The sequence below is a fragment of the Phalacrocorax aristotelis genome, chromosome 5 (assembly GCF_949628215.1).
Source record: "Phalacrocorax aristotelis chromosome 5, bGulAri2.1, whole genome shotgun sequence".
Classification (NCBI taxonomy): Eukaryota; Metazoa; Chordata; class Aves; order Suliformes; family Phalacrocoracidae; genus Phalacrocorax; species Phalacrocorax aristotelis.
Genome location: NC_134280.1, coordinates 19,491,488 through 19,563,576, shown reverse-complemented (window position 1 = coordinate 19,563,576; position 72,089 = coordinate 19,491,488). Strand labels below are relative to the sequence as shown.

The 72,089-nt window shown below is 39.0% G+C and overlaps 1 protein-coding gene across 2 annotated transcripts; it reads right to left on the bottom strand.

Moving 5' to 3' along the window:
* Positions 1 to 28,787: 28,787 nt before the first annotated feature.
* On the bottom strand, positions 28,788 to 58,649 carry TANK (TRAF family member associated NFKB activator). Of its 2 annotated transcripts, XM_075093297.1 has the most exons (10): positions 58,512 to 58,649; positions 57,749 to 57,881; positions 53,626 to 53,772; positions 50,317 to 50,425; positions 49,352 to 49,464; positions 40,630 to 40,809; positions 39,273 to 39,349; positions 36,950 to 37,068; positions 34,711 to 35,294; positions 28,788 to 30,335 (listed from the first exon to the last, which is right to left on the bottom strand). In XM_075093297.1, exons 3-10 carry the CDS (start codon positions 53,722 to 53,724, stop codon positions 30,168 to 30,170), a joined length of 1,449 nt encoding a protein of 482 aa, XP_074949398.1. In that variant the 5' UTR covers positions 53,725 to 53,772; positions 57,749 to 57,881; positions 58,512 to 58,649; the 3' UTR covers positions 28,788 to 30,167. The 2 variants fall into 2 exon arrangements, with proteins under 2 accessions (XP_074949398.1, XP_074949399.1); XM_075093298.1 differs by lacking the exons at positions 49,352 to 49,464; positions 50,317 to 50,425; positions 53,626 to 53,772; positions 57,749 to 57,881; positions 58,512 to 58,649 and adding an exon at positions 45,000 to 45,227.
* Between the last annotated feature and the right edge of the window lie 13,440 nt (positions 58,650 to 72,089).

Genomic DNA, 72,089 nt, shown 5'->3' with positions numbered 1-72,089 from the left:
TTTATTAGAAATCATATAGACATATAGACAAACAGAATGCTGTTTGTGCTAGGACAGGAGGAAGTCTTCAGGACTTTTGTATAATATTTTTTAAAAACCCAAATACCACCAGAAGATACAATTTTAGAAAGCCTGGGATTAGAATACATGATGTACTGTGGACTGAACAAAATGTTAGAATTGTGGGCAGTTATATTTTCTATGTTTAAGCCAGTAGAACAGAGCATAAAGAATGAATATACATTGGAGAGTACAAGAGATGACATCATCCCTGTAAGGGGATAATAGAGTCAGAAGAAGCACACTTTTGTTTTTTCTTTTCTTAGAACTATGTTTGGTAGTCAAACACTGAAAAAGTAATAGAGGAATAGTAGTTTCATAAACTGCAGCCTTTTACCCTGCAAATGGACTGGAGCTCTGTCTTGGCAAACCTGTGCATGGGAAAATGGTTTCTTCTGTCATACTTGGCAAGCACTCAAAACAGTTAGAACTGCTTACGATGACCTGTGTGACATCCCCAACAGCTTGTAAAATGCCTGATCAGCTCTTTGCTGAATACAGGCTAATAACAGGTCTTGTCACAGAAAATGAATAAAATTTTACAAGATTAGTTAGTTAAAGATAGTATGTAAGAGTGAGGTTACTTTTTTTAGTCTTCTCAACAATTCTACAATCAGCTGCAGAAGGCTGTTAGAGGATTGAAAGAGGCTTCATTAATCATTAAGCATATGATTATTGAAAACCTGCAAACAAAACTATTTTCATCTTTTCCAGAACATAGACCTGCCCATTAAAGTATGACAAGTATAAATCCAGAGTAATTTGGGTGAAAAGAATAGTAACAATGTATTTGGATATAATCCATCCCAGTTCAGAAAGGAGAGAATATTAAGAAAACAAACATTCCCTACAGTGAGCCATAAGACCCCCCTCCCCCTGACTGGAGTCAAACGATCTTTTTTATATTGAAAGGTTCAGTATTCGACAGCCAAGACAAGTTTCATATACAGTCCTAAAGGAAACTGGACTTTTGTCTTTTTATGTCTATTTAAAGTGATGGCTGAGTTGTGAGAACTATCTACAAACCATCTGGAGAAGATAAGGCCAAGAAAAAAATCAGTCTTGCTGGAAATACTTGTGTTGGGGGTGTCTATGGAAAATTTTTATGAGGAGACAGAGAAGTGGGTTTGTGTCCCTGGCAATTGCAAAGGTGCTACTCCGTGAGAGACAGATTATTTAAATAACTCTGCAGAAGACTGTAAATTGAAGACTGTAAATTAAGAGAAAGGTGGTATGTAAAGTGGACATACTGTGTTTTTTTCTGGATTACTGTGGGATGGAATGATATTCCACCTAATTCTTATTTTTTTCTTTATTCAGTGGGAGTTTTTCCCCTTATTTGTGACACACACAAAAAATTTTACACTTCCTTTAGTACTTAAGATATCTCTGTTGTTGGACTGAAACATTCCTTTACAAAAGTGCTGTGTAACTGGTATAATGCTTTTCACCAATGTCAAGTAGTGAGAGCCAAGATACAAAGGCAATTTCAATCACTTCTGTGGCTATGTCTGTGTTAGGAGCAGTACAGACTAGTTGGAACAAATCTGTAGGGCTAAACAGGCAACGACACTATATTTCTTTCAGCATTTTTTACTTTGGATAGCTCAAATTGAGTCCCATAGAGCGAATGCCCATTTGCAACCAGTCTGCAGTTTTTCATATGAAAGAATCCACCTCCAGCACTCCCAGGTGGCTTCACAGGGCAAACCGAAGCACCCAAGTGCACTGGAACAGAGTTTTGCTTTAAAGGCACACTCTGGATCCAAAAATAAACATTCATGGAGATTCATGATATATGTAATCATTTTTTTTTTGTGGCAAGAATTAACCCAGAGTATGGAAGGAAAACATGGCAGAAAGCTGGAAAAGAGTGAAATAAAATTGAAGATGGTGAAGTCCTCCACATCGCTACACATGGCATGCCCAAAGCACTGGGTATATACAATATGTTCTATGGAGAGCCTGAGGGACCTGTAAACTGCTAGATAAAACCCATTCAGTGAATATTTTGATCCTCACAAGAATGTCACTTGGGAAAGGCACATTTTTTACAAGAAACCAGCTGCCAGATGAGACCATTGACCATTGTTAAGATCTTTAAAATAAAGCCAAGTAATGTGAATTGGAGCAGTTAACAGATGGATGAATTACTTGTGATATAAGTGATAACCAAGTCAAAGCAAGGTGAGAAAAGGACTTGACATTGCAAAGAACAGTGGATATTTGCAGGGCTAGTAAAGCCTGCTTCCCAAATAAAAGTGTTAGCTAGTGGTGAAAGAACTGGAGTGTATCTAATTAAAAATGCATACCAAAGCATAAAGAGAGAATACAAGGGTAAACAAATGGCAGAGACCAGACTTGTTTTCAATAGATGTAAAATCAATCACAACATGGTGAAAAGGTCCTGCACAAGAGGTTCAGTGTCCTGTATACAATGAAAGCAGCCATTTTGCAGAAAATAGATTGCTTTCAACTCAACTTGTAAAGATATGCTAAAGAAAAGCTATCCAGGACTACACTGCTGGAGGACATAATGATGGTGACAACAGTGAAAGTAATTATAATGACTTACTAAAGGGATAGTAAGGATGATACTATTCTATAAAAACAGATTTTCCGCTCAGCCAGGACTTTTTCCTTTGAAGTTGCCTCAGAAACAGGGATGCAATTTATAGATTTTGGAAATTCTCTGATGACACAAAAGTACTGAGGAATTGCTACACAGCTTCATTCCACAGTGCTCTCCATAAATGAATTAAATCTGTAGAGTTTACATTACTCTAATAATCACAGTGATATAGCAGAGAATAAGGTATTGCAGTCTTGGTGCCTGTATGGACCAAGGTTCTGTTCATCATTTGTGATCGATGCTGTTCCTTAAGAGGTAAAAGAACCTGTACTTTCTATTTAAACACAAACTGGAGCTAAAACCAAGATAATGTATCTAATTTACATATGAAATTTGTGACTTCTACATAGTCTTCCTCTTCAGTTATGCAAGCTATTGATAAGACCATGCTGACTCTTCTCTTCAGGATGGTTCAGTTCTTGCAGTCCACCAAATATACCCCATGGCATTTTTCCCCTTCATTGCCCTGACGCTTTCTTCCATGTCCTCTGTAGTAGATTTCTCTGCTATGCTTATAAACATTAAAACATGATGGATTCTTGTTGTGTTTGGAAATTTTCTGAGATATACAAGTTATAAGCAGCTAGCTAGATAAACTTAGATATCTCTCATTGTTGGTTGGTTTAGAAAATAGCTATTTTATTGATTAAACATATACATCATACTTCAGTCAGTTCAGCTTTTTGTAATATGAGGCATTGGTAGAAGGAAAATGAAAATAAATACAGCATAATTGTTTCTTGACTATACGCAATTTGTACAGTTGTGATCATGTCTTATTCTCTGTGTTGATCAAAGTAAAAATACTCGCAGTACATAGAAGAGGTTTGTTTCATTCTTTTACTACCGGAATTGTCAGAAATACGATTTTTCAGGATTTTTTTCTACTGAATAGGCATGCTCCTTACAAACATTGATTGATATGTAATTTGGTTAGGCAGAGTACTTGCAATTGGCAATAAACTATTCAGGTAAGGCAAGATCCTTATTTTAGTTGTCTTGGCTATGTGCCATAAATAAATACAGTAGCAATTTATCTCATCTCACTAGTGATCTTGATTCAGTTGATTAAAGGCTATAAATTGACTTTAATTATATGTTGTAACAGTTGGTATTTGGAGACCTAAATATTTGGGACCATGTGGTAGCAGTTTGAATCTCCATTGTAGAAATTATCTGAAGAAATTCTCAATACTGCCCAGATTGCTAATTTCAGCCATTTTTTTTAAATTCAGATGCCTCCAGATTTTTTTCTTCATTTAGGGAGTCCTAATTCTTTTAGCTTGAACTACTAAACACTTTTTATTTTTCTGTCTTATTCCAGGCCCAGAGTTCAGTCCAAGCACCAATTCAACCTAAGCCTTTTCTCTGCAAAGGTAGGATGTGGAAAATGTGATCCATTTCAGATGGTTTTTGCTAAGATAATCAAACAGTAAGACACCTTTATCCCTTGCAGAGAAGGTAAATGCAAATATTACACTTGCACATACTATTTTTTTAATAAAAAGATGTGCATATTTGTCTTTTGAGTTCCTGAGAACTGATGAGGCAACTCTCAGTATCAGGTACTTAAGGCACCATTGATCTGTTCTGGGACTAGTTTATGTTTTTAAATTAAATTAGTTTTAATTAAATTTAAACTTTAATTGTATTATTTCAGGTTTAGTTACTCTGCTAAACAGAGTAAATAGGACTCCCTTTTTTATTCTTTCTGTTAAAGTGTTAGTCATCACAGCACTGTCTAAATGATTGTATTTTGTTTCACTGATAAAACCACAGATAAGCAGAATTTTTGAGGCAAAGTAAACACAAAAGCTTGTTGTCATTAAATAAAAATATTTAAACCAGGTGAAGAAAAATGGATATTCATTAAGTTTTTTAAATTATTGAATTGCTGGTATCTAAGTAGCTGGGTTGTTAAAATGTGATACAATACACAATCTATAATTATGGTTTGGAGCCTTTTTAAGATAATTGATTTGAATTAATATAGTAGAGAAACATCTTAACTTGTCTTGAGACCACAGGTTTTTCTATCTGCCTGATTAAATGAATGTAACTGGTTCAATAGCCCAAGGAACTTCCTGCACAGATGTGAATGGCCAGTTATTGAAGTCCAATAAAAGACTTCAGTATCTGCTACCTAGTTTTGTTAATATTCACACTCTGTTGATACTAGCCCAAACCTTGAAGTTCACTTGGCGCTTGTTATATTTCAACAACTATTTATGTCAGTATATGGCAGTCATTTTCAATCTGTTTTGACTTGTGAAGTCATAAAAAATTTCAGTGGACTCCTTTAGATCTGTTGGTTATACTGAATTATATAAACTTGTTCTTAATTGCCTTTCACAGATTACTTTAGAAGCAGAGTTTGAAGACTAAGAATTAGTCCACAGACACCTTTTTTCCATATTCCGCAGATCAAGAAGTTAACCTCGGTGCTTTAAAAATGCTTTGGAGTCTTTGAGTAGTTTTCATATATAGGTCATGAAATGACAATGTTTAAAATATCTGAAATATAGTATGATGATTTATATGGCATGTGTGCAATAGGGAATTTTGGCTGGAGTAAGTGCAATTGTTAGTCTCAAGAATCTTTTTCTTACAGTGATTATACTCCCTAGAAACTACCTTATGGCATCAGAGCCTTATAATAATTTTTTTGTGTATTGTAGGAACTCAGGGGTTTTGACCAGTGTTTGTATACTTAAAACTCCCACTGTGTTGGCCTTTCTATAGTACCCTTCTCAGCATTTGTCCAATGAGCTAATTTAATTATTCGCTCCTTTCAGCTTAGTGTTATGCTCAGTATCAGAAGTTTCCCTTCTCCACAAAACTTGGATATAGAAATCAATTAAATTACATATTTCCAAGTTACCTGAAAAATAAGTTTAAGCAAAAGCAATAATCTCATCTAGCTAACAGTTACATTTTTATTCAACGTCTTCCACTTGCTGTTTTCAGCAACTGTGGATAGCCTCTAAAAATCATCAGTCCTTTGTTGCATATTTCTTTATGAGCACAGATGCTTATAACTTCTATTGAGTGACTGTAAATAACATGATTTTTAATTAGAAATGCGCTGATTTAAAACTGCCTGCTCATCTTAGCTCCATCTTTCAGGTAACTGGAGCTGCTAATTACTTTCAAAAACCCAGGTCAAATGGTCACTACCTGAATTCATTAACCACTCAGCAAAATACGTCTTTCTCACTAAAAAACAGGAAAACTTTACAAATGTTTTTAAAGGTCAAATTTTGTGCTCTACTTTACACATTGACTTTGTTCTTGCTAATAGATCAAGGATTTTGTAATAGTAGTAATACAGGAATATTCTTTAGAAGAGTGGTAGACAAACTAGCTCTGTTCTTTTGTGATGGAAGACAGCAAAATATACTTAATGGTATACATAAGCAGTGACCTTAAGGATCTCCATCCCACTGAAAAACTTTCAAAACCCATTCATTCAGATTTTCACCATAAAATCTTTAATGTTTTTGTTTCTCAAGTAAGGAAGAGAAAAATAAACCCCAATAGCAATCATCACATGTAGACCAACAAATAATCTGTTCAAATAATCATCAAAATCAGGTGCAGAGCCCAGGTCTTTTAAACCATGTCTTCTGACCCTCTACACAGGACAAAATTTTCAAATAAATGTTTTCTAGTTTTAATTTTTGAGAAAGTGATTTGAATTGTAACTTTTTATATTGCTGACAGTATGGATGTTGTCCAGTCTAGATCTGTACTTTTATGTGACAATATTATTATATACCCAAATACCTAAGTAACAAAGAATTTTGTAAATGAAAACCACCCTTACCGTCTTGAAGCATAAGAATAGGCCGCCTGCTGTGTGAAAAGTAATCATGCTTCTAATTATTTGAAAATTCCTTTGATACTGCAGTTAGTTTTCAAGCAGCCATTGGACTTAAAGTTGGTGAGCTATTTGCAATGTTAATATGGTGTAGGCCTCTTAATTCTATGGTACTTCTTTCAGCTTTTCTTCATTTCCTGAACATTTGTTAAATTTTCTTCTCTGCTTCTAGCTAGTTTTGATACTTCCCTTGTAATTTAAAGCTGGCTTCGAATATACTTTACTGATGTGGATTATATTCATGTCATGAATGAAGTAGAGTAAGGTTTTTCTTACTGTACTCACATGTTGTTATAATTATGTGCTGTTATAATGTAGGTAAGTTTTGTTTCTTGTTGCTTCTAGATTTATATTTTATTATACAAATGGGAAAAAACCTTAAATAATAGCAAGTCTTTCTTATGACAGAGAAAGCAGTTATCTCTTATATATTTTGAATGAAGTGGTATTTTTAAGGAGGAAGAATCCACTCTGCCTAAATTTGAGCATACAGATCTATTGCCTCTTGAGGTCTTTGTCATTTTACCAGTTCAATAAGCAGGGTGCTTTTTTTCTGTAGAAGCTGCTAAGAGTAATAAATATGATGTTTCATAAAGCTTATTAAAGAACGATGGGTTTATTTTATTTTACATTGACTGGTGCCAGTAGGAGGGGAAGGCATGTATTATTATGTAGTATTACACACATTTGTTTCATGTTTGCATGTGGTATATATTTATATGTCTTTAGAAAAAATGACTAAGATAGATCTTCAAACACAAGGAAATACTGTGAATAATGCTATCTTCCCTTTTTAAGAGTTAGAAACATGTTCAATATGTCTCAAGCCATCCTGGCATAAACTGTTCTACAATGACCAAGGAGTAAGACCAGTATTTGGTCTTATTGGTCTATATTTGGTCAATATTGGTCTTCAAAGCTCAGAAATTCCAGAGTGACATTACCAGCTCCATTGGCAGTCCTCTTATTTTCGACCAGAACTGCTGCTACCTTTAAGAACAGAATATAGTAAAGGTCCTGACTACAAATAGTCATCAGAATTCTATAGTATTTTGTATAATGGCTGAATGGTAAATTCTCCTTTAGTTAATTCTTCATCTAATTCATGATATTGCAGTCAATGGGAATGCTATTACGAGTATCAACTAACAGCAATAAGATCTTTTTGGATACATTTTCCTTTTCATACATTAAACTATTGCAGATAACAGCTGTTGAACAGGTATGCCTCACTATAGGCAAAACCATTCCTCTATAGTACGGTATGTAAAAAAATGAAGTGATGAACTTTATCTTCGATTTGGATGAAAAAAAGTTAGATCACAAGATCATTAGCATTTATTACCATTGATACTGAATATCTGTGCTAGCTGCATGCGTTTGCATTCTGCAAATGCTGAAGGAAAATAAGGCCATGCATATTCCTACAACAAAGCTGTTCATTGTATAATTTAGTTTTCAGCTGAGTCTGAACTTACTGCAGGTGAAAATAAGATGATCCAGATCTGTCAGCACTGATATACATGTAGGTGGTTCCATTATTATCATTTGTGAAATGCTCACAAGCTGTCTTTGTGAGGGTGCTTATATAGAGTAATGTATTAAAAAGAAGCAAGATGTTCTACCTTATGATGGCATTGCAGTTGTGCAGTTTGTGTAAAGTGATCAAATGTTTCTAAAATACACATGAAAAGTTTTGAAGAGGAAAATTGAGTGTTATTATATTATGATTTTATGTGTAAGGTCATACTACATACTTTAAGAAAGAATTTCCTGGTTTTTATGTGACGGGTATGTTTCAGTCAAATGGAACTGATAAGTATTTATAAACCAGATGCTCTTTTCATGAGCTGTGCGTTACTATAAGAATAACACTGCTTTTCTTATATGGAACACTGGTATTAGTTGCAGAACTGTCCCTGTTTCTTGAATAAAGAGTTCTTGCATTAATACCAATAGAATTTCTGGAGTTTTTTCAATGTTTTGAGAAGACCACTCTGCTTTTTTCAATCTTTTCTTAAATTGTATTTTCAGAGGTTGTTTAAATTTGCAGTGATGAGCATGTATAATATTCATATTAGGTCTTAGAACCAGTCTGCGACTCTGATGAAAAAAAATGATTGAAAAAAAATTACCTTACTTCAAATATCTACTTTTGATAAGCTTATAGAAAAAGTTTTTGAGTATAATATAATATAACTGGATATAATCCAGTATTTTATAAGCTGAATTTCAGTCCTCTCCCCTCCTCCCCACCATGTTCAGAACAGTAGCAAAACAGTGTTTATATTGAAAGGTTTTATTAAGACTGGCTGATATAAAAAATGAATAAGGTTTTGGACTCATGGTCTTTTCCTAGAGTCATTCTGCTTCTTTTACTTCCAGTAAAGCAAAAATTAAAAAAAATTATTTCTGGAATGGCACCAATTTAAGCTTGTGCTCTTGTAACTTTATGGATATGCCATTTTGGAGCTCTGCTTGGGATATTTGGCCCACATATAAATCCATGTTTGAGCCTGAAGAAGGAAAATGGCCTGCTCCATGATCCAGTAAACTTTTTATGAAAAGAGAATGAGCTGTAGTCACCTAAAATGAGTTAATCCTGTGAATGCTTAACCATATTCCCTACTTCAGTCACATGATTGTGGATACCTTTGGATGAATACAGCATTCATAATCTGTTAAAAATTGCTCAGTGGGCACCTAAACAAGCAGAGTATTCCTCATTATTGAAATTAAGTATACTTCTCTATCCCTGAAAACAAAACTCCTGCACTAAAGTGTAGTCAACTCTGTAAAAAAATAAAGTATTGAAAAATAGCTTCCAGTCATGTAGCCCTGTTTATCTACCCGAAATATGAATATTGGAACCATCAAATTTTCATATAAATAGCAGCTCTGCTTTTCTCCTCTTTAGTTCTGGCCAGTGTGCCATTTTTGAAATATTCAAACAAAGAAGCCACAAACCGCTAGTCACACCACAATACCAGCTTGTGTTTACATTTTCAGCTCTCCAGATCATGATCCTATTGAGTGCACATAGAGCGAGTGCGTGTACACGCGCCCATCCACCATCAGGAGAAACGAAACTGTAAACACAAGCTGGTATTTTGGTGGGGGCACACTAATATGGCGGTTGGTGGGGTCGGAAGGTGGAGGGTGAATTATGGATCCAGAATTTCCTTGTATTTTTCTCTGTAAGTCAGGCTGCTTGCACAGTAGCTGCTTTTCAAACTGAAATGTTTAGTTGTTTTAAAAGAGCAGGGCCTAGTTTCATTAATTTTAAACTGTGTATGCAGCCTTGAAAGAAGATGGATGAAAGCACTGATACTTGACATGCTTAAACTAGACAGTGAATTATAGACTATGTTACAGGCAGTTCTTGCATGAGTGGAGAGTGGGCAAGAATGATCTCACAGCTTTTACCATTTATGGAATTCTTTGCTGAACTATCTAGGGAATCATCTTGCTTAATATTAAACTAAACACTTAAGAAATTGTTAAAAATAATATGGTGAAAGGAAAGTTCCTATCTTTAAATTTGGAGAATCTGAGATATAGATTTGAAGATAAACTCTTAAGGTATAGAACACTTGATGGGTAGCCTGAAGAGATGAAATAATTTAACTAGATACCTGTAAGAACTTCTTTATGTTACCTATTGCTTAATTTAAATATACATGCAAGTCTTTTTTTGTTATCAATGAAATAGTATTATTTAACTAAAGCTAGAGTGCCTGAACAAAGCTTTTATCTGGAGAAGACTTGCTTTCGCTGCTTACAGATCCGTTGTTGCCATTAATCTTTATGGAAATCTTACATGTGCGGCTATCTGAAGTTAGTAAGTCTTCCTCACTGGCTGTTTGTAGCCATTTTATTCTGCCTTCTCCAAGAAGAAGAAGAAAAAGGGGTATTGTTGTTTTGAGAGAACAGAACACTGGAATGCACGATCAAACCATGGCTTTAAGGAACGGAACAGAGGCATGAACAAAAGGGAGGCTGTTGTCTTCAGAAGGAAAATAGTCTCCCTCTAAAATCTAACGAGTCTGATAGCTTCTCCTAGGGTGAGAGCAGCATGTCCTAATTTTCAGTCCTGCTATCATATTAGCATGTTATGTTAACAACAGCATTTCTGAGCTCACTCCTTTAAAAGCTATATGTTATTCTCAGTTCCATAGTAGACATTTTAAAGCACTGCAAAAAAATCAGGTTATAGATACTAAAAAAGCTGCTTTATAAATTAAGTTAAAAATAAATAACCTTAAAAATAATAAAATGCAGACATCATCTTTTTTTTTCTCAAAAACTGTAAATGCATTTTATTACTTGCAAGTTTGATTATGTAGCGCACAATGCCTGTATTTATTTGATCCTTTTATTTACATTTCTGTATGTTAGAGGGAGCATAGGACTCAAAAAAAAAACACCCCCAAAACAAACCCCACAGGCTTTGTTGTGAACTGTCTACACTTCATGGAAATTACAAAACATATTAGTTCTTAGTACATGTCTGGTTAAATACAGTGAAGAAGACTGTTTACCTGCGCTTAAAAGACTTGTGAAATTTGGTATGTATATATTTTGAACATTCAGAATTACTGACTGGAAGAGACTAAATATAACACTTGCTTATCCTTATAATTGTTGTGATCATTTTGGAACAATAATATTTAGAAGATTGTAATTCAGCCACAAGATCTGAAAAGATACCACAAAGCTTTAAAAAAAAATAAAGATCAGGCTGCTTAATATAATTAAGTAAGTCTGAAACCAAGATATTTTCATCTGCACCTTTAGATAGTTCATAGAATATCAGAGAGAGATTAGAGAAAGCACCAAAAACGGATACGTTTTCCTTCTTACTGCTGTCACATTTGTGCTATTAAATCACTGATACTTTTTTCAGGTAAGCTTTAAGTTATTTATGTGAAAAATCATGTTCTGATTTGTTTTATTGGAAGCTGAGATTCTCAGTGTAAGCCGTCACACAATATTGGGAAATTTGCAGTAAAACCATGAGAGTTAGCAAACTGCTGAAAGCTTAGTGAAATAAAGCTGTGGTAGAATGAGTTGGTAGCTGGTAGGAGGCCCCATCTCACACTCTCATCTAAATAAATGGTTGAGAATCTTTTGTTTTAGCAAGTTCCTTGTCTGTCATTTTTTATTGAAATTTAGATCTCCTTTCTTTCACGCTGATAGGCAACAAGATGTGCCCCATTTTAGGGGTGACTTCTATCCATCTAGACTTGCTACTTATTTCTGTGGACCTTTCATCTCACTCTGATCTGTCTATTCATGGCCAAGGAACCCATCCAACAGCAAGAAAGAACTAACCTTTCAAAGACTTACCTAGCCTTAAGATAAAAATTTTCTTTTCTGGTAGGGCAGAGCAATATAGGTCCAGCAGGCAACCCATCAGTACTGCAAAGAGATGTAGTTGTAAGAGAACTGCTCAGTGATTTTCCCAGACCTTAAGAGAAAACTAGTTAGCAAGAAGTGATGAATGTAAATCTTGCTAATGTTTCTCCCATATGCATGTCTTCTGCTAGTAGCTTTTTTACTACATTTTACTCTGAAATGTCATGTTTCTATGAAATCTTGTCCATCCAATCCATACTCTTCTGATTTATGGCTTCATATATTTTTCTCACAGAATTCTTACAGAATTACTAGGGTGTCATACAGATGAACATTAGACTAACCAGTAAAAATAGTATAGCTACAGTAGTAACTATAGCTGTATAGCTATCAGTAACATAAAGCTACAGCCCTGTTTTAATATAACTTCCTTCTTTAATACAAAGCAGGAAAAAATAAAATTGGAAAGATTGTATCTCTGAATACCACAACTAAGAGAACTGGCAGAGGTCAGTCACTCTTTAATTCCTGTTTAAAATGCACCAAAGATAGAAAAACTAATGCTAAACTAGTAAGGAAGTTTCTAGAGCTGGTATGCAATTGAATGATTGGTGTGAATAGGAAGCATGTAGCCAAATCCCACCTGTACACACTTTCACCTTCTGCCAACACACTGCCATGATAATTTTGCTTTATTTATTAATAGGAATAATTATTAGCACATTTTTAACTGTCAAACTGTGGATTGTCTTTCATATTTACTGTATGTCTATTGCATATGTTTTAATGCAATACATAGAAGAAAATTGTTTTGAAGTTATATCTCTTTACATTATTTCAGATTTTATTCAAATTTAGAAGTAGTACTTAAAATATTCATAAAATATATAAGTAGTATATAGCAAATAATTTCATAATGTATAAACTGATTTTAACAGCGTAGCACCCGATAAAGGATTTCTTTCAGAATTATTGAACTGGAAAATTTATTCTGCAAAAGCTATTCTTTTAAAAGGCTTTTACTGACATTTCAAAGTAATGTAACGTATATTTGCATATAGTAAACAGTAAAACACTTTTTAAAATGCATTGCATTACATTTACAATTAAATGTTTTTAAAATATTCTTTGAAGGGTCAGATTAAATCTTGCATGGGTAAAACTCAGTTCAGCGTCAAGTATAATCAACCAGTAGACTCACATGTGGTATGCCAAGTGGCTGAAAACACATTAGATGAAGTAAGTTACTATTACTATTACTGCCACTGTAATTGATGTGCTTGTTGGGTTTTTTTCCTTGGGGGAGGAGTATGGAATGACTTGCCTTATGTTTGTTTTGTGGAAGTTCCTTCAGAATTAGATCTTATTTACAGTAAATCCAAGGCTGTGGTTCCACTGAAGCTGAAGCCAATCTAAATGTTGATTGCTGCAAACCCTACTTTTGGCCATATGTTACCACTGCTTTCCCTTGAGCTCTCTTTGCTGTGCTCTTCTCCAGCATTTTCACTGGCACCTTCATTCATTTGACTTTAAACTGAATCTCCTGTAGCTCAATGGCATGGTTCTAACCCAGAGAAGTACATTTTTTAAGGCTGGCTTCCTGTCTTTTTTGCTTCCCTATGGGGTCAGATCAATACCTATGCCAGGGAGGCATGCAACCAGGTTTGGGTACAAAAAAGAAGCAAGATAATCTCTTTCGGTAGGGGCTTGGTTTTAGACCCGCCTAACTGTATTGTCAGGCTGCACCCTGAATAGTGTTCTGCCATGAAACAGCTCACCACTGTGGGAAGGTGGGGGGTGAGGGAGACGGGACATGGAGGACATCATCTAAGCACCACTGCTGATGCAAGGGAGTAGGCAGAAATGCTCAGCAGAAAGCACACTAGCAGTTCTGATGCAGAGCAGTTCAAAGTGTCACGAAACTGCAGCTTTAACTAATGAAATTGGATAGTTGGCTATGTGTTACTCAGGAATTGTCAGAATATGTTAGCTTTTAATTTAAAACAATTTCATGTTCATATTTAAAGCGAAATAATGTAGTAATGGGTTAAATGTATTGGTTTAGGATGGCACATTGGAACAGTTTGAAAGTAGTCTTGTAACGTGATTCAGTTATTGTACAATATTTGTTGTATAATTATTATAAGTAATGTTTTGTAGATATTTAAGAATGGGAATCTGAACCTGATTTATTTCATATCCATGGAAGTTCTGTTTCTCAGTCCAGGATTAGACAGACTCTCAAATTCCCTAAAACTCGCAAGCGACAGCATCTTACTACAAAATTGGTCAGTCAGCCATGTGTTACAGCAGTAGACCCCAACAGATTTTCAACATCCAGATCTGTCTATTGTCAAGGCTTTCTTCTTATGCAAGAATATCCTGTCCATTAATTGTTCCAAGACTACCAGTACTTCTAAGGTGATATGCAGAACTTTTAAAAAATATAATAAATAAAGACTTATTTCCAAAGTATTTACAAAAAGGAGCTCAGCAGCTTAAATCGTGCCATATTAGATGTGCAGTATTGCATCATTTTAATTATCTCGAAGCATTGTATCTAAATAGTATTAATGAGGTTAATATCCATAAGAAGACAGATTTAGAATCTCATTGCTAAAACTGGTCAAATAATTCATAATGAATTATTCACCTTGTTTTTTTCATGAACTCTTGGTGAACAGATTGTGATTTTCTCGGATTAATTATTCAAAGTTATTCACCAAAAAACTTAATAATTCTTGGGCTCAGTTTCTTGGTGAGCAATACATAGTGAACATCTGACCAGCCCCAGTATTGCAGAACATACAAAAGGGGTTCTTTTCCTATTGTGACCTTTTCCAATCAGTTCAGTTCTCCCTGAGATGAAATGTTTATAAGGCTTTTTTTCTCATACTGTCTAGGGAACTGTCCGTTTAAAACTGACAGAGACATACAGTAGCAGTCCTAAAACTAATACAATATTGTCTCTGCCTTTCAGTTACTAAATATTCTATGCTGTATTATGCCTTTACCTAGCTTTCCGTTTTTTACTCTTCAAGAGATGATTCATTGTCAGTTGTGTATGGACAATATGGGTTTATATATTGCATTATACATTCAATATTTTCATAGAATTATTGCTGAAAATATTCTATTTAAGTGAACAATATTTTAAGTTGCTTATCTAACCCAAGTGAATTCATTTTCATATGTTTTAATATTATCTAATTTGTGTACTCTTCAGAACAAGACTTTTTTTTCTGCAGTAGTTTATATCCATAGGCACATTGCTATCTCCAGCCCTCAAATATGGAAGTTATCAATGTCAACTGTGATCTGTTCACTTTCTGCAAAACCATCTCCAGTGGAACAGCTACAGTTGCTCAAATAGCCGTGGATTAGCCAGGGTTATTAAGGTTTTGAAAATATTATCTAGAAATGTTGGTTCAGTCCCAGCTTATACTACTATCCTGTATAGTTTGTTCTTTCTTTCTCAAGAAAAATCCAATTCTGAAGTTGACTCTCTCTCACTGAGGAGCAACTCTGCTTCCAAGGAGGCAATATTCTAGCGAATCTTCTTGTGGCTCTTCTTCTCTGGAATTCCCCCTTCTTCTTATATTTAACTTTCATAAGCAATTTGGTCTACACTGTTCAAATCACACCCTTCAAATGCAACAAATTAACGCCACCTTTTAATGTTGTAAGACTCCATATCACTAAAAAGCTTAAATACTGTAAAGAAAACAAAAGAAGGTTAAGGAAGCCTTTTGTGTTGTTCTCATGAATTAAATGAAAACGACATAGGTAGCCTACTCACGCTGTGACCCTTCTATTACCATCACATTCAACTTACTTGTTTTCTTCTTCAACCTTTGCTGTTCACAGCTTCTCTTCAGTAATGTCAGGAGAATGTACTTGTAAAAGTACATCCAATTATCTTCTACCCCAATGTACTGCTGTAAAGTTGAAGGATTGCTTTCTGCAACACAAAAATTGGTACCGGATTGGTGGACAAAGTTCTGAAATTCACTGTGAGTCATTTGTCATTCTTACCTGTTGTCTCAGAATCATGGAGAAGAGTCCAATAATGAAATATATCAGAACACTCAAAGTGTAAGGCTGATCAATTACATTTAAATTGATTTATTATATCCTATATTGATTTATTAAATTGTTTTATTATATCATATTTCCTTTACTTGTCTATACTCCCATCCCCTCATTATCCCAGGTAATCCTTAGATTACCTCTGTATCTTAAAATCTCCAAGACATCCTCTGTTCCTTTAACGGGACAATCCCAGAATATTTCTGGCTTTTCCCATAACCTCTACTTACGAATTCTGGCCTGCCAGCTAGGTAAGAGGCATCATATGGCGAGACTGGTCCAGAAGCTCATGTAGGTTTTTTGGTCAACCAGCTGCTGCCAAACAGCAAATAATGGTTGGCTTCTTTGTGCCTTTTCCCTGGTATTAACAGGCTTATTCTTATTCATAACAATTAAAAAAAAATCAGTATCTTAATATATCTTAATATACGTTTAGCATATTGGCTGAACTTTGCCAACAGATCTAAAAATTATTAGGAAATAGGCCATAAACCCTTGAACAACACTTTTCTCTGGAAACTAGAATTTAAAAAAACACCACCACATTATCTCGTAAAGTGGGATAAATTAACACATTAAAATGTCTGAGTAGCACAGTACTCAGAAACAAACAAAAAAGTATACTGTTTGTACAATTGTGTGTATACCTATATCTGATACAAAGGTTCCTAGATAACAATTATATGGAAACCATACCCAAAGTGTGGGAGGGGGGGGAGGGAGATGATGTTCCACAACTCCAGATGTCACAGAACTCTCCAAGCAGTGCGTGCAGTTGTATAGCACCACATGTTTCCCAGTAGGCAGTTTTAGTTAAGTGGACTGAGGATGAAGGCCCAAACACTGTTCTCCTTAATCATGAAAAAATAATTCCATCATCTTTGTTCTGAATTTCCTGGATACAGTTGATTTACATGAAACTGTAAACATCAGAATTGTTTTTATTAGGTTGTGCCTCACATTTCTTGAGGTTATATGTTCAGTATTATCTAAGCTTGTTCTTTAAACTTAGCTGATGAAGGGTTTTTTATGTCATCATTAGAACAGAAGAAGCAAAGGAGTTGTGTGAATGCAAAATATTTTGGTTTTATATATGCACATATATGTGTTCACATGAAGGCTTGAAGGCTATCCGTTGTCTAAATTAAAACTTGGAAATCAAATTCTTTAATGGGAGGTATTATCTGATCCTAAGATATTTTATATAAACACTGGGATACTGATGCAGGTAAATAATAGGAAACTTTAAAACATACTTAAACTCCAGCACTTTTAAAGAATGGGTATGTTCTATGTGTTTATGAGACACTGGGAAAAAATAGAAGAGTGGATCAACAACGGTGTTGAAGAAGTGTTTGCAATCTGGAAAAAGGCACCACAAATAATAATCCAGACAAGCACAGAGATGGGAAATCATCTGAATATAAATGCTGCTGCTGCTTGAATGCCCTTCAAACAGAGTTTCCCCTGTGTGCCCAGTGGAATCGATGTTTTAGTCAAGCTGGTCTTCCTTTTGCTGTAGTCGACTTCAGGTGAGGATTTATATCATTCTGCCTTTGGGACCCCAGTATTTAAAGAAAAAATTGGCCCTCTCAAAGACCTGAGTTTTTAAGGATCTGTGAAGATAAATGTGTATATATTCCAGTTCCAGCTGAAAACCAGGACGTACACGTCTGTTTATATCCCCACTTTTCTCTAACTCGTGTGCGGTATCGATTTGATGACGGAACAGAATTGTGAAGAATTATATTCTGAGTCTAAAGATATTTTCTTTGTCTGACCGAATTATCGGGTGCTATTTAAGAAGCCGCCGCTGGACTTCTGTAGGGAAAGCCTGTTTTGAAGGAGGGGGGAGGCAGTCGGATTTAAGGCTATTGCGTGACTGAGGGAGCAGTAACGCGGAAAAATCCTTGGCTCGTGTGGCGGCAGATGCTGCCGAGACGCGCGGGGCCGCTGGGCTGCTGCGGGGGGGGATGCCCGGCCCCGGCCCCGCAGCCCAGCCGCCCCACCGCCCGAAACGGCCTCTCTTCGCGACGAAAATGCAGCCGCAGCCTGGGACCGCAAAGGTGTTTCAACTCAGCGTGCGATTACTGAGTAATAAAACGGAGAAGGACGGGCGTGGGGGTGTCAGCGGGAGCGGACGCCAGGAGAGGCGGCGCTCCGCCGGTCCCCTCTTCAGGCACCTGCCCCTGCAGCGGGGCAAGCGTCCTGGCCTGCCTTCGTGGAGAGTCCGCTTCCTCCTCCTAATCCTAAACACGCTGAGATCTTTATTCGCGAAAATAAGACTATTAAGAATTCACAGATTATCGCAAACATTAGCTAATCACCCCACGCCTGTCCTAGAAGAGACAGACAGACATTGGGGAAAGCGCTGGGGACGGGCTGGTGTGAAACGCAGCAGCCTTGCAAAGCCTTTCCAGCTCTAGCCTGCTATTACAAGAAAAGGATCATGTGAGGATCCTTTGAAAGGCAATGTTCTGACTAAAGCAAGCAACTGCATTAATTGGGAGTCTTGTATTCATACATGCTGGGCTAAATAAAGCAAGCTGGTTTGCTGCGGCAGGCTGGGGAAAATATATACAACTAATCCTTTCAATTACTTTGTCGTTGATTAGAGTATCCATAACAAATGCACCGTCCTAAGAGTTCCACGTAGCACGGAGCGGCTTTTCAGGGAACAGGCTAAGCATCCTAAACTAAAACAAAATGACCAAACATTTTCTTTTGGTCATTTGCGGAGGCGGAGGGAAGCGCGAATTGCCACGATTCCCTACTTCCGAGAGCTGAAGCTACAAGGTATCCCTTGGTTTTTTTATCGCCTGAAGTTAACTTTCATGATGGAGACAAGCTCGGCAGGACAACAAAGCTTTGATCTTTGTGTGAAGGAAGAAAGTAATAGAGTGAAAGTCTCTCCAGAGGGTAATTATTCTTTGGCCGCTCAGGCAAGAAGTTCCCCGTCACTGTTAAGGTTAATATTAAGGTAGCTCCGCTATACTTTCCCATATTTTTAAAAAAAATCCTCCCCAGAATGTTATACTATTAATTGCCAATTTGCATATGTGTGCAGCTGCTGTTTTGGCTCCGATCTTCCATCCGATAAGCTTGCTGGAGGTATCACAGAGCACTTGGCAGCTTTCCTATTTGAAAAGAAAGCCTTCCTAACTACAGAACAGCTGATAGTCTATCAGTGATAGACCCTGATGGCGTGAATTACAATTACACTACTTTTCACACTAAATCTGGGTGATAGCTACTTGGAAAGAAGTTTCATCATTTTTTACCACAAACTGGAAAAAGAATTACATGGTCATGCTGTGCTTTTAAAGGCAGTTTGGTTCACTTTTGTCTATTTAACACCTAATTCCGAGGAGTCCATAGGCATCTGGAGATCTGAACGTCGCGTAATGAATTCACTGTTTAGATGGGAGATTTTTTAAATCTACCTCAAATTACATTTATTAACAAGGCGAGCAGGAAGTGTTAGAGTTGTTAGACGCTTCATTTATTAAATAATTTGTGGGTATTTTCAGTTGTCATATCCAGAGTCATGGGGGTTTACTTATTTTTTAATTAGCAATTCCAAAACAATGCTACTGCAATTTAACAATTCATCACGTAATCTAGGGCTGTTCGGTTCAGCCACTAATGCTAGATAATTCAGATTGTTATTTTGATCTGTTTATAACTCATTTTGTTGTGATAAGAGAACTGCTGCCTTGAAATTAAATGGCACGATTTCCTATGGACCTTGTTGCGACCAAGAAGCTAACTAAATCGTCTTTGTCTTCCTATTTTTTAACATTAGACCTGGTATAGCAAAGCAATAGTAATTTTAAAATTTCACTTATTTGTTCTCTCACTTCATGACTGGTCCCTGTTTTGCCTTAGTGTGTTTTCATATACCGCGGAGGAGGAGGAGGTGGGGAGAAATGCAAGTGTCGAAGTAAATTTAATTTTAAGAGTAAGTCACCCCCATTGCTGCGGAGGGCACGGTGTCTAAACTTTTTCCTTTATATGCCAGCAGGTTAATTTCGCGAGGTGCTGCCCTGATGGTTCAACGTTGCTGTTTAAATATCTTAAAGGCATGGTGGAAAGCCTGACTCCTGACGTAGCTAACCTAACAGAAAATAGACTTTGTTTTCCTTTTTTAGTTGCTTGCTTTATTAGATTTCTCACTCTCGCAGATTATCCAAAAACTACCCATTGATTGATCGCCCGCAGAGCTGCATTTGGTGTAAAGAAAAACTTCACAGCTTTATTGGCTCCCAGGAGACAAAACAAACATAACAAGATATTCGTATTAATACAAACAATGCAACAAATGAGAAAATCATCCCATTTAAATAAGACGGTAAAGTCAGTCCAGTGTACGTCCCAGCCGCTGATAGACCAGACACGCAGCTCAGCTGATCGCCAGCGCTCCCAGGCACGGGCCCCTGGGGAGCGGCCTCAGCGCTCACAGAACGGCGCCCCGCCAGCACCGTTACGCCGAGGCAGTGCCGCCGAAGAGAACTTTAAGCACCCAGTTCGATGGTATTTTGCTGCACCTTTGCTACTCTAAATATAAAGGTTGAGATTCGCCCGCTTCTTCAAAAACATTTTGAACGGGTTTTTGTGCATGCTTGGTCCTGGAAGCTGTCGCTTGTTTTTTAGGACACCACATACCTAACCATAACAAGGCGTTTATTCTGGGAAGAGAGACACGATTCGAACTTTCTGCCATTTCTTCTGAAGGCAAAGAAGGGGACGTGTCCCTTTAGCCTTGTGTGCTGGTTTGGGGTTTTGGGGTAGCCTCAATTTTCTTCACCGTAGCTACTCTGGGGCTATATTTTGGATTTGTGCTGGAAACAGGGTTGATAATACAGGGATGTTTTAGTTACTGCTGAGCAGGGCTTGCACAGAGGCAAGGCCTTTCCTGCTTCTCACGACACCTTGGTGTAAAAAAAGTAAAAAAGTCCAAGGAACAAGTTTTATTTTTAAAGAGAGAAACTGCCCCTCCCAACGCGAACACACCCACACACGCCACGAACTTTTGTTTAAAAGAAAGCTTTCTTAGCTTCGCCTCGGAAATTTCACAAAAAGAAAGGGACCGGTTTTGAGAACAGAAGCCAGTAAGCCCACTCTATTTCCTACAAACTCTTCATCAAAAGGCGCAACCAGCCTGTTATATTGTAACATTTTATTCGCCGGCATTTTCTTGTTGTAGCCATTTTCTTCACCCTTTAATGGAAGAGTCACTTAGGCCCGGTGGGAAATACGGACCTTCTGAAGTGCTGTGGGCGTCTTACCAACCTTATCATCTTGTTACCCTGACGCAAAGGGCTAGGTAATTGCTGTTCTGCCGTTGCGGTAATCTCTTCTCTTTGATAGACTGACTAAAATCAAAGTGAAGCTGGATTCGTTGACCATAGGATTCCCTTGAAGCCCATAAGAGGTTTGACAGTTCTGAGAACCGCATCACGTTCCAGGTCTCGCATCCATTTTCCACCGGATGGTGGGGTCGAAAAAGCCCGAAGGGACTGCCTTTTCCTTCTCGTTTGTAGCGTCTTCGGGCCGGGCGGGCATTTCTTGGCATTCCTGGTGTCCTACGTGAAGTAAAAAGCAAGACTAGCTTATAAACGCTTACTGCAGTTACGCACATTACGTTTTAACGGGCTGTGAGCTTGAACGCATGACTACAGGCTCTCTTCTAATAACACCTAGGTTGGTCGTTTTTCACGCTTGCCCGTCGATTCCCCGCACGCGGCCCCACACGACAGAGCTTTGCGTGAAACCTGGGGCGCCCGGGGTGTGCGGCAGGGGGGCCTCCCCGCGGAGGTCGCCTCGCTCGCCTCTGCCCTGCGCCGGTCGGTGAGATTTGGGTGAGGGAGCAACACGCACGCCTTTAGCTAATAAACCAAACGTGTAAAACTAAAGCAACTTTACAAGAATTTGTAAAGCATACAGCGTTTTGCTCTCTTAGAAGAGGCATTCACAGATTACTACACGTGTCTTCAAATAGTTGCAGCTGCAATCATGGTGTATAATGCCAAGTTATCATTATACGAAGTAAATTTTAAAATGACGACTCTTAAAACCTTGCTAAGGTGTAGGAAGCTATTTCATGACCAACTGATATTATCTGTCCTGTTACTTTCCAGCTACGTATTTTTCTCGGACTAATCTTGCCTAAAACGCGGGCATGTGTATATACACAAAATTATATGAAATAAAAACTCCGGAGAAATGCAGGGAGTGGTATGCTGAAGCAGATCTCATGATACAAAAGGTGATAGCAAAACCAAAAAAAAGATACAGAAGAATGAAAGGAAGTTTTACGGGTAGAAGAAAGCCTGCTGTTCCTGTTCCCCGGGCAGAAGGAGGGCTAAACATGGCGGCTTTATGCTGGAAGACTTTTAGCGTTCTTTGAGTACTTAGGGACGCTAAACTCCCTGAATAAGAAAATCAGATGAATCCGTTCTAATTAGGGATATTCATGTTGCTACTGCCTTGTATCACTTAAGGCAACTGGGAATCTATAAGTAACAAGCTTATTTGATCTTTATCAACTGCAGTTAAATGGACACATGGATGAGAACTCTATTAAAAAATCAGTGTATGCGATTTTGGCTGCTGAGTCTCCGTGGGCTTTCACATCTCGGATGGCATGGAGCCCGAGGTTTCTCTCCCGTGCTCCTATTGAGCTTGGACGTGGCTTTTTTACGCCCCCACCCTTATGTCCAGCGTTATGTACATATTTCCACGTATTAAAAATGTAGTCTACCCTGCTCGGATTGACAACGCTCTCAGAGCCTCTCCAGACGTATCCATCACCAGGTCTGGGTGCGCTTCCAACGGTACCACTCAAGCCAGCCAGTTCCCTTGGTCTGGTTCTGTACTGGAAGAGAACTTGCATAAGACTACAATGGTATTTTCCTCCTGCTCACTTCACATTCCGTACCTCCTCCTACAACTACCGTAATCCCTTTAACCCAACAGAAACCTCCAACGCTCGACTGCTGATAAATTGATGGGTCGGATGGCCTTTCACCTGGTTGTCACCGCTGGAAAAAGTGCTAATGGACATTTGTAGATAGGATTCTCGCCCGACCGGAGGCTCAGTTTCTGCTGTGCAGGCACGGTCTTGCCACACAAAGGCTCGACTCCACACCCTGTCTGTACGTATACTCTTTTGCATGCACACTGACCCCAGGAGTAGTTTGTGTGGTTTTTCAGGGCATCTGATGCAGGCAGATGCTCTGACAGTCTCACAGCCCGAGACCTCAGCGACTTGTTTCATCCCGTTATCCCGTGTAGATGAGTAACTCAGGTACAGGAGCCTTGTGATGGCGAGAAGGGGAGTTCATCAATAATAATAATACTAATAATACTACTACTAATAATACACCCCCAAAGTAACAAATAGAACGTTGTTTGTCACTCCTGTGCTGGCGGTCAATCTAAAGAAGAGCCTTTCCACGGCAGCACCTCAGTAATGTCAGGAGGGGCGGCAGCGCAGCTGTGCGGGCTGCCGCGGCTCACCCGTCATTACCTAGCAAATGAGCCGACTGGCTTGTGGGCAGGTACGGAAGCCCTGGCAGGCGAGCAAGAGAAGAGATTATTTTTGCATATCTTCTGTGAATCTCCGGGGAATTCAGTGGCGTTCCTGATCTCAAATGCTTGTAATTAAGAGGATGGCATCTTTGGGCTGGAGAATTCCGGAGAAAATAATTTTCACAGCACCTAGAGGGCTTGATGTCGCGCTTGATGACAGATGGGAAACCTTTATGAAGGCTCCGTAACCTTTTGCCCTGAGAGACTATACTTTTTGACACTGCAGGATCGGGAGGATATAGATGTTTTTACTCGGGTGATAGTGTGGTGATTTTTTAAAACAACGAGTCATTTATTAAAGTATTTTAATGAACTATGCAAACAGCGAAAACCTGACAAAGCTTGTGTCACTGCTGAGAGCGAAAACATAACTATTAACCATAGGGTGTTTTGCTTATGGAGACTTGTATATTGCACAGAAATAAGATATAAGAAAAGACTAGCAGATAAGATTTCATGTTTCATCTTTGCGGATCATGACCTCAGGAATGCCATGCCACCTCCATTAATCCTTTTCTCGACTTAAAGATGCCTGTGAATATGAATAAAGCGGTATTTAAAAAACGATAGAAAGGAAGAGAGAAAGAGAAAACAAGACTCATTCACATTCCGAGTCTGCTTTCTGTCTCACACGTATTACATTTCACAAAACAGATAGAAACAATAGAGCTTATTAAGAAAAACTTGTTTTGAATGGCAAATTAAGCATAATGAAAATACACACGTTTTTACAAGTAGTTATTTTTTCACCAATTGAATATTTTAAACCTTTCTAAAGTATGCACTTGTCTCTGCAAAATGCTTTTCTTTTAGCTCGTTTTCACCATGTCACCCTGCTATATATGTCTATTTACAATTTTTAATTCGGTCAGCTCGGAGACCTTGACAAGCACAGCACCTTGCCGGCGGCCGGACACCACCCAATAGGGGCGCCTACCCCAGCTATTTAGGAGCCATAGCAGTGTTGGTTCCAGGCTGAAGCACCGATCAGTCCACACTATGGCTCCCTAGGCAGGAGAAAAAGCGATTATTATATTCGAGGAGACATCTCAGCATTCGTCTTTGCCGCAAATACCTTTTCAGTGCAGCATAAATCATCAAAATAGATATAATAATTTGTTGCCAGTTTGGAAAATTACGTGAAAACAAGAAAGAATCCAATAATCTTTTAATGGAAAGTAAACTTGACCTAATGAAGAGTCAGTTCCTCCTTTCATCCTTATGTACAGTTTAAACAAAAATTATTACAGATAATAGCAAAGAAAGGCAAGTTTTTATCTACATCCCCCATATCTCTAAATTCAGAAGCAGAGAAAAAATAATCTTCCTAAAGAAGGGCACAGAGGTTATCTTGAATTCTGCTTTATAGTGTAAATCCATTAAATCAGTATTGCCGATTTGCACAAACTTGTGTATCTGGTCTTACAAAACCTCTTAAAACGTAAAGCACCCGAATGTTGAGCATTAAGGTAGACCGCATTTTTCTGCTTCTTAGGTATTGCAGCGATCTGGGAATTTATTTTTACAGCCTGAGATGTCAGTATGCCACAGAAGCATGAAAATCTCACCATCTGTATGCTCATGGACAATCTCATCAAGTACACTCAACGACAGACTCAGAATAACAAAATTTAAACGCTATTACTACCGCCTAGCCATACATGCACTCAAATCTCTTTTAAACAGCATTCAACCTGAGTTACCACAGTGCTTACCTCAGGCCTAGGACAGTTTCATCCCTTTCAGTGTTTGCTTACCCACATGAATCCTGTCGTAAAACGGGCACATGCTATTTGAAATAACACTTGGTAAATTAAATGGGAGGTTACACAGAGACGCATGTAATTTAGTTTTGCCAAGTGCTGATCCATAACCCAGTGAAGGTTGAGGAGTTGAGCAATGGCTTCACCTGGCAGCTTACCTAAGGTGCCGGGCAGTGTCCTTCTGGATATGTGTTACTTGTCAGTGCCAGGAAACAAGGGTATGTTGTAGTTGGAACTCTGTTACAGCAGGCACTACATAGTTTAGATTAACTCCTTTCAGTAGTACAGCATCAATGTGTTATTCCCTTAACATAAAACATACAGATTATGTAAATCTGTAATAAATACTATTTTGAAGTGTATAGTAATCAGAAATCTTTCAGGGCAGGATGGAATGGAAACTGAGAAATATTGGAGAGTAAACATTCCAACGCTCATTCCTCTGCTTCTCCCTGGCAGAGCGGAGCACTCGCGGTAGCTGGGCTGCGATTGCCCCGGCCCCGGGCTTTGTCCGGCGAGTCCAGCAGAGCTTGGGCTCTCTGGGAAAGCCGGGGCCAAAGTCATCCCGCGCAAAGCCTTTCTCCTCTCTCTGCAGACCCTGGCGCACCCTTTGTAAACGGGAACGGTCGTTCCTGGTCCGAGGGAAGACCAGCCCTTTCTGTACCTCCTCACGGGGTGCAAACTGGGTGCGTGCGGTCATTCAGGCTTTGCAAGGCCAAGCGGTCCGAGAGGCGAAAGGCAGCGGCGGAGGAGAGGCCGTACGGCTTGCCTACCGCGTGTTTGGCGGTCCGGACTCTAGGGGCTGTGCAGAGCCGAGAGGGCCACGCAGCCCCCGGAGCCCCCCGGTAGCTGGCACAGCTCTGCATTTCCCTCACCTTTGCGGGCCCGGTTCGGGGCTCCGGCGGCAGGTTGTCCCTTACTGGGCAACAGCGCTGCACTGCGGCTACCGGCTGTGCTCCGCGGGGAGGGGGCAGCCGGGGTGGCGGCGCGGGGAACCCGCAGGACCGGCGCGAATTGCTCCTCGCCTCTGCCCCTTGCGGGGCTCCCTCCTGACGGGCTTCGGGAAGCCTGGGCACCAAGGGCGAGGTCTGAAACCTACCACTGCTACCCACCGGCCTGCCAGGTCCCCCCGCGCGGGACCCTCTCGGGGTTACCACCTCCGCGGGTGGGGCGCTGCCTGCCGTGGAGGGGCCTGATCGTGCGGGGCTGGCCATGCGGCCGGCGAGAAGGAGGGATCGCGGCAGGCAGGCGGAGGGAGGGAAGGAAGGAAGGAGGCCGGGCTGATTAGCATGCAGCAGCGCTCGCAAGCCCGGCTCCATTGTTTTAACACCTCCCCTCTCCTCCGCGCCAATCTGTCACCGTTCAGCAGGCGAACGCTGCTGCCTCGAATGCTGCTCTTCTCAAATGAGACGGATAATTAGCTGCCCCGCACGAATGGCGCACTCTTCTCACCCCTGATTGCTATCACCTTCTTGCTCCTGGCAGTTTTGACACCTCGTAATCAGCCTGCTGCTTTTTCTCTTTCCCTATTTCTGATTTTTTCTCCCCCTTCCTTCAGTTTTTTTTTTTTTTTAAAATGCAATCCCAGTTGCCATTTGGATTGAGACTCCTCTGTTGAGTTAACCTTGTATGATTGCGGGGGAAAGGGGAACGTACGGTAGGGAGGAAAAGAAATCGCCTCCTCTGAGCCTCATCTGCTGAGTGAACCATGGGTGGGGGTAGGAGCATCTCGGCTTGATCCTCCAGTGCTTTTGCTCCTGAGGGGGAACAGCCTCTCCTGAGCATCCTCCGAATTAACATTATCTCGGATGGGGAAGGGTCGTGTGTGGAGCGACTCCTCCGCTCAGTTGATGGAGAAAAGTCTGCATTCCTATTGCCTTAAATCTGTTGAGTTAAATTCAGCAATACGAGGAGGGGATTTGGAAAGTAAGTTCACAGGGCCGGGAAGCTCTCCCTTCCTCCCGGGCAGGCAGGGAAGGAAGGTAATTTCTCCTGAACCTCTTAGAGTGAATTCACTGTGTTTTATGGGAGTCGGAAGAGAGCTCTGATTGGAGTGCGAGGTGGCAGAGGGAACTTCTTCCCTTCCGATTCCAGAGAAATAAGAGATCTCAGTTAATGCTCTGGTGATTTCTGGGAGATCTTAAAAGAGAGAGGACTCGTGGAATCTGTCATAGGAGCGTTTTCCTCTCCTCTAACAAGCACTGACAGTCTAATTACTGGAGCTACGAGCAGCTGTCGAGTTAGCCGGGGAGAGAGAGGAGCTACATGTGTTCCGCCGGCGCCGAGCCCTCGCACCAGGCTGCGGCGCCGCCCGGCAGCCGGGGAGCCCTTTGCTCCCGCGCTCTCAAGCCAGCACTAGAGCTCCCGCGGACGCGGGCTGTAAGTGGGGGGGCTCCCGGGTGGCGTGGGGGGCAGCCCTGCGGGAGCCTCGGAAGCAGCTTCGGCCCCGGGGCGACCGGGGAGGGACTCGTCCTGCCCCGGGAGGGGAATGTGGCAGTACACCTTGGCAGTGCCTGCTGCTCCTTCTTTCCCTTCAAGCTCCACTTCTTCCCCCTAGATTTATTATTATAAATGTTGATGAAATCTCACTCCCATTTGGACTCAACCTCCTCTGCTGAGCTGAGCTTCTGTGGAAGGGGGAGCGGAGGGACACCGAGCCCCCCCCCCCCCCCCCCCCCGGTGAGTGTAATAAAGCAGATGTCCCTGCTGGCAGCAGCAGCCTCCTCAAGGAAAGCTGTACGAGTGGGGCCCACTCAGGGACCGCACTCACCTCCTACTTCAAGTCGGTCACAACTGCTTAGCGTCAGATGTATTTGTTTGTAACCCAGGCCGGCGCCCCTCGCAGCGGTCTGATCGGTGAGCCCATCCGGGCCCCCTCAGGCAGCTGTAGCACACAAAAGCACGCAAAATGAAACGGCTTCCTTAGACGCCGCGCTAGGCAGGGGCTCTCACAGCGGGAGCGGGAAGGTTCTGCGGGGCGAGGAGGCTTTGGGCAAGCGTGTGCCCCCGCCGCCCCCGGCCGCGGGCTCGGCGCGGGGCTCCCTCCCTGCCAGCAGAGGAGCTCACCGGGAAACCGCGTCCCCGCATGGGCGGCGGGAAGGAACAGATGACTTTATTTTCTTTAAAGGTGACTCGCAGTTTGTTCAGCTCTTAATAACGTGAGCTCCTGAGCTCCAATTTCACGGTTGAGAGGACAAGTCGGGTTTGTGTCGGGCTGGCTGGAGATGTGCGAATCCCCTTCTCTCCTCCCAATCCTGGAACTTGTGACTCTCCCGGGAACCACCCCCAGCCGTGCTCTCTAGGGAGGTACTTCACACGCCGCACGGCGAGTCCAGGGATGAACGCATCCTCCTCAGCGCCGGGCGCCGGCGGGGGTTTAGAGCTGGTCATAGTAACAAACTCTTTCTCCAGGTCACGTAGCAGGCATGCACCGAGCGCTGCTGTTTATTACAGTACACTGTTGACAGCCAGTCACAAACATGAGAGGTTTAAAATAGACAAAATAATTGCAGAAAAATCCATTTCTAAAAATTATGCAGGTGTTAATTCTTCCCTAAATTGGTCACCCGCGAACAAGTCATTAAAAAGAGAAACTGTTGTGCTTTGCTATGAAAATATTAATGCTAATTATCGAATATAAGGACTAAAAACCTATATTCAGTTCAAATGCAAAAAGCTCCAAGTCACCCTATGTCATTATATTACTTAACACCCCCCCCACACTTTTTAAGTTGATCCCAATAAATGCAGAAAATGTGCAAACTTCATCAGAATGCAATGTTTCAGCTGAACACAAATTTAAATTCCATTGAGAAAGCCATTCAGGTTAAAAACGAAGTCACTGAGATTTGGGGGATTAGGTTTCCCCCTTTCCTTTCTAGGCTGTAACAGACTTGAGCAATCCTTCATGGCAGACCAGAAGGAATGGGAAATTTGCTATTCTTAGGTTTAGGGAGAGTTTAGCCTTTTCTCCCTTTATCCTTCACATTAATATAAAATTTTCCATGAAATATTTTTACTAATTATTAATACTAGAAAGGTACCTGAACAAAATAATTTTTTTTTAATAACACTTAACAGATATCCGTAAAAGTGCTACTGTTACATTTTAGCAAAAGCGTCAGTTATGTGCTGTGTTTGATCACTCCCTCTAGTAAACAATTCATCTGGGAAAGTCAACCCTTCATTTATGTTACTAGTGAACAAGCCTATCCCAATTTTGGCACACCTGGCATTCAGTTACTGTGATGATTTTACAAGAATCTGAATTACGAGGTTCATTATTGTAAGTTAAAATTGGAAATTTTATAACAAAGTAAGATGAGAGCCTACTTCTCTTCCTGTTTACTTCAGGGAGAACATAATCACATCACTGGATATTGAGAAAAAAATCCTAGCATTACACCAATTTCCCCAGCCAGATTAAGACATTAATCCTGCAAGTCTACACCTATAAATGTAATAATGACTTTGGGCCTATTCAGGCAATGATTAATTGAAAAAAACCCAAACAAACAGCCAAACCCAAGAAAAGGGAAAAAGGTAAGGTGTTTAACATCACTCTCAAAGGTAATATTGAAGCATAACAAGCAATAATGTGAGTTACAGTACTGAGTGACTTACAGTTTCATTTTATATTGTCAAAGGACAATTAAAAATGTGCTTATCTGACAAACAATTTCAGTCATGAGTTCTTGTTACAAGAAGTCTTAATTCTTACATTCTTAGCACATCTATTGAATACAAAAAATCAAATGTATGCAAAAACAGTGATCCATTGAATTCTCATACATTAAGACTGTACTTTAAAGTGGGAATTCAGATGCCGAAGAAAATCTTCCTTAGATGTTTTAGATGGTGGGAAAACTTCTCGACAGAATTCACATATTCCACACTGATTCAGTTCAGAGTCTGTATAAGCTTGTGCCAGCAAATCATTGTCTTGAGGCTGCCAAACGAGCTAAAAGAAACAGAAAATGATTATTGATGTGGTTTATGTTATGCTGTGGTTTATATTTATATAAAAAAAATAACCTGCCTCTTTAAACGACATGTCATTTACACCTGCCTGGCCAGAGACATTAACTAGAGAGTTCTCATTTAAGGAAAGCAAGATAGGGCTTCGATTTTTTTGAAGTTCTATAAACATGCTATCCTTGCAAACATGTAAAATGCCTTCATATCTGCTCATGATAAATACTGCTATGACCAAAAGTCTGTAATATCAGTCTGATACATAAGAAGGCTTTTCTTTAACCTCACATTTCAGAATTTTACTGTACAAGCCATAGTACCTAATATCAATTTAACAGAAATAAGAAAACACATTTTCAGCTTAGAATAAAATGTTGCTTGTACAGAGTTAATATGAACCATATTTTATTTCTATTCTTATTGACACACAACTAGTTTTCAGTTTACTTACAGAATTACTAGAGGAATGTCTTATGGCTTAAGTTACTTGCTCTGACTGCCTTTTAGTGTAAATGTGTCTCAAATAATCTGTTTTGGGATTCCTTCTGCCATGACAGCATCAAACTCAATGGGACCATCTGAATATCTATCCAGGCATTCAGGCAATTCTGTGCGTTATGCTGAATTCGGTTCAGCAGCTGTGCTGCTCTTGGTCCTTGAGCGAGTTAGTTTAAAGCCAGCAAGTCTGTTTACGAGACACTGGAGTTCAAGGGACTTCAGCCTGATACATACTTTAAGTCAGAGTGTACACTAATTATTTCGTGTCATACCAACTAGGAATCAAAAAGTCTTCTATCAGTTTTCCAAGTAAAGTTAAAAATTTTCATTACTTTAGTATTAGCAACACAATATAAAATACATAGTTACGTTATATGGCCAGGACCATTAGGTTTTGAGTAAACTGAAAACTGAATGCATACTGCTGTGACTGCAAAGTAGACAGAATGGCAGCAAGCTGGTATGAGCTGTACGTGGGGATGGAACCTAGAAGAGGAGAGCACCCTACAGTTTTTTTGGCTCAGTTTTCTTCTCTCTTGCTTCGCTCACACATGGAAAGGCAAGCAAGAATACTTCAGAAAGTAGTTGCTTTAGAAGTTTTAAATTTCCTGCTATCGTTACTTACCCAAGAGTTTTAATTTTCAGCTCTTATTCAAATTTCATCATGCCAAATAGTTAGAATCTATTGTTTACTCCTCCCACGGTAACTCCCTGTACAACTAACATGGCTTTCATAGTCATTAAACCTTTTTAAACCAGCTACACTTCTTCGAGTCAATTTCCTGTCCATTCCCTGTTTAAACAGTGTTTTGCTTATCAGATAGCAATAGCAGATTTACTGTCTTTCATTATGGTCAGCAATCCATATAATTAAATTGACTAATTAGTAATTAAGTGCAATCACACCACTTTTTTTCAGCTCAGAGTCTACTTATTGTATGTTGCTGGTGTAAATTGCATATTAAATCTATCTAGACACTGACACACTTAAACATCCCTACGGAAATGTGTTTAGAATTACTTGTTTCTAATATCTTATGATGTAAAGTACCATTTGAAAAAAACATAAAATAGTACTGTAAAAACCCCACGAAGGCCATAGTAAGCTTTCTAATCTTGGAAGCACAACAAGGGCAGATACTCATCCGGCAACCCACTGAGGCAGGCACTTAACTTCCATTTCTTTCTTTGAGTCTTTAGCATGTGCTTAATATGCTTTTCAGAATAGGGATATATTTGAGCAGATGTTCCATTTCAAAAACATTAATGTTAAGATTAAGATCAATAGACTATTGATTTGCTTTTAAAATCATGAACATTCTTAGAAATACTTCTGGTGGAAACAACCCCCTCAAACTGTGAATACCAATAAACACATGCATCTATATGCAAGCCTCACTTAAATGCAGTCTGTAACATCCTAGGTCCACTAATATCCACGTTTATTTTAATCTGCTGCTCTTTTCAGTCACATGTTTTTTTAAAAAGTTACATCCTAAGAAAACAGTACTGAGTTTTCACATTTAGTATCCACATAGAAGGAAAGAGCTAAATTTATTACAGCAACTGAGAGCAGTTCCAAGAACTTACTGTTGCCAAATCTATTGCATTTATGGGGTTTTCCATTTTATAAGTTAACATATGTAGTAAATACTTGCAAGTTTTATCTACACTAGGAAAAAAAAATCAGGTATATAATTCCTCCTTATTGGAGCTTCACCAGTGGCAGGGATGAGGGAAGCCATAAGCAGTGTAACTACCCCTTAGAAAAGCGGTAAAAATACTAGGAACAAGTCTATGCATAAATTTTGCTAAGGTTAATACAGTAGAAAGTATGCAAGTGACTTTTAAAAAACATTAGTATTTTAATTAACATATATATTATCTGGAAATTAAATCTTTAGCACAATTAACAGCTAGAAAAAACTCTAAAGCTGAGTCCAATTCACTGGGAAAAATACTTAAAAACCTTGTTTGAAGGCAGCTGGATAAAGGTGATGCATGTTTAAATATACTGATATACACAGTTGAATATTTTTCTAAAGTAATATTGGCTTTTTTTCAAACAAGCTTCTGGATAAGATACAACATTTTAATCGATGTCCTGGATGTTCTAAAGTGCTATTGTAGATATGACTTACAAATCCTGAAACATTCACCATTGCCTTTCTTTTCTCCAAGTGTTAGCATTATTACATTTTCTCCACAAAGTAGATAATTTACATTTTGAATGTTGGCTCCAAAATAAATTTCCTTTTTTTTTTTTTTGCAGAAATAGCAACGATCAAACCAAAGGCTTACTGCTATTCAACCGCAATTCTTCTCTACTTTTTAAGCTGCATACTTCCCTATCAATTTATAATCACATACCAGCTGTTTCACTTGCTGAAATATACAATGCAGGGTGCCATCTATTGAAAAAGGAATACACAGACTAACTAGTAAAAGAACAAGCTGGAGAGGGAATAAAGAAAAAGAGGATAGTAACAAGCAACGGAGCAAATGCTTCACAGCTCCACAGGAATTTCTACCAGTGACAATAATAAATGGTTTCATTTGTTTAACTCAGTCACAACTTTAACTGAAGATCTAATGAAAAATAAAGCACAATAAAAACTGTGATTAGTAAGCTGGTATGAATTAAGATCTTCTACATTACAAATAGATATTTAAAATACATTTTGAAAAATCAGGCTTATAGTTTAAAATACAATGATGAACAGCAAACTTCCCATGCTTTAAAACTTTTAGTGTAAAACTGGTTTGCAATAGAAAATCAAAATAGACTGGGTACGTTGCAGGAGAAGAAAACATCAAAGCTATCAAGTCCTACAGACGTTTTCTGAATGCTAGTTTTTCATGTCATGCAGTGGTCAAATTGAGAGGTAAAGCTTTTCTGCTGCAGGTACCTTGTCATTAGCAAAGAACACAAAACCACATCAACGTAAATAGTAAAAATATGCCAAATCCACCCTCACAGAATTCCTAAATATCACTATTTGCCTATTCTTGAAAAGCTGTCCTCTCACAAGGTATGAGAAAAGCCACAGAAACATTAAAACATCTGTTTAAAAGGTCCATAATAATTTTACCAGCAATTTCAACTGAGACAGGATGCTACACAAAAGCACCAAAGTCTTCAGAGACGTGATTGTCAGAACCTGCTGAAATGTTTTTCTGCATTACAGCAACTGGGCCTTGCTTTCACAAGCTCTCATGAACTTCAGGTAGCTGTAAGTGAAATGCAAGCCCAAAGTACCTACGTAAACCTAAAATAAAGTATTATAGTGGACTTCCCTTCATTTGAAATAAAAAATGCTCTCCTCCTTGACTGCTTAAACTATGAAGAAAAATTTTACGTTTTCTTAGAGGGGAGGAACAGAGTGCCCTTTATACCTCACATCGAGATAAAAAGCAGATACTTCTTCCACAATTAAATATTTATATGTTCAGCTTTTTAATTAGTCCATTTGTCATATTCTCTGCTGTACATTAAAAACAATTAAAACAATTATGTGCCCTATTCAACTGAGATCAAGGGTAGAAAAAATGCAATCTAGGGGGAAATTTATGATTAATGACAGCTTTGAAATAGATATAGAAGCAATTAATATCTAAATGAACTGAAATTTGTGCAAGCATATCCAGGGCTTACATCTGCTTAAATTCCTGCCCTTTCACTGGTAAAGTGCCTTGTACACGTACTTCAGTATCAGGAAGAAAAACTGACAAGGGATATCATCTTTAAAAAAGACCGATTAAATCCTTCACAGAATATATGAACCCTGTCTCAAAGATCTTTGCAACACGGTTGTCTGAATCATTACCATTTTTTGAAATGTATGGTATTTATAGAAGGATACCTGATGAGGACCTCTGACGGTTGTCCCAGCAGCTTCCGAAGAAGAAAAAATTACTTCAGATACACCCTGGTTTGTGTGATTAGGTACAAACGTGAAACCAGTATCTGTTGTTTTTAAACATGCTTTGTCACAGGTACTTTCTATGGGCATGTTTGCATGATTTGGGGGGTTTGTTTTGTCAACAGTAGTTAAGCTTTGTAAAGCTGAGGTCATGAGATCAACTCCATGAGCTTCAAATGAGTTAGATTCCAATTTACTGAGGTTAAGAGCTCGGTCTCTGTGCTCCAGGTTAAAATGATGATCTTGAAGCATGTTTTCAGCTATACCAGTACAAGGAACTGTTGGTTTTTCCTGAGTGCTCTGCAAGAAAGCAGAGTCATTGTCTGTAGGTGGAAACTTGACATTAAATTTAGAAAGTGATTCTACAGAGTTGTTGTCCTCATCTTGGCCCACTCCTCTTGGTGTGATAGATGTGATGCATGATGCACCTCTATTTATATCCTTTATAACCCGAGGCTTAAAAAGCTCTTCTGCTTGTTCATCAGTTTTATCAGTACACTGTATCGGCATGGAAAACTGTATTTCTGTGAAGAAAGAATGAAGAAAACATTAAATCGTCCACCAAAGTATAGTTATTAAGGGTGTGGTGTTGGGGTAATTTTCCCGAGAGGTTTTTGATCTTCCTTCTTGGCTTTTTAACCTTTTTCTCTTTGAAATCAGTTTGAGGCATAGTTCTCTTTCACAAACATTAGCTCCTACACAAAAACTATCAGAACAGAAATAAAAGGAAATAATTATGTTCTAATAATTCTATTTCTCTTTGATATGTGGCTATAAACATTTTCATTTTATTGAAAATTATGTTGTCCCATACTCTTAACACATACTTGCATATATTTACTGAAGTGTTCTGGCAGAAATAAAAGCTGGAACCAAACCCATTTCACACAGTGCCAAGAACATGCTAGGCGCCATGAGCGCAATTTTAGAAGGTATTCAGGTACCAAACTCCCATTGGTTTCCAAATCAGGTAAATATTTAAACTGCATAACTATTCAGAAGTGGGACCATATTCTCCCTTTGTTTTGTGAATTCCCCCTTCATTTTTTTGTACTTTATTAACAATTTTTTGCTAATAATATACATATGGTTATAATATATGTGGTTACTCCTAATCAGGTGAGAGAATAACTTCAGTACACATATACTGTACAGCAGCCTTCTGACATCACTCAGATATTGTAGTAATGTGGACCACAGAAGTAACAGAAATCAAGCAGATTAAATCTGTATCATGTACAGTTATTCACACAGTTGAGTTAGGCACTTATTTAAGGAAAACAAATCCATTCTGAAATAAATTACCAAGCACTCATCCCTCAAAACTCCCACCCTCAAATAATGAGGTTTAATAGTGCACAATCAGAATATAACAATACAGTTCAGACATAGTGAATTGAAGCCACAAGCTACACATTAGGACTTTGTGTAACAAAACTTCAGTAACGGTATAACCTAAATGAGAAGCAAGTGCTGAAATCAGCGTCTTTTGCTTCAACCATGCATGTTTGGCAGGTGTTCTTTTGAAATTACTTCAGAGTTTGATCCTACTATTAAGAAAAGCTAGTAGGGAATACCCGTAGCAGCTTACATTATATTAAATGTAAGCATTAGCAGAACCCGACATTCAGGATCTCTTCCAGTTGTAACAAAAATCAAGCCTTTCTTTTGTTTTCAGGAAGCGTTGGATTAAGCTCTTGTCCCATGTAACAAAACAGTATTCAAAAGTCTGCACAAGGAAGTCTAGAAAATAAGTCCTCTGACTCTCCTCAGTCCGGCAGTTTTCCTCTAACAGATATGGGGCTAGAGACATTCATAACAGACATCTTTTGAACTGACAGCTAAATTAAAAGCAAGCAAGTGCTGTCATTCACACAGTATGATGGGGTATCACATGTAGTAAGTGCCTGCCTCTCACTCCAAGGGACAAAACAATTACAAGAGCCATTGATGTGATGACTGTCTTTTATAGCATGTGATTTGGAGCATTCGTCATAGAATGCCAAAACTGGCGGTGTGTTTTCTTGGTGAAATACTGAGCACCATGTGAACAGACTTGAAAAAGGCAGATGGTAAACAGTGGAAGTACTTCTATGTATGTGTAATTTACAGTATTTTCAAATATAAAGCAAAGCTTTCAAACAGTTGAATCACAATAAGAGCTTAAGTATGATATTACCAGTTTCAGGTTCTGGCTTTATCTTAAATTTACTCAGTTGGTCTGTTTGTTCTCTGGCTAGCATACGTATTCGATGACACTCTTTTTTCATGTCCTGGAAAATAGTCTCCAGATTCTCCCTGGAAGATCAAAATTGTAAATTAAAAAGTCAACCAATCCAGCTTGTTGTGACCTTTAATCTAGTCACACCCACAAACCAGAGAAAAACAATAGCGTAAGCTATTTTTCTTGGATACCTTGTTCCTCAACATATATATACATGTACATATTTTTGTTCTCCTTAGTAAAAGCAAGCAGAAAGGGAAAAAAAAGTTGTCAAAGAGCTGTTTAGTCCTATCACGCGCACGCGCGCGCACACACACACAGTCGAGGCCTGACTCTGCAAGGAGTTCCCCCCAAAAAATCCAGCCTTTACATTTCTTTCAGTTCCCTCAGGTATTTTGTGGAACAGCTTATCTTTTACAAGGGTACTGTTCCCATCTCATTCTAGGGAAAATAAGATGCTGCTGCTGTGAGCATTAATTGTTTTCCATTGTTTTCTGTGCGCTTCAGACTTTGTAGGAGAAGGAACACACGAGCCATTTGTTACTGCTCCTTCCTTCTCTGCCTACTTGACATTTTGGAGTGGGGCTCGTGAATTCGTTCCTTCTCCGATTTATACAACATCACATGACTTTTCCGTTTATTTTGAGGGATTTTTTTCATTATGTATTTTCCAGAGCATCATATGCACATCCAATATTCAGTTATCCATACTGAGAACGGTAAAAAAAGTTCTTTGTGCCAGTGTGAGTTCTATTTGCCCAAAGGCACTATGTTATTCAGTTATTGATGCATCTATAAAATTCCATTGTGAAATTTTGATGAACTGTGTATTTATATTTTTAAGCACAGTATAATGGATTTTATAAAATGAACTTCAAGGATGAAAAGGTGAAGTGGGTGGCAAACTGGATTTGTGTTCTCTTTTGCCTCTTTGTATCAGAAGAGCTCAAAAGGGGTTTTTCTTTAATCTAGTGAATTGTTTTCCTTTTTACTGCTTATTCATATAGCAATCAGAAGTGTCATGAGCTGTGCTCCTACCTCTGCTGTGCTTCTCTTTTTGAAGACACAAATGTCTATTTGTATCTCATTCGGGGGGGGGGAATCTACAGAAGGCGTTAGAGTTGCTACTGTTAACACGTTCTGACCGTTTTTCAGATGTTTTGGTAAGTAAGAAATTTAAAAAGACTCTTAACACAAGTTTCTAATCTGAGCTTTAAAATACACACATGATAAGATGAATCAATCTTTATTTGCCAGACGTTTGTGATACTATTATCTTACTAGTGTAAGATTACCAGTAATCTTAACAGTCACATACCTGTTTCCAAGAAAACAGTAAAGTAAGGGAGCTATTTGAGAGGAGGGAGACAGAAGACAGGTAAAGGTTTTTCATTTTTTAGATATAAATCAGTAAAGACAAAAAAGTCTTTATCACATCACAGTCTTACTTCCTCTTTCTTGTCATAAAGCAGTAGCGAGTCAGACTAAAGATCTGCGGAGTTCACCTAGCCTATGTCTGAGAGCGGCCAAAAGCAGATGGCCACTAGGCAAGAGAATAAGACAGCAAGAATTTAAGATACTTTTCCTTAATACTCTCCTAGTCTCACTTTAGAGAATCTTCTACCTGACCTCAGCAAAATTGTTAAAAGTGGTATTACTGCCTATCCTGTGAAAAACGCAAACCTAAGGCTTTGGTCAATATTTTTCCCAAAACACTGGCAGAAGAAGGAATACTTGCTTAGGAAATATATTGTTTTTAGTCCCTTGGTCATAGCAAGGGCTGGCTGGCTTCAGCTTACAGATAAACCTGTTTCCAAACTCTCTCATTTAGGATGGATCAGGCCAAGAATTATTTCTTCATGTTGACTATAAGACCTCCTCCTGGCAGCGCAGCAGGCCCCTCTGCTGTGCTGCCATCAGTTAATCCATTATGGTTGTACATTCCTGTTCTGAAGAGAGTTAATGCTAGGGAGTTAATGCTTACCCAAAACCCAGCATTAACATCCACTGCAGTTTCCCACAGAGTTTAACCTCCTCCTGAACCAAGTGGCTGTTTTTCTTCCTCCCAACTTATCCCTACGTACTTGCAAAGCCCCAGCTATGATGCCATATATTTGCTGGCTTCCCAGACCAGCTGTTTGACCTCTGGTGCTTTGCCCCGCCCCACCCCCCTACCACTTTTTAAGGTACTGTGTGGAAAAGAGGGAAGTAGCTAGTCTTATTTAATAGCAGAAAAGACAATTTAAAATAATTTTAATAATGCTGCAAGAGTATTTACCTTTCAGGCATAGGAGAAATACCAGAGAACCCTAGAGATAATTCAGGCTTATCTGGAACAACTTTCTTACTTTTCACCTTAAAGTAAAATATGAAAATATTGATCATAGGTTAGCATATTAATTTTGCTCTTCACCCTGATATGAATAAAAATGTCATGGGATCCTTCACCTCGTCCTTCTGCAAGCTTTCAAAACATTCACAAAATGACAAAAGCAGTTTTTTAGTCTTTGTGTGAATTCCTATTTTTAATTTGACTTAGCAACTCAGTGTGGCATTCCTCTGCTTATCCTCCCTTGAAAGGAAACTGGTTCTAAGACTATTGCTTGACTGTAATTCTTTTTCAATCATATATAAGGTAAGATTGTATTGTGTATAAGCTTGTTAGTGAGGTATTCAGCTATTTTAGCTCTTAAAAATCAAATTATTCACTGAAATTTTCAACGAACATATCACAAGCTAGTAAATCAAGAGTTCTAGCAGGTTTTTAAATAAGTTATTAACATTGACTACCACCTTGTGGTTCACTCTAGTATTACATAGTTTTAAATCTGCCAGGCATTAAGGAAAGTTTTTATAATAACCAGTCATTAAGCTGCAGTTCCACTAGATCTACATTACCAGATGGCCTGCGTAGTACATATGTACTCCAAATCAGACACAGAACTTGATCATATGTCTGCCGAATCAGCTGATTTCAATGAGACATTGTTTATAATCACAGACCCATAGCCTACAGGTTTATCTTGTCTTGCTCTAAAGTGCAGCTGCAGCTCCTGTAGACACATTTCAGCTGCCTTATACCTAGCAACATGGGTTGCAAATGCTTGCCACAGTAATTTAAGTAATGCTTGGGAAGTCTAATAGCAACAAGTTATGTGTTGCTCTGCTCCTACCCTTACCTACTTCACTTTAAATTAGCTAGCTAAAAGATGTTTACATGGTTAGGTTCACATCGATGACTGCACTCTAGCTATCCCACAAGGACAGAACAGCACTCTGGATGCTACTCTATACAAAAATAGGGTGGCATAAAAGTGAAAAAAATAAAGTCAATCTTGGTGAAAAATTCCAACTGAAAATTATAAAACAGAAATGCTAACCTAGAGTTTTCCCAAATACTACAATTTTAATGGCATAACATAAAATAATTAACACAGAAACCAACCAATATGTATTTAATAGTTTGGTGTTCCCTGTGTGCTTTATATACTTTAACCATTTCCTAGTAATTATATAATGCTGAAATTTAGAACGAGTTTCTTAGAATAATTTGTACATTAGTATGTTTGAAAGAAGCAATAATTTACAAATGTTTGGTTTTTTTAATTTTATTTTTACTTGGTTGCTTCTCTTACCTCCTTTTTATATGTTGGCATCTGTACACCCTTTTGTGCTTCATTTAATTCTTTCAATCTGCTTTTCAGAGTTCGTATTTTATCTTCTTGGTTGGAAATAATAGATATAAACTTCCTTTCCTTTTGGTTGTTTTTGTCCTCAAGTTGCTTCAACTTCATGCTCTCACTTGCTAACTGCTCCTAAAATATAATTTTAGAAACACCAGTACAATTAGTAGAATCAAGGCTTGTGGAGTTTCACTATTCAGTCTGGAATAAGCTAAATTAAGCTTTTGCAGTCTAAGTAACGGTCAATCTTATTTATTACATTATTAATTTTAAACCAGGAGTAAAGACCTTCTACCACTACACATAGATGTAACTCATCATAGATGATTCCTCAAAACAACTGTATGTTCTGAATTTATGAAAGTCATATTAGTGTTTATAAAAAATAAAGACACTCCCTTGGTTCCCTTACTATATAATTTATGTTAACATTTTATGTACAATATACTGTATGTACCATGCATAAAATAATAATTAATCTTAAACAATTTTGAAGAAAATATTCCGCAGATACCTTAATTTTTGAGAAGACCCAAGAATAGAATCAGAATATCTCAAGTTGGAAGGGAGTCATCAAGATCATTGAGTCCAACTCCCTGCTCCTTGCAGGTCTACCTAAAACTAAACCATATGACTATGAGTGTTGTCCAGATGCTCCTTGAATTCTGACAGGCTTGGTGCTGTGACCATTTCCCTGGGGAGCCTGTTCCAGTGATCGACCACCCTCTCAGTGGAGAGTCTTTTCCTGATGCCTAATCCGAACTTCCCCTGATGCAGCTTCATTCCATTTCCTCATGTCCTACTGCTGGTCACCACAGAAAGGAGGTCAGCACCTCCTCCTCTGCTGCCCCATTGAGGAAGTTGTAGACTGCAATGAGGTCACCCCTCAGCCTTCTCTTCTCCAAGCTGAACAAACCAAGTAACCCCAGCGGCTCCTCGTAAGTCTTGCCCTCAAAGCCTTTCACCATCTTGGCCACCCTCCTCTGGACACACTCTAATAGTCTGTTGCCCTTCTTATATCGAGGTGCCCAAAACTGCACACAGTACTCGAGGAAGAGCTGCACCAGTGCAGTGCAGAGTGGGACAATCACCCCCTTCGACCGGCTAGCTATGCTGGCTTGATGCACCCCAGGACACAGTTGGCCCTTTTGGCTGCCAGGGCACACTGTTGGCTGATAGTCACCTTGCCATCAACCCAAACCCCTGGATGTCTTTCTGCAAGGCTGCTCTCCAGCCTCTTATCCCAAAATTTGTATTTATAACCAGGATTACATTGCAAAAATTACAATGTTATAAAGATTTGTGAAATAAAAAGCAGTGGCTGGCCCCACTTTAACTATCCATCTGGTAATTCATGGAATTTTTATGTGGGCTTTTTGGTGGAATGAAGAACATAGCAAACCGTTTTTTTAATATGCACAAAGACAGTCCTTGGATAATTTTCAAGAAACAACCTATGGTTAAAAACTGTGGCTATGAAAACCTTACAGCTGTCAGTTTATGAGATCTATAGAAAGACTGATCTTGAACTGTACCGAGTGTCACAAAAAGTGGCCTGAAGCCCCATGTCTGTCTCTGCAAGAGAATTAAGCCCAAAGGGTTAACTCTGCAAGAAGTAATATAAGTGAAATGCAGTGAGGCAGTCTGTAGACAGGTAGGGCAAGGTGAAAAGGAAAGGAGGAAATAGGTGCTTTTTGAAGAATGCTTGTTTTATTTACAAATGGGGCCTAAAGAGGGTGAGGTTGTACATTTGGAGATTAGGTACCTAGGGGCTACTCTGCTAACCAATGACAGCCATGTAAGGATGGGTCCAGAGCCAGTCTTCAGAGACACCGGGTGGTTAAGCATGGATGTGTGCATATGCAGCTGAAACAACTGTTTAGCCTCAAAAAGTTATACTAACTGGATTAAAAACAAACAAACAAACAAACCAACCAACCAACCAACCCACCCACCCCAAAAAACACATCCAACCACAGAAAAACAGCTTTGAAGGCATTGGGATTTTTGTGATTTTGAATAGTAAACCTATGGTAAGAGCTTCAGTGCAACTCCAGGCTTAGGTGGTATATCTCATGGATCCGGATTAATCCTGTTCTGCTCTGTGGTTCAAAACATTGTCTAAAAATGGCATGCTTCTATCCCAGCAAAACTCCCCTCTCACCATCATCTGCAGCTCTTACACATCCCATTCGTTCAACCTTTGAATTGACAAGGTATTTCTCCTTTAGGTGTTGCAAGCTTCCTTAATCCTGACCCTTCTTCCATTCTTTTCACTTCTGGCAGGTGGTGTGGAGAATACATGTATAGTCCTAGGACAGATCATGGAACACTCCCTACACTTTTCTACTGTGGAATCTGTATACATCATGGTAGATAAGAATCCAGGGAAGCAGATGAAAAAAAAAAACCAAACAACCAAACAAACCCCCCCAAAAAAACCAAAAGCCAAACAGCAAACGATAAAAACAAAAAAAGGAGAAATATTTTCTTTTAAATATAGTTCTGGATAAAACCAAACAAATGAGAAGACTGAAGATTTTATGCTAAAGAACCCATACATCATCTCCTATAAATGATGCTACTGCAGCTAGATTTCATTTTCTCAAATAGCACAACAAGAACACTAGGAAGAATTACAGGACTATGAGGCACAGAAAGTCCAAAGCAAGTTAAGGAAGTATCTGATGAATGAAAAAAGACAGTCATATCTAGTGACGTGGGAAGAAAATAACAATTTATGTTGAGGAGATGGAGACATGCATAAAGGTATTCATAACAGATCTGAAAATAGTTTGGAGGAAGTTATAGCAGGGCCAGATGCTGGATGTAATTTTATAACTATATACCCTTCTCATGGTCTTTAAACACTATAAAGTCACAGTAGCTGTAGTGTGGGGAACTGCTTTTTGCCATTCCAGGAATGGGAAGTCAGTGGTATTCTATGGTGTGGGCTTACAGACCCCAAGCTACCACAGAGCCATTATTTGGTCACAGGGTTCCCAAACATTCCATAGCCAAATTCTATTTCCCATTTAAAAAGTCAATGGGACGCAGCTTCTCCTGTATTTTCCTTTGAAAATTATTTGCTAGAAATCCAAACACCTAGGAAAAAGCTTATGTGAAACACAACACTTGCCCTTGAAGAACAACTCCATCTTAAGGACAGTAAAATAACTTTCACTGAGCCTGTGATACAGCATTGGTCTGCCCACACATAATTCACCTGTTTGGGACTATTACAGCTCCAAATAACATGTGGGCTTTCAAAAGCTTTCAGATAACCAGGCACACTGCAGTAATGGCCAGTAGTTCTCTCCCATTTGTCCTACATTCTCCTGCAGGAAGTGTGGACAAGATTTAAGCAAGCAATAAGAAAAGCAACGTGGGAACCCATGTGAGAAGAGCCATGCAACATGTTGCAGTGAAGATGTATCAGTACATACTGATGTAAATCATCATTCTTGTGCACCGTCAGGATATCACAATAGGAAAACACCAGAGAAACAATTAGACCTTTTGGTATCTTTCAATAATCAAGCCCTTCATAGTTTGATGATCTTACAGTTTCTAATGCTGACTGAGTTTGGGTGTTTGCAACGATGTGGTAACATTTATAAAGTGGCTGAAGTTTATAAAGCTAATGCCATGACAAATAAGTATGTCACACAGGTCATACCTGCTCAGTTATGTAGTCGGCCAAACAATGGATCTTTTAAACATGCTGGTATTAGCAGCTGGCAGAGAGGTCACATAAATATTAGGAACAGATCAATATATTTTCTTTTGGAGAGGCTTTATAGGATCAGAGGACAATTCAAGTTGGAAGGGACCTCAAGGGCTCTCTAGCTCCTAATCAAAGCAGTTACAATCAAAGGGTCAGTAACACTTCTGATCAGGTTACTCAGTTTGGTCTTAAATTCCCCAAGGATGGTGACTGCATAACCTCTCTGGGCAACCTTTTCCAATACCTAGCTGTCCTCAGGGTGAAAAATTTTCCCTATGTCCAGTCTGAACCTTTCATGTTTCAACTGCCCATTGTGTCGCACCACCATTAAGAGCCTGGCTCCATCTGCCTGATAACCTCAATATAGGTATTGGAAAGCTATTAGCTTCCCCTGAAGCCACCTCTTCTCCAGGCTGGACAAGTCCAGCTTCTGCAGCATCTTCTCATGGGGAATGTACTCAAGCCCCCACTATCTCAGTGGGGCCTGTGCTGAACTCACTCTAGTTTATCAACCTTTCCCATATTGGAGGTCCCCAAACTGGATGTAGTATTCTAGATATAGTCCACTGAATGCTGAATAGAGAGAGATACTCACCTCCCTGGATGTGCTAGCTGTGCTCCTGTTAATACAGCTCAGGAACCTGTTGTCCTTTTCTGTCAGGACACGCTGCTGGCTCATGTTCAGCCTGCTGTCTAACAAGACCTCAGCTCCTTTCCAGCAGAGCTGCTCTACAGCCAGTCAGTCCCCAGACCGTACTGCTGCAAAGGCGGGTCCTTTTATTTTTCCCTGAAGTGTGCTACAATGGCCTGTTTCACTGGCTTCCTAGAATAAACAAACTGTCAGATGGTTTCAAGGAAAAATACTGTTCAACTGATGAACTGCTACAAGTGGTCTCAGGGAATATTAACTGTAAATTTTAACAGTTGAACAACAATTATTTGGTAGAGATAGCTTAAAGAGATGAAGCAAGAAGTAAAAATATCTATCAGTACCAGAATTTCTTATATCAGGTAACAAGGCCTAACTAATCCTACTGCATACATCATACCAGCAGCAAAGAACAGCTAGATGCATAAAATTGCCAGCCAGCATAAAATCATGAAGTACAGCTTTCTTTGCATCAAAGATAGGAAACAAAGTGACACTAGAGAAGCTGGTATTGAGTAGAACACGCAACTCTACAAGACAGCTGCAGTAGTTGCTCTTAGTTACTTAAGTAATTTTAACACCACAATTTTGAGCACAAAGATGACTACCATCCATCTGCCATTCCTCTGCTTATGTCCTGCACAAAAAAAAAAAGACCAAAACATTTATGGCAGGATGAACAGTTTTGTATGCCATATGCATCATTCATTCCTGACACAATTTCCTCCCCTTTTCCACGGCACAAGAAATTCTGATCAACAAACTCCACATAGTGTTTCATACTGAGGTTCTTGACCCAGGAAAATATGAACATGAGCATGTTTTCTTGTTATAGGTATTGACTTTAGCTTCATGTTTTATTGAGTTTACAAGGATTCTGATGTCTGACTCTACTAAAAATAGCATGCAGAAGAAGCTTTACCTGTCATTGTCTAATCTCGCTTACTAAGGTTTTCTGTTTGCTGGGCAGCTTTGGCTCTGAAACAGTAACTGGATCCACATTCTTCCTAGTTAATAAAGTTTAGCCAGGATGCACTCAAAAACAGGCAATAATTTAGGTCTCCTCAAGCAGGGGACTGAAAAAAATCTAATAATCTTGTATATGGTCTGGTACTGACCACCAAGCCGATCTGGTCCACTCACCTCTTTCAGTGAAGATGAATGTGAACAACAACAGAAAAAAGACACACTGGCAACAGAATTTGACAACAGGAGGTAAAATACGCAAGTATGGCCACCTACTAGAAAACACAGGAAAGCTAACCCCTCCTTTACTTTAAAACTCTGAAATTTAAGCTCTAACCATGCCCCTATTGCAATAAATCCAGTACTTCTATTAACTTTACTGGAAGACAGAATATAGTCCACTGAGAAATCCCATTGGACTTAGCAAGACGGTTTCAACAGGTAGTTGATAAACCCAGGCACCTCCTGCCACAGGAGAGACTCTGAGCTTCAAGGAAGAAGCAGCAACATTTTAACTTGAAGACCATAATCATAATTTATTACCTGTAACTGTACATTATGCAAGGCTGAAATTTTTGGTGGAGAAGTATGATAAAGCAGTTAATGCAGTAAAGGACAATGGCTGTAGACATAATTTATTTGGTTTGGAGCAGAATGTGATTGAATATGATTAGAAACATACAGGCTTTCAAATAGAATATTCAAGCTTCTGAATTTCAACGGCCAATACTTTATTGAATTAGATACAAGACAACTATACTGGGTCAGTGACAGGATGATGGATTTTTTTGTGTAACAGATGTCAAAATATGATGCTAGGGAAGAGCACAAGAAAACGAAGCATTCACAATACATCCTTTAATAAATTTCCAGACCTTCTTAGTATTAGTTTCTATGTATTTATTAACTCTCAACAGATTTCTCTTCCATTAATTCGTCCAGTTTTCCCCTGAAGCAGGAAGTTCCAGTGGCTGACTACCTATCCTGTGAAGAATCAGCTCCTTTTGCCCTTCCTTTAACATGGCACATCGATCTTTTTCCCTTTTTTTTTTTTTTTTTTTTGACTTTTACTTCATTTATTCAGAGAGACAAAGAAGTGGGAACTCTTAGGTTAACTTGATGTGGTCCTGGTGATTTGCTACTGTTCATTTTCCCCAACTTGCTCCATACATTCATTCCATGTAGGTTACCTTTTTATCCATCTTACATGAAAAGTTCTACATTTAAAAAGCGCAAAAATTGGCAGCTGCCATAAAAGCATATAAAGCATTTAGCACAACAGAATTAATTTTCCATCATCTTCAATAGGAAGTTGGGGTTATATGGTTCTCCTCCCGAGTTTATTCAATAAAATGAGGACTTGGGTACAGAGACTGCTGCGTATTTCCACTCATAGCCAGTGTATGAATGGCATGACCAAGACACAGCCAGAGCTAACAGAAGTGTGTGTACCTCTGCTGGGCTGTCTGGACATCTTTGTATCGCTCTTGCCAGGTTAGCGGAAGCTTACTAGGAACAACACCAAATATTAGAGTCCTCCTTATATTGGAAGGCTGGTGCAAAGATACCCATGTGCCTCTGCAGAAGCCAGACATGTCTTCCTCAAGCTCCATGCTCAAAAACACCTAGAGCAAGAGAGCTACTGCATTCCCAATAACAGGAACATAGAGTAGGCTGGGTCAACCTGACTTTGCATGGCCTTAGATCTCTACTGACTCCCTCTGAAAAGACCTTATTTGTATAGCACTGTGCCTGGGTTTAAATGCAGATAGACCGTATAGGTGATAGTTGATTCTGCATGGAGCTGTATCAGAAATATTTCTGTTCACGGCACAGATAAAGCAAAACCCAGGGGAACTACATGTTGGTGAGAAGTGACTGCAATAACTGCACAAAAATGCAGATAAAGACAAATAACTTACATTCCATTAATAGCCCCTGAAATAATGATTCCAGCTTCTCATGCATTGCCTGTAATCTTCCATATAGATCTCATTATTTCTCAGTTTCCCATAAGAAGAGCAGATAACACAGCTTCCTTTCTTCTACTCATTATATGACTAAGTTACTTAAAACTATTGTCCTTGAGCAAGCATTTGGAAACAAAGAGTATGAAATATTAGACTTAGTCAGGTCTCCATGTGCAACTCTAAGATGTAACTTTTATCCAACTCAAGACAGAGACATGCAAACATTTGCAAAAATGTTCCGTCAAAGAATTAACCCTTCAACTGTGTTGTACTCCAAATAACTGCAAAGATTAGGAAAGAAATGAGATCTTGTGATTACAGATTCTCATGTAGAAAAATTATATAAAGACTTCTTTAAAATAAAAAAGGAGCGTATATAAATGTTTGGTAACGGTACGTTTAAAATGTTGGCAAAGGCTTAGTCTCAACTGAGACTCCTTCAAGATAATTAAACCAGCACCAGTAATCCAATGAAATTATTTTTAAACTAACAGAAATGCATTTTTTAATCAGAAATGTGAATTTAGCATTAGTGTTTATAGCTCAGGTTTAGGGAACAAATCCTGAAATTAATTCTTTTTAAATCCAATGCCTGATTTCATGTAAGGGTCTTTTATGACCCTTACAGGGTCCCTGCTATGGAGATTCATACTGAAAGTAAGAGACTTCATGTTACGGAACAGTTCTCAAACAACACAGTAGGACGACTTAGTACAAGAACAACGCAACTTTGTGCATCTCTATCACTGTTTTTGCTCAATATACAAAATCCATTCAAGGTCTTTCCCATCTATTCTGCACTACAGCTTTACTCTTACTCCTGTTATTCTCAACAGGCTCTAGTGAAAATCTCAGTGTGACTTCAGTGAAAGGAACAGAATAGACACCATATTAAAACCGGCTATTTATAAAACCAAACAAATAATCAGCGCCTCCAGAGCAACAGATAATTCACCTTCCATTCCATCACTTTTTGAGTGTAGATACTCCATTTCTTGCAAAAAACCCAGACTGTTTGCCATGTGAAAAGCTCCTGTGAGAAAAAGAGAAAGCCCCTTCCTGACCACTGGTTTTGGCAGGTTAAGAAATAAATAAGCAAGTAAGTGCCTACTTTATCATCAAAAGTATTCTAGGGAGCTTGATGGCCAAACAGCGACTGCACTGGGAAGGGTCAAAGATAGATGCTTAGTTCACCTAAGCAGACTGTAGTGGGACAACACCCATGCACTTCAGGTGAGGATCTTGTATGAGAAGTGGAGCTCAAAGGCACCAAGTAAAAATCTCACTTATCTCTTTAGGTTCTTACAGTATCGTCATAGCACAAACGTGATCTTATGTTAAACATACTGCAGGTGACCATACCTTTAAAAGCTTTTCTTTTTGCTTTGCTACATTCAGTTTTTCAGAGAGCTGGCTGAAAGATAAGTTGGAGGTTTCAATGTCTTCATGCATCAGAATGTAGGGATGTGCATTACCTTAAAATAAATAATAAAAAAAAGCAGCTGATTGTCACTGCATTTTTCCCCAGCCAGCTTCTAAGTACATACAAAATTCAAAGAAGGGCGGCTTATATTAACTTCTTTATTTCCTTTGGGCAAGTCTTCATATTAAATAAGCAAGAGAAGCTCAATTCTGTGCTTAGAGACAATGCAAGACTAAACCAGCAATAAAGAATGTACATGTACTCTTAAAAATAAAAGCCAACCACTTTGCTAGTATTTATGAAAACCAGGAGTGTTAGGCTAGTGTGAATAAATATTTAATGAGCATGGCAGATTAACACATGGTTACTTTGACTCTTTTCTCTGATTTGTGTAATACAGTCAAAGAGTGGAAAATTATCCATCAGCGACTATTTGATTTGAAAGAGAATTACCTGCTTATAAAGCTTTGGTTATCCAATAAGATTAGCATCACAAGACTCATCTAACGTAAAAGACATATAACCGCAGCACTCACATCTAGAACAACCTAAGCTAAACTTGTCACCAGGTAATTGTAAAATTAGTATGTAACAATTTTGGTTTTAAATCTAGTGAATGTTTTGAACCCATATTTTCATAACTTTTATTGGCTTCAGTGTAAGCAGGTTCTACATCTAAAGAAAAATCTCACAATTTCTTAAAGAGGATAAAGAGAGACCTCAGAAGTGTTGCATTTTATAAATAGATTTTGAAACTGCACATTTGTGTTAACTCTCACATTCACAGAAAAGTATGATACTGCTTTGAGAGATGTATATTGCAAAAACTGAAGCAACAAAGTCAGAACTATTCATCAATGCAACACTGCATAAAAAGAAATAACGTACAAACTGGACTACATACCTCTATTAGCATTCAGAGCAGCTAACTGTGATTTCAGGTTTGCAATAATGCTGTTTTGAAGCTCTATCTTTTCCTGCTGTTCATGTATTTGCTGCATGTAGTTTTCTGTCTGCAAATATAATTTAATTAGCATTAATCTTATTCTGTTTTGACTAAGGGTCTTCTATTTGGCATATAAAAAGCAGCTCTGTTTTAAAGATAATTGTAGTTATGGACCTCTGCGTGAAAACCCAACTACGGTCACCTTTGGCGAGTCCATATTTTAAGACTGCCCTGATTAGAAAAGGTATTATAGGAAATAAATCCAAATTTTCATGAACTGTTTCAACTGTGGCAGTTGTAAAGGATAGGATAACTTTTAAGTACAGGATCCTTCATTCATAACCACAGAACACATCAGGTTTAAAACGAGAATTTTGGTATTCTTCAGAGTGATGGTCAGTTAGTTTATCTATAGAAAGATGTAATTTTCCCCCCATATTTTCTAACAAATAGATGATATAAATACAGGTTTTCAAGAAGACCGATTTCAAATGGAAAAGAACAACATTGCTTATTCCATACAACAGATATTTTATAAATAACTTTAATTGCCTATGAACAGAGTTTTGCCTGTTCCTTGGAATATAGTAGACTTGTTTTTCTAACCTAGAAAACGGAGGGGCTGGGAGGGGAAACAGGGAAGCAGCCCCATTCTTCATCTAGCCATACTCTATCTCATGCTATAAACAGGCCATACAGAGCCTAATAAGACTGCTCACATTTCACTGAAGTGTATAAATATTGTTAGACAGCCAGCTAATTGAACAAATGGTCAGGTGGCAGGAGGATGCTAATATTCAAAAACTATTATTTCATTAGCACATGTCTAGTGTTGCAGTTAGGGTAGTGCTAAAAACAAGCAAGAAAACTTGTGAAGTCCCACCAAGGAAACTTACAGGAATGCACTGATTTTTTTCTGAAATTAAGAGTATGTCTATTACTGAACAGGTCACAACCTGGAACAAGACCAGGCATTGTTTTCACGTTTATTCATAGTTTATCCATACTGCTATCTAATTCTCAAATTTTAGTCACATTTAAATTCCACACACCACCCCCTAATGCCCAGTGTGTTTGTCTGTAAAGCAGGCAGGAAAAAATCTACAAGCAAAATTTATTTTAAAAGGCCAGGTAGTAGTTGTATTATGGGGGGGTGGGGGGGTGGGAACTGATCAAAGAGCAGTACACTCCAGCAGCTCTAAGAGACCTCATGAAGCAGAAAAATCACCGAGAACCAAATTGAAAATGTACAACAGCAATGTCTTGTCAACACTTCTGTACAGAGCACAGACATGACAGCTAAAACAGACAGAAGAGAAGATGCTTTTGACAGCCAGTGTGCACAAATTATTCCTTGAGTCAGATGGCAGCAACAAGTTACCAACTAGAAGATCTGCATGACAACCAACCATCCATCTGTATCAAACACCATCTGGCCGAGATGACTCTGGCTTCTGTGTGCTTGACATGGCTCCCAGCTCTATAGACTGGCAAAACAAGTGGCCTATCGGTAACTTAAGTAGTAAACTGTTAACAACAGAATGGTGGACAATCCAACAATGTGTGAAGGCCACACAATGAACAGAGGAAGTTACTAGAGTAAAGCGCTGTACAAAGGTCATTAAAAAACAAGCAGTTTGGTTAAAAAACCTGAAAAACAACACAAACAAAAAACCTCCAACTAATTGTAGTATCAACTCTCCCTGAAAAAAATACTTTTTTTCTCTTTTGAAGTCATGAAATCCAACCCCTGAAAGTTGGATTAGGACAAAGATTTGAACTGGTAGTAATCCTTTATGAAAGCCTTTAGTTTTTAATTTCTGAACCAGAGAAAATGCAGAGAGAATTCTTGCAAGCATTTAGTTCACTTAACACTGATGATCTCACACACTTCTCTGGTTTTCTTCCACAGACTTTAGAAGAGCTATCTGACCTTGTACTTGATGTCTTCTTTCTTGGGCAGTTGTTCTTTTTTATGTACTGTTAGATGACCCATGAGTATTAACATGACTGGTTTTCCTCCAAATAATTAATTGTTCATCATAAGAGACAGAATTTAAAAGGTTCCCAAATATTCTAAAATGTGTTGCCTTTTGTTAAGCTAGATATGCAGTTTCAGCACAAAATGTATTGATACACTACTTCTGCTTGTTAAGTACAGAAAATGCTACAGGTTTGCACCAGCACTGCTGCAACACACTCTGAACGAAGGTAGACTGCACAGTGGATGATTGCACACATGGCTGACTTGATACCTGTTCTGTAGTGCCTTGGCTAGTTTATTTTGCCATGCAGGGGATGGCAAGATTGTGCCCAGATATAAGAATATTCTATAGCAGACCTTTCCCTGTTCTCAGTTCTACCACTGCTTCCATAACTTGACACCCAGTATGGTTCATCTGCCCCTGAACAAAGTCGCAGCCTACCAGTTCTATGGAAGTATCAGAGTCCTCATCAAAAACATGCAAGCCTTCCTATAACAGAGGTTCTAATGCTGGGCAGAATATACACTATAAAATTAGTATGACAAAGCCCAAAACTGATAGCTTTGCAATATTCTGACACAGATGATAAGAAGTCCTAGAAGAGTTTTGGTTGAAGTATTACATTAATATTCCAAAACTAAGGAAAAATACGAAGTTCCTCCTTGCTGGTCAGAATGCCTCCAGAATCCTTCTGTTACTTCATAATTAAAGTATAATTGTACAGATGATTATTTTTAAAAAAGCAGTACTTATTCTAATAATTTTAAGGTAAGTTTGCTGTAAATGTCTGACACACAAAGTCTGTCATCCTAATAGCTTGCACAGTGCTTAACATATTAGAGACTTTGACCTTTACATCAAGTAAACCAGTAATTCATATGGCGTATCTTCCTATCAGCACAAAAATGATTTAAGCTATTTATATTAATAATTTAAGAAGTAATTTTTTTAATAAAGGAAATTAAATTTCAAAAGGTACTTCATTAAAGCTAGGTAAGTTTTAGATAAATCTTTGCTGTTTTTGTTAAAAGACTTCATTAATCCTCCAAAACAGACGACACTTTTCTCACATCTAAAACTACAAAAAAATTAAAGGTCAGAAACCTGAAACCCACCTACTATATTCACAGCCTAACGTGTTACTCTGCAGTGTATTGGCCTGGTTTCATAATGGCAATTTCAAACTTTAACAGATGCACTAAATTGTGCATAGCTGAAGCGAAACTGAAATCTACATGTACCACAATCCTCCATATGATACAATTCAGAACCCAACACATACTTTTTGCTGTAGTTCTTTCACAGCATGGTCCCTATCCATGCATGCTTGTCGATAGGCTTCATAAGCTTTGTTAAGCTGCTCTCCAATGTTTTTATCCATAATTCCCAATGTTGTTTCATTACTGAAAAGATGGTCAAGTTAACAGACCTGAAAAGTAATCAGAAGAAAAAAGAGAGAATGCTAAGAAACAGAAGTATGTAACTCAAAATATATATAACATGACTTGTATTAATATCTAGTTCAAGTAATATGTGCAGTATGTTTGAGCATTAACTCACATGCTAGTTTGAACTATAGCTCTGCTCACCTCAATGTTTAATTTTATGTCCAGGGATAGGTTTAATCAAAAGCCAAGTAAAAGTAGGTTAGCTCTGAATCAAATTCTGGAGGTACAGAATGTGTAAATGTACGTGTAGTTACAATGTTGGAGGACTGAGACTTAAAATTGGTGCAGATAACCGGTTACCTGATTTTATGACACTTCCAACAGATAGCATAAAAAGCCAAAACAAAACTCAGCTTTTGACATTAAGCAATAAAAAGATAAAAGCTCAGTAACATTAGGTCACATGAACCTATTCTATGCCGTATTTGAAAATGGCAACACAAGAAACACTATGAGGTGAATCAAAACATCTTTTATCTAAAAATCAGGAATAAAACCCAGTAAGAATTAGCAAGTCTCAGACCTTTTCACACAACGCTATCAACTTTTTACAATTTGTGAACAATTTCAATAACAATTCCTGAAACTACAGCTCATTAATTTTGACACATAAGGCCACAACACTATTAAATGTCACAGACTTCAATTTTGAGACAGAGTGTACTTTGCAAACACAGGTTGTTTGCTTCCATAGTAATGTATGACATGAATTTTAAGATCAAAATTTATCATAATGTAAGCACAGTAGAGGACAGGTTAGCGAAGCCTCAAAAAACAAGCAAAGAAAACCCAAACCAAAACCCAAAAGTACCAGCATTAAGAAAAAAAAAAACCTCAAAAACCAACCAGTAATTCACATCTCCTCCCCTGATATTTAAAGCATGGTTACCTCTCCAGTGCGGATGGCCACTATCATCTCTCACTATCTTCTGGGATTAAGCATAATCCACAGATACTGTTAAGGAAAGTGGTGCCATCAGAATACAATAAGACGAGCAAGAAGGGTATGAGGATCACTTGTCTTTGACCCTGGTGAAAATTCTAAGGATTGAAGCTTGAAGCTTTTGTTCTTGTTTTCTTGCTCCTGAATATCTTCCACATCATAGAGCCTGAATACAGAAATGTGGTTTGACTTTCCTAGAAGGTGCAACAGACTATGGTGTGGATGTCATACTTTTTGTCCTGCAGACGTTTATTTTAATTACGTGCACATATTGCAAAAGCAATTGTATCTCAACTCCAGCATGGCTTTAATAGTGGCAAAGTGAATTCTTTAACAGCTTGGAATCATTTAGGGATCCTTTGATGTAACAAGCATTACTGAAATCCAAGTTTATGTTTGTGTAAAATGCCTACACTGTTTCATATGAAATGTTGTTTTTGTTTTTCGGGTGGGTTTTGGTTTTTTTTTCGTGTGTTCCCCTACCCCCCCCAAGCACCAGTTCAGTAGTTTATAATCTCAGGTCCATGCATACTATCTCAAAGCAGAGTTACTAATACAGGGTACTTCATCCACCCCCTTCCTTGCCCTAAGAGTATCCTTCCACTAACTGCAATATTAATTCTAATACCTGGGGCACATCTTTAAATAAATGGGTAGGCTTTTTTCAGTTTCAAATGAAGAACTGTTTTATGTAGTTCAGTGAATAAAATCAGCTGTTACAGCTGACTGCAGGGGCGCGTACTAAACTGCAGAAGGGTATTGTTATGGCTGAAAGTGACTGAAAGTGTGCTCTCGCGTTCTCTAGAAACTTGAAGAGTTTGCACCAATAATGATTTCATACTTCTGTGTCTCCAGAGACACTTGTAACAATGTACCTAGTAAATGGCAATGTCCTGTACGTATAAAAGGTAACCTCAAAAAAAGAGTGCAATGGGATTTAACAGACTATGTTCAGCTTCCAATAGCAGGAATGAACAGGGTTCAGCTCCATATGACTCACAGTTCATTGAAAATGAAGGCATTAATTTCATTCATGCAAATTAAAATCTCAATTTGAAAAACAGTATTTAAAATTTATACCTAACTTCCAGTCTTTTACTTACTGATCGGTTGAGACTGGGAGCATTAATAAAGAGTTTTGCTCTTATCTGGACTGCTAGTACCACAAGTACTTGATCCAACAGGCAGAACTGCAGCATTGCACATGATTTTCTACTTGGCAGGGAAAAATAAGGAGGATGGCAGCTAATTTAGTGGTAGCTCCCTAAAATCCAGACTCCATGCAGTAAGAAAGGGGCAATAAAAGTCATTACTAATGACACTTTAAGATGGAACTGTAACTAGAACAATTGGTCCTATATTCCCCCATACCCTAGATACTCATCTCTGCTTCCACCTCACCCTTCCCCTTCTTCCAGCACAAGAAGCCTTACTGTAAACCATATCAGCAAACCAATCCAGCTTAAAACTAAACGCTAAAGGTGTTTTTGCTGTGTTAGCTTTAATGCAGATCAGCTCCACAGACCACTTCAAATGGTATGGTAACACAAGGAAGCCAGTGCAGGAACAGAAAACATCAGCAAAAGGCAGACAGAACTCTTGCGTTCAGTGGCAGCATTGGCTTTGAAACTGTAACGTGAAGTCATGGTTATGTAACAGTGACGTAAGTCTGCACTGCCACAGAAAAGGGTACTCCTGCCTCCCCCATCTCTGGCCACGTATGTTTGCCACTCACTTGTACCAGTATTAGCATTTCTATGCTATGCAGTTGAGTATGCCAAAGTAGCTCCCTGCTTCCTCAAAAAAGCAACAACAACGCCCCTAAAAAAACAACCCCAAAATTAAAACTGGAGCCAGCTCACTGTGAGGCTGCTGGAGCACTACTACCAACACAAGGAGGCAGCGGGAACATGAGCCTAGCTGTGGGCAGGACCGCAGAAGTCTAGATTTAGATTGGATTAAACTGCTCTGTAGTCACACCCCAAACTGCCTGCTGCTGAAATAAATAACTGCCTCTTATGTTATCTATCTCATATTCAGAACTCCTTGCAGTTAGAAAAACTGTCTCCTTTTTCTGCTTCTCCTCCATAGGCATCAATATTTATCAGAAAATTTGCCAACTGTTCCTTGTCATTTACTCTTCTCCCTACACCCAGCTAGGAGATTAAAAAAGCCCCAACAACCCTAAAATAAAAAAGAAATAAACCCAGCCCCCAAAACAAATATCCCCCCTATTTTAATAAGGCTTAGTTATGCTGCGTCTGTACAGCAACTGGAACATACTCAGCCCAAAGCTGACAAATCTGATCTTCAGCAACTGACATTCTAGATATTCATTAGATCCTAAAGACTTTCAGTTAACAGCAATATGTAGTAAGAACAGATGCGGCACTACAAACTGGTGCGTTTATTCTAACAGGAACAGAATTAGAGAACGAGATTAGCCCCAGAGTTTGTCTGATGAGGGGATCCTGCAAATGTGAGTACCTGTTAGTGTTGTGTTGCTAGAATGATGGCAATGAGAGCTAGAATTTCACCTTTGAGTTAAGACTTGAGCACCGGAGAACAACTGGGTATAGCATATGGTACAAGACAAACTTTTAAGTAAACAAACCCACTGAAACCTGCAGATGCTCTTAAAATACTTGCTTCAAATGAGAAACATTTTGTTGATATAGGCGGAAAAAAAGCAGCAGCAGTAATAGGAATTTTCTATGAGCCACAGAATCATAGAATCATTAAGGTTGGAAAAGACCTCTAAGATCATCAAGTCCAACCGTCAACCCAACACCACCATGCCTCCTAAACCACGTCTCGAGTCAAATGCCACAAAACCCCAACACAAAGATCGCCAACATACTGCTGTGGACATCCTGAAATCCCAGCTCCGCAGATCACTAGAGTCGCATGTGTTGAGTTTCCATAGTGCCTCAGAAAACACCTTAAAATCTGAAAAAATAAGTTTTTAGCTAATCATGTATATATACACATTCATTCATAACACACATGCCTACCTCTCACTGGTTCATACGAGAACATAGATGCCATCCAGAAGCAAGAACTCCTCTACATATTTCTGCTTTCAAAACAGCTTCTTCAATGGAAATATTTGTAAGTCACACTGCCATCATCTTGAGAAGTGGAAACCTGTTGAGGTAATTTGTGAGAGACTGAGAGTTCACTGCAGTTTGGGTTTGTAGGTTGGTGTGGGTTTTTTTTTGTGTGGTTTTTTTTTTTTTTCCTCTCTCTCTGTGTTTAATGGACAAAATTCCTGCCTTGCCCGACTGCGGGAAGAGTCAGACGCCCAGCAGGAGCCCCTAACGCCACACCAGCGTTACCCCTCGGAGCGCGGCAGGGCGAAGAGGCGGCGATTAGCGGGGAGCTGGCGGGGTTTTACACCCCCGGAGCTGTTCCTGCCAGCGGAGACAGCACACCTCGTTCGGCTCCTCCGCTCGCGGCCGCGGGCGGGCGACCACCCCCCGCCAGCGAACCCGCCGCCCCGCCGGCCCTCCCGCGGGCACCGAGAGCGCCTCCGCCCGCAGACCCCGCGCCCCCCCGCCCGCTCCCGAACCCGGGCGAAGCAGCGCCGGACGCGGGGGGGACGGGACGGGACCGGCGTCCCTAGGCGCGGATGGCGGAAGCGCGGCGGGGCCGGTGGCAGGGGGCCGGGGAAGCCCACCACCAGCCGCCGCGGCCCGCACCCCAGCCCCCAGGGCCGAGCGCCCGCCGCTCCCCGTAGAAGGCAGAAGAGCGGCTTTACAAGCGACTGAGACTTACGAGCGCCTCACGGAGCCCGCGGCCGCGCCCGCCACAGGGCGCCCGCTCCTGCCTGAGCACCTTAACCCAGGAACCAGAACCGACTTCCTGTCGTGCCTCTCCCCGCCCTGTGACGGGGCCCGCCGCGCCGGTCAGGCCGTGCCGGGTCAGGCCGTGCCGGGTCAGCGGCCGCCGGGGCCGCGGGCGCCGCTGCCGGGCGGGGGCAGCGCCGGGCCGGCCGCCGGTCTCCCCGGTCCCGCAGGGGCAGGCAGCGTTCGGCTCCCTCCACCTGCTCGCAGCGCCTCTTCCTCCCGGCTGCAGCCAGGCCCCCCCCTCCCCCAGCAGGGTCTGCGCTGCTCCTGGCTCCCACAGGGCCTGTCCCGGTTTAGTCTTTCCGTGGTTCTGCATGATTTGTAAATAACAGTACTTCTGTTTGTAACGTAGCAACGCTGCTCATGCCCAGAGTGCTCTCTGCCTAAAGGGTCTTTTACTTTCATATGTTGCTGAGGGGGCATATTTTCCGCTTAATTTAGTTTATTCCGGCAGTGAATTTTATAGACAAGAATATGATTTTGCTACTGCTACAAGCCCTTCTCTCTGAAGGTCACAGGTACAACTTTTTACCTGAAGGTGTGTAGGAGGGTGGGAGTTGATGGGAGGAGGCGTTTCTTGCGTACTTGCACAGGGCACCGCCACAGAGCTAGCGGCAGAGAGGCGTTACGGATCTTGAACTAGCCTCGGCGGCCTCCGACCCCCGGTGAACATACCCACACAGCCAGGCCGTGGTGTTTCTCCTGCTAGAGCAGAACTCTTCGCCTCTGCCCGCTCACAGATCAGAACCTGCATTGCAGCTCTGGCAGCCCTACCTCCCCCGGCTGTGTGCACTTGGGAGCCCGAGGGCTGAGCTCAGGCACAGACACAGGAAGAGCAGCCAGGCGTTGTTCTCTGTACCCTTTTGAAGGTCATTTCGATTATAATTTACTTTTCCTGCTAAATCTTTAACCAGTCTTTTGGTCTGTTTTGGCGTGTACTAAGGCTAAAGAGACTTACAGGCAGATAGTTTAACGAGCCCATAAATATACTTCCTGGTTAGATGCTTTTAAGAGCTTCAGGTGAGGTTCTAATGAACTGTTAAGGTTCAGAGAGGGTTTGCTCTCTTAGCATGTTTCCGAGAACAGGGGATTCAATTTCCTCTTTCAGAGACAGCGTGTTTGAGACATCCAAGATAAGGTTTCATTCAACCAGGTCTTTAAAGAAAAAAAAAAAAGGGCAAAAAGAGGCTAATGTTTCTTTTTTAATTTCTACATTTTTTATTTTTTTCAGTCTTGCCAATTAATTCTGCTTTTAAAATGGTAACGGATATCTCAGTAACTGAAACAAAACCTGCAATTCTTAAATTCGGATCAATGTACATAAATCTAATTTAACTGACCCTATATTTAAAAAGGGGTAATATGCAGAAAAGTACAAGTAGATGTTATCTCATGGTAAACATGTATCAGCTAAGATTATGGCTACCTGAATTTGAACAGAGCCATAACATAGGTACCTGAAACGGTATCATTGCACGATAGTTGTTATAGGAAACAAAAGTTTGTTTATTAAATTCTAGGAATGTATTTAATGTAAATTCACTGTGAAGGTCTCAAACCCGACAAAGCAAAACTGACAGCCGTCTACAAATGTGACTTTTCAAATCACATGCATTATTCTCTTAGTAGTTTATCAGTAACATTCTTTCACAGTAAAGCACAGGAGAAGCTGGTCTTTCCTCCTTTGAATAAACTGTTAAATAGAAGAAAAGAAAAATACCTGTGAAAATAATATAAAACCTGTATTGTGTAGCTAACTTGATCTCTAGCTTTGACCTTTTAGAGTGGTTTCTGCTTTACAGTCAATTATTTTTTGTCCTTTTCTTCCTAATCTTGCTTTCTTTTTCTGTTTTTCTGCTTCCTCCTCTTCAGTCTATTTCCTTCTCTACAGCTATTCCAGTAATGGCTTTCTGTATTTCTGTCCCACACCAATATTTCACATTTTTATGTCATTGTTAAGGCAAAATTGCGTTCCTATATGTAGTCTTCACAAGACAACTGGGAAGAACAAGCATATATTGGTAGAGTTAAAAATTATTTAAGATTTTAGGAATCTGCTAATCTTAAAAAACAGTTGCAAACCACTTATCTAGAGTTTGGGAGTGGTGGTGAAGAGCTTCAGGTCTGTATAATTTTATTTCACATTTAGATTTAGAGAGTCTTATTTTGACTAATGATACTTAGAAACATTTTTTTGGGGGAGAGCATTTAGCAAGGTGATACTTTTTCAGAGTGAAAATTTGAAAGTTTGCTCTGAGTGGGTCAAACAGTCTATTTAAATACCTCACTTTGTCTGTATACAGTTTACTGTTCGAGATGCATTCCGAAATGGTATTTTAACAGGAATTCTACTTGGTCTTTACTGATGCGTTAACAGTGTGCTCATTGGTTAAACTGCGCTCAAGTCTCGAGAGGAACTGATTGCTTTTAAGGTAGGCATGTGGTGCAGCAGGTGCCAAAAGGCTGTGTTTCAGTAGAAGTGTAAATCTGATTCCTTTATACAGTTTTAAGCTTATAAATACCAATTGGCTTCTACCGGCTGTCAGAAAGAGGTTAAAATGGTTCTTGCAAGCTCTCAATGTAGCCATTCGTTCAGACACTAGGTGGCTCACGTCAGATGTTTAAACCTTTTCCAGAACTTTTAAACTGTGGTCTCAAAGGAATGTGTGGCGCAGTGCTGAGAGTCTGTGCTACACTATGGTGTTTCTCCATTCTTTCAATACCTTCTTGTTGTTTTAACAAAATAAAAAGTATATTTTGCTCTTGAAATGCCTTTCCTGGTCAGAAAAGAATTGTGGATTAATTTAGACCGAATGCTGTTCGATAGTAAGAAGGAAGGTGAGGTTGAATCTTCTTACTTTTTTTTCCTTTCCAACAGCAAGAGTAGTTAGGTGATGAGCCTTTGGAAACCTTAGTATATGCAATGCCAGTAAGGTATGTATTTTGCCTAGAGATTTTAACAGACAAAACCTGGGTTCCAGAAGCTAACTAAAGAATATTTAATGGAAGTGCAGACATACAGACTTGGAGCACTATAAGCAACATAAAAGTAGTACTAGTACACTTATAAAGTTTGTAGCTCATCTTTTACTTTTTCTATCTATCAGAATGCTGAAGTTGATAAGTATTTATTCATTGTCTTTACAAAGTGTAGAAACCAAACGTTTGGATTTTCTTTCCTCATCTCTTCAGTAACAGTATATGCAATTTTTATGTTGCCTGGGAGGAGTGTCAACAGTATTATGAAATGTGGTTCTGTACTTCAGTACTGCTTATGACTAATATTAGGTGGGAACTTCCACTGAGAAATACCCGACTGAAGAACTTCCTTAAATGCAACTGCAAGCAGACAGTCATTCCCTGAAGCAGAGCTGTTAGCAGAAACAGCCTGCAAACTGGCTTTGGACCCAGTGCAACATTCCTTGTTTCTGTAAGTGATGTCAATGATTTCTGGAGGCTCAATGCCCTGCGAAAAGGTTACCCTGCATGAAAAGGGAGCAGCACATGAACAGGCAACCCTGCATGCTTGGGAACAGTTAACATACATAGCAACTATTGTGCCAAATATAATACATACTTTTTGACATGTTGTGAGGAAAAAGCCAGTGATGATAATGATGCCAACAGAAAGTAGCAATAGCTTTGTAAAACTAAGGCTATTCTTCTATATGGAATGTAGCCTGTGTTACACAGAGAGAGTGCAACAAGATGGAGGGTGAAATCCTTAGAGAAGACTAGCCAATCCACTGATTCTTAGTTAAACTCCAAAGGAACTTAATTCTGCAGACCCTTGAGCTCTATTTTAAGTTTTTTCCTTTTGTGCCTTCCCTCCTTCCCCCCAAACCACTATGTAGTGAAACTGAGTTTCTGTATAACAATGTGGGAAAAACACTTACCTTGGAAAATTAGTTTTCTCTAGCATCAGTGCCTTTTTGCTATAGAGGCAAGTATTCAGGAGATTTTACACGTAAGCATTAATTCCTTAGACTTGTCAATGTGAAGAAGTGAGATATTTTGATATCAACTGCATTACATGGGCCTTCTCCCCGTCAAAATGCAGTAAATCTTGGTAGCTGATTTAGATAGAGCTACATTATAGTCAGTATCTAATTTAAGAAAACACAATTGATATAAGGAACCTTTGTGCTATTTGTTGAATGTTGTTTGATCCCAAGCCTTTATTCAGGCTGTCAGTGTGGAGTAAGAGTAGAAGAAATCAGAGAGATGTATTTGAAGTAACACATTTCATTTCTGGGATCTTATGACCTCTTTTCCTCTTCTGCAGAAAGGGGAGCTATGTAGTGCAGCAAGATCACAGATTCCATGGTATTATTTTTGTTTCTGTAGTCTCATAAAATTCCAAAGTTTGGGGAAAAGGAAGAGACAGGTGTTCATGCAAAGTTGTTACATTAATGGACCAGTGTCAGTATACCTATGGAACTTCTTGTCAAAACTGTTCAGGATGTGAAAATTTTGGATGTGTTCAAGGGGAGATTGGACAAGTAAATACTTGAGAGATTTCCTGAGGGAATCTAAAGAGACAGGCAGCATCAATCTCAGGAAGTTCTCTGACCTGAAAAAAGCTGGCAGCTGGGAGAAGGCTCTGAGGAAGTATTACATATGCTTGCCCTGTTCTTATTCTTCCCAGGGCATTGATTTCTAGCCACTGCTGAAGAGAAGATGGTTCTGAACCAATGTGGCATATGTTCTTATGTTAATGACTTCATGCTGATACAAATGTGTAGGAATTTATCTACATTAAACAATCTCCTGTAAAAGACAGGATACTGTAGAAGGATGGGGAACATTACTATTGCAGAAGCTCCAGAAGATCTTGGAATAACCATTCAGAATGATTTCTTATTATTTTAGAATATCCGTTTGAAAGATAAAGCCTTTGAGCAGGTTTATTAAAGATAATAATTGAGTTTTATCTGCTTTGGAAAAGATGCTGTGAGCAGTTTGACCATGTTTACAGTTAAATTGTGATGATCAACAGATCAGCTGCATTATATCATGGCTTTCATTGTTAGTAATCATTCTAACTTTGTGGAAATCTTAACAGAAGGTATGTCTATGTAAATACACAGCAAGGCAACCCTCTTGGTTGGTGCATTGTAAACAGATCTTGAGAAGGTGGCCTCACAAAGAGTAGTGGTTAGAGATTTTTTCCATTCTTTAGCTGGTGGCAGCATCTAACCATTTAATGCAGTTTATTTAGAGCAGGAGTTTTGAGCTGGGTCTCCATATACATGAGTTAATGTTGTCCTAGTTAAAAACTGTACAATGGAGTAAACTTTCCAGGCTTCCTTCTAAAGTCATATTTGTAGAAAAACTCATAAAATGCTTTGATTCTGTTTCATTTTTTTTAAGGAAAACACAAATCCACTTTAATTATTTTTACAAGATGATAGAGCAACTGGAAATATATCTCTAACTTCCCTGACACATGGAGTTGGTATACTTCCTCTCAACTTTATTTGATTATGTGTTATAGTGGAATTTGAAAACAAATAGTCCTGTTTCTCTGCACAGTGAAAAAATATTTTGCAATGATTCATCTCTGCAGTCTTTTTCTTGTTGATATAGTTGTTCCAGCTCCTCATGTTAATTTTAAAATTGTTTTATAAATGAAAAGATGGCTTTGTGACTTCAACAGAGTGCTTTTCTTGATTCTTACTCATAGTCATCCTATGAGAGTTTGGTGGGTCTAAGCTTGACTAATTAGAGTGTGTAAGACAAAACAAGATGCTCAGATGAGTGTTTCTGTAAATCTTACAATGTAACATTGCAGTGAAGTTCTATAACCAAGTAAACCAAAAAGATTTGAGCAGTCATTGAGCAGTCAGGCTGCGCAAGTTTTAACTAAAATTTCTTCAACATGGACCAAAGATAAATCAGCAGTTGTGCCTGCTGAATTTTATGGTAAATCTTTCCCAACTTTAAGCAAAGAAGGCCTGAAACTATGTGCTGTGTAGTGGCTTACAGTGTGTTGATGCTGTGCTTGGTTGAATACAGCCTCATTGTCTGTGAAGCTAAGAAGACTAAATGATAAACAAAAATGCAGACCAGCTTCTTGCAAATGATATTTGTTCTTACCATGCTGTAAACAGGAATATGTGTACAAAAAGGAAAAAAAAAAAAAAAGAATTAAATGTGTGTTCTCAGTTCTAATACAGAAAATACATCACTGGTAATAACTCTGACTTTCTGAAAGAGTTGTCACACTTTAAGATTTATTCCTGGTGAAGTAAGGAGAGAAACACATGATCAATGGGTTTGGGCCTTTTTGCATAATTAGTGACAAAACGCACACGCACGCACACACATGCTCACTTACTTTGTCTGGCACAGCTTCAGTCTTCTTATTCACCAGCTGCTAAGTCATTTTCATATCCGTAGCTGCTTCCTCTGAGTGCAAACACACCTGCTCTTCTAGCATTGTATCCATTTATTGTTTGCTTCCTGGAAGCAAGTGATGCAAGAGAATTTTGGCTTGTGTCAGAGATCTGAATAAGCATCGGATAACACAAAACTGCCACACTCATATAAAGCTATTATATGTTAATTTGTCTGTATTAATTACCAGTTTCCTTCAGTAGATACACATCGAGGGCCTAAAATTAATTTTTCTAAGTGGCACTTTGCTCACATTATTCTCTGTCTGTGCCATTTGGGAATACACCTATTTGACTAGTTTTGACCATTGCTATAGTGTTACCACATACCTGCCAGCATTCTTAAATTGCACTGCAGTTTATTATATATTAAATCAAATGGGAGAATTCTACACAGAACTGAAAAATCATTCCCTGCAACAGTGAGTAACAACTGCATTTTAGAATGCAAAAGGGAGATCAGGCAAAAAGAATGTTAAAGAAAGGCAACTCTTAATACGGGCAATAAAACCAGGAAAGATAAAGTGATAGATGTCGGATTAGTTGGGGGTTGGGAATAAGAAAATGAAGTACCAGAGACCTTCCTTCCCTGGTGCTCGGCTTTACCTTTCCATCCATACTCTGAAGTACAGCGAGATTGACAGCTGTCTCTAATGGTCACTTTTAGCAGATTTGATCTACACTATGGCCTGGACCTTAATGAAATTATCTTAAATTTCTTCTCCAAATTTTTCAGAGGCAATGGGCTGATAAATTATTGTTCTATCAGTCCAACCCCTGATACATTTGTGTCTTCCAACCTATCTACTCCTACTTTGTTGACAGAGTAGCTAAAGACAAGAATCACAAAAGGGATTTAGGGTTATGGTACCAGTGGCTTCATGGAGGCTGCTACAGCCTCTAGTACATAACTTCTTTCCTACACAGAGTATGGGGCTTGCTGAAAAGCAATGCTTTAAGTAGAGCTGCTGTAGTCCTGAATCCTTTCTAGTCATATCTCTTGGAGATGAAAATTCAATTTTGCATGGGCAAATCACAGACCTTATAATTCTCCAGTCTCATGGCTACAACAACCTTCGGGTTCCAGCCTCCATTCTAACAATGTTTGCATGTTTTATGGCACAGTAGGCAGTAGGTCATTCCCACTTCACTGCTTTTGACAATCGGCTTTACTGACTGATTTTCTCTTTTACTGGTTCCTAGAACCAGCCCTCTGAAGATACCATCCTTGCCAAAGGCAGCATCAGCTTTACCTAAACCATTTCTAACATATGTTTGCCTGTTTTGAAGATCTATATTGGTGATAAAGATTTCACAGCCTCCCAAGGGACCTTCTGTTCTTTCTTACAGATCTTTTTCCTAACTCTCTAATTATTCTTCAGTTGAACCACACTTTCCACAAGGTACAATGAACAAACTGGACGGTATGCTCCAGCTGAGACTTTCCACCGTAGTTTTCAAGAAATACATGCTGACTGGTTTATATCCTTAAAACAAGACAAAAAAACCTAGCTTTTCAACAAACTCCTTCAATTACTCGCTCCAGTGTTTTTCTCAGAATGAAAGTAAAGCAGAACAGTATGTGATTCCCTGGTTTCTTCTGTTCTCTCCTCTTAAAGATAAACATGATGTCTGTCCTTTTTCATTCTTTTAGAAGCTCCTTTTTCATTCTTTTAGAAGCTCATCTGTTCTCCACAAGTTCTCAAAGATAATTGCTAATGGCTCTGAAATGTCTTTGTTCTGTTCTTTAAGTATTCTGAGAGGAATTTCTTCAAGCCCAGCTGGTTTGAAAATATTTTATCTAAGTTATATCATTCTAGACTGTATTATCTTCCCTTGTCACTAATACTAATTATTTTTGCCAGCTGATTGAGGTTGATCCTTCTAGTGAAGAAAAATAAAAAAGGTATCATCAGCCTTTTCAATACCATCTCTAATTGTCCTTTCTCTCCACTGAGTAGCAGATCTCTCTTTCCTTTGTCTTTGTCTTGCAACAGATGTATTACCAGAATACATCTTTTTTCTGCCTTGCTATTTATCCCATTTTGTGTCTTGACTTTTCTGATTTTGCCATCTTTTTTACATTGTTGCATTATTTTTTTACACTGCTCAGTGATTTAACTTAGAGCATAGAAAGTAGAAACTTTATTGAGCTTAAGATAGTAACAGAGAATTCTCACTGTTATTTAGCATGTTGGGATTTGTAAAAGCATATTTGTTAATTTGTTTGTAGCGTTGGGGTGGTTTTTGGTTTTTTTCTAAAGGAGGTGGAAAATCTCTTAAACTCCTTCGGTTTTTGTTTTTTTTTTTTTTTTTTCCCAAGGATCACAATGATGTCTGCCTACTGGATTTAGGGACTTAAAATGTCTGTATAGATCTAGTCCTGACAGATTTGCCAGAAGTCGCACTGTATATTTATATTAGAAATGGGTCTGAAGCACAGAAATATCTTGCTCGCATCAGTGGCTTCTGATCCCTACATAATTTTCGATCTGCTCAAAGCAGGATTATTTGGTTACTATCTAATTTGTGTAGGTTTATTTTATGTTAGCAAATTGCCGTACTTAACAGTCCTTCTTTACATGCCCTTCATTGTCCTTGTTTATTTCTACATTGTCTTGGGGAAAAAAAAAGAATGAAAGAAAGAAAAAAAGTTTCAGTATGTATTTTTCCCATCTGGTTAGTCCAGCACTCTTCTTAATTAGTAAAATGCCATCCTGTCAGATTCTCTCCTGCCAGGAAGTCATTCAGCTACCAAATCACTTCTTCACCTCCATCATATATTTTAACATTTGAAAACAGCAAAACTGTAAGATATCATATTCTTCCTTACAACAGAAAAAGCAAAATCAACCCCAGTATTGCTAATTAAGTGTAGTTTAGGATTAATTTGAATTTAACCAGGCCTCATGGGATTTCAGAGCATGTACTCAGAGTGTCATAAAATATGTAACAGCACTTCTCAATTAACATTCGTTTATTTGGGAACAATAAAAAGCAGCACACATAGGCACAACCTGTTCCTTACTCTTTCCCCAGTAGTTTATGCTCTGCCCAGACTGCTTTCCCTACTCATTATTCCAAAGGCCAGCTCCTACTTATAGCTGGGCAATACCAGACTGGATCAAGTCTCACTGTATTCCCTTTCTCAAGTTTTAAACCTCTTTTTCCATTATAAAGGCACTTAAAGCAATTTATTATCTGTTAAATCATAAGCCTTATATTTGAATACATCAGTTGGGTTGCAAAAACATAATTACTGTGTGTCTTTTCTGTTGTGCCAAATGGAATGCCAGCCATTTTAAGATTACTGTATGGTTTAAGTAATTTATTTTTAGAATTATTGTCATATCAATACAAATATTTAAATCAGTCAATACCATCATACTGATTATAAATAACAAGGTTAATAAATGCTAAAATTAACCGTTCTTTCAAAAAAAAAAAAAAGAAAGGACAGTCTCAAGGAGAAACCTCAACTACATCTGTATTTGGAACATATAAAAGTATTTGAATAGTTTATAAGCAATTAGGAAACTTAGGAGAAAAATATGAAGTTACAAACCTTCATGGACAATTTTTGTAGAATTTGCTGAAGAGGAATGCAATAGGAGAGAATTCTGTATATTCGTATAATTTAATAGAGGTTACAGCATTTTTCTACCTTTGTTAATTTTTTTGTAACTGCTATAGAATATATACCAAAGTATTTTTCTCCTAAATTCTGTCGGAATTTTTACTTTTACATGGAAGTAATGTGAAAGTAAATATTATCTATAGTTACACCAACTGAGTATTTCTCCCAAAATATTCATGCTGTATTCTGACTCCTTTGCGGTGTGGGCTTTTCTATGTTTTCTGGCCACCTGGCAGGTGTGTTGAGGTGAGGTTTAAATTAGATGGAGCAGAAGTAGGAATGGTGAAGTAAACTACTCAGAGACTCTTCTGCACATAGAACTCGCTTCCCTAGGCATCCACTTCTAGTTGCTCTTGGAGTCTCTGAATCAATAAGGGCATTCTTATGCAGGAACTTCTACTTATGTGGAAGTAAGGAAGGAAAGACTGTGTGATTGTGGCTTAACGCTGGGTACAATCGGATCTGTAGATGTGACTGTTCCAAGGTGTGAGAAAGCTGGGTAAGCTCACTGTATAGACATACCAGGTTTTAGATTTTATCACTAGTAGCTCAGCAGAGGATGAAAGCAATTACGATTTTTCTTCCATAGTGTAGCTTGTGAAAAGTGTTTTGTGCTAATTGAATGGTCCAAATTCTCTCTGAGTAAAGGCCGTGTCCATATTGTGCAGCCAGGGTAAAATGTTATGCAAATGTAATGCAACATATAATGCTAGTTCACCATAATTCTTATTTATGCTTCAACCCCAACTAAAGAAACTGAAGATATCCAGGCATCGCTTTAGGAACTGAGCAAATCTTTCTTCTTGCTTCCAGCAACATAGCCAAATAAGGTGTTGGCATTTCAGCCAGTAGGCAGAGACCCTGTGAATATTCCTCTCTTCCCTGGAGCTCTCCCTAGCATACTTACACTGTTCTCTTGGACTGGATTCACTCCAAGAAATAAGTATAGGAAAGCCAGTATTTTAGAACATGGAAACAACCTCCCCGCAACTGGTCTTTATTAATCACTGTCTCTTTGGACAGCATTTTGCTTCCCTAAGTGATGTCAGATTTGTGCCCCAGGCATGCATACTTGAGAAATACAGTTTTATTTGGGTACTGAATAACATAATACATCTCATTAGTAATAAGCTGCTTTTTCTGACAGAACATAGGACTTATTAAACATGACTGTTGAGTTGATTCAATGTCTAAACAGGACCTTGCTGCAAATCCCAATCTACTTGAGCAGACATACAGTAAAATGCCATGCGTAATACCTCATTATATCATTAGGAATAATGATAATAAACAGTGATAATGAATTTCTTGGCCTCTTATATTAAAAGAAATGAGAGTGTAATGTCTCACACTGCGGTAGAAAAATAGTAGCTGGCAAGAGGTTAAGATGGGTATACAGTATAGTGAAAAAGGTTGATTATGGAGAGATGTCATACACCAATTATTTAATCTTTAATAGTAGTGTTCTGTTATGTTATAAATACAGCTTTTGCTCCTTTCATACCTTTGGTGGTCAACTAATATGCAAAGCATCTTAGCAATGGTCCTGTAGGTTGGGAATTTTTTGCCAACAAAACTGAGAAATGCTAGGTAAAGCTTCTTTTCTTTCAGCCAGTCAGCATGCATTGGTCTTTCTGTTTGTTCTTTCTCCCCCAGCATAATTTCCATTCCTTCTAGATCCTCCTGTCTTCAGCCCTGCTGCTTCTGTGTGGCTTGTAAGAGTTTATCGGTTTTTGCTCTGCCTTTGCCCAGGCTCCACCAGCTCTCTCTAACTCAGCTACTCCTTCCTATTCTGTTTCTTATACCTGAGAAACTCCTAGCCTTTGGATTCTGTGGCCACCATGACTTTTCCGAGTTACATACTTCCTCACAACGGCTTGCATACTTTTCTAGCATATGTATTCTGGCATGACAAACACTAGCCCCATAGTCTGGCAGCATAAAGCAGCTTCCCTGGTGCTTGAGATAAGGAAACAAGATTTTCTTCTTTTGCTGCCTTAATACTTCAGAAGAAAAATACATGAAGTGGAAAGGTAGTGGAAAAAGTAGTATAGAAAGCAGGAATTCACCTGCCTTTGAAAAGATGACCAAAGAGGAAGAAAAATGATGACATGAAGAAAACATTGCTGTTACAAGGAATTCATAGGTACAGACTGAGATATATGTGGCGAGATCATCTGCACCTAGATGAATAATCTGATTTTTCAACGAGGAACCTGGAAGGAGCCATGACTATTGTCAGCTTTGAGTTATTTCTAAAGAACGGCTGCAGTTCTAAAAAGACAAATCCTATTTGCCAAGATGCAGGCTTGCTCATGACTGTAAGAATAACAAAGGACACTAGATGATGGAAAATTAAGAGAGAAGAGTCTTGAAGCAAATTCTAGCAGTGATAGAAGGTAAAAGAGGGGACTACTTGTGTTCTAGCCTGCAGTGTGTTAGTTACCTCTCCAGCCATCCTTTTTCCTGTCATGCAAATTTTTCACTGTCTGATCTCACCCCTCCACAATATTCAGGGTAATGTTCAGACAGAATTGTTAAATCCACTCAGCATTCAGAGTATATTAGATAGGGTTTTTAAGCAGATTGTTGTTCTAATTGTTTAAACCTGTAAACTTTCAAAACGAATTGAAAGCAAATGTCTATCTTCATTTGGATGTCTGAAGGCCCTACAGATCTCAACCTGGCATCAAGGGTAATGAATATACAATGATTATATTACCAGATTTATTTATTGTATCAGATTTCTTTATTTTCCTTATCTCGACCCCTATTTCATTTTGACATCTGAATGTGTTTGGCATTATGGTAATGTTAACCCCCCCCAACAAACAGCTTGGCTAAGACTGATCTAAGGCTGATTGAACTGCTTCTGAGAAAACAAGAACTGACTTGAATTATTTTTTTTTTTTAATTAAAAAATATGGCATTTACCTGAAGCTTATCCAGCTCTTTTGGGATTTTTCCTATCTGTGCTGCAGGTACCATTTCCCTGGTATCTTTAACTTTTCTCTTGCTAATGCTTGAAGATGAGCATGTATACATTGCTAGTAAGCATGCCTCAGCTAGCAGCTACACAAATAATACAAATAATAAAAATAGGTTACCGGAAAATACAAAAGCACTACAAGATTTGAAATGCTGTCAAATACAAAAGGTGTTTTGGGAAATTATTAAAAATGCTGTCCTCTTATGACCTTCATTTTCATATTTTTTAATATGTGTGTATAATAAAACAGCATGATTCATTAAATACATAGTTTGGCATTTGGGTTCACCGTATGTTTTTGAATATCAAAACGATAGAGATTCCACCTCAACAGTTTTTTCTTATAACGTACTTTGAACACAATATTACAGATGGTGCTCCTTGATTGCTCACAAAACTTCAGGTTTGTAGTTTAATGAATAATTCTTTTAGGTTATCTAGTGGTTTTCAAGGCACTGTGTCAGGTCATTGAGGCAATGGTGA

What these genes read in the sequence shown, in the direction of transcription:
- TANK (XM_075093297.1), bottom strand. Translation starts at nt 53,724, where the DNA reads ATGGATAAAAACATTGGAGAGCAGCTTAACAAAGCTTATGAAGCCTAT. An exon ending in TGAAAGAACTACAGCAAAAA is followed by an intron (nt 50,426 to 53,625) that starts GTATGTGTTGGG and finishes TTATATTTGCAG; the next exon opens with ACAGAAAACTACATGCAGCA. An exon ending in CCGTCAGAGGTCCTCATCAG is followed by an intron (nt 30,336 to 34,710) that starts GTATCCTTCTAT and finishes TGTTTCTTTTAG; the next exon opens with CTCGTTTGGCAGCCTCAAGA.